At 38.7% G+C, this 72,089-nt stretch overlaps 1 protein-coding gene and 1 non-coding gene across 2 annotated transcripts; one reads left to right on the top strand and one right to left on the bottom strand.

The window, feature by feature from the left end:
• The first annotated feature begins 15,892 nt into the window (after positions 1-15,892).
• LOC104224059 (NAD-dependent malic enzyme 62 kDa isoform, mitochondrial) lies at positions 15,893-54,087 on the top strand. Its single transcript, XM_070165191.1, has 19 exons — positions 15,893-16,323; positions 19,060-19,156; positions 19,664-19,782; positions 24,007-24,174; positions 25,059-25,187; positions 25,746-25,806; positions 27,113-27,216; positions 27,301-27,384; positions 35,167-35,273; positions 36,810-36,921; positions 43,092-43,205; positions 43,951-44,016; positions 46,037-46,109; positions 46,183-46,269; positions 51,310-51,364; positions 51,471-51,542; positions 51,645-51,707; positions 52,205-52,319; positions 53,676-54,087. Exons 1-19 carry the CDS (start codon positions 16,147-16,149, stop codon positions 53,748-53,750), a joined length of 1,878 nt encoding a protein of 625 aa, XP_070021292.1. The 5' UTR covers positions 15,893-16,146; the 3' UTR covers positions 53,751-54,087.
• Positions 41,187-41,269, bottom strand: TRNAY-GUA (transfer RNA tyrosine (anticodon GUA)). Its single transcript has one exon. It is a non-coding gene; the product is annotated as a tRNA-Tyr (tRNA).
• Positions 54,088-72,089: the final 18,002 nt, after the last annotated feature.

The raw sequence follows: 72,089 nt of genomic DNA, 5'->3' as shown, positions 1-72,089 counted from the left end.
ATAAAATAGGAAAAACTGGGCTAAAATACTCAAAATGACCGACCAAGTGATTATAGATGAACACTGTTAGAGTAAGCATGTTGTTTCAAATATTTTGGGTGGTTATTCTGCTAAGTGGATTAACTCGCCAGTAGAGAAGAAACATGTTAGTTGGAATACCATCAAGCTTGGCACTTTGTTGGAACATGTGGCTTTTGAAGGACATACCTAAGAACTAGACTATGAAGACAATAATATCTTACGAATTATTCTTGATTTGTCTTAGTTTCCTTTCGACCCAGGTGGGGATTAGAATTTTTAATTCGCGTCCAAGGAAAGAGATTAGACACTAGGTTTATTGCGATAGACTCAGTCTTTATCAACTTAAACCTTGAGGACATAGATAATTATTGAGGCTGCGGATATTGGTATGAACCAAAATAGCCAAGAGAACATGTTTGAAATTTTAGCAAATTACGTATGGGATCGAGGCTGAAAATGGAGTAGGTGCACAGTGCATGCAGGGAACCAAGAGAATAAGGAGATACATAATTTATTCATTGCATTTTGGAGTTAGGCTTGAGTACTCTGAATGTTCTTATATTTTCTCGCCTTTCTTCTTCTGGTCTCTCCCCATATTTTTGAATTTGTGTCATCTCATCCCTATTATACTTATTGTGTCCCTTTTACGTTCATTCTTAGTAATCTTCATTTTAGTTCTTAATATCCTTTGTAATTTTAGTTTGAAAGTTATTGAAATACATCTATCGCTTATTTGGGTTTAAATTATGTTACTCTGATTATTTGTTTGTTACAACTCAAGCTAAGATAAATTGAAGCAAACGTTTGTTGGACTCGGCTCAACTCGTCTAGGCTCGGCAAGGTCTCTGGCTCAGAACATGTTCAGTTGAACTTAGCTAAACTCAGTTAGGCTCGATTGGCGCTACAAGTTGGACTATAACTATATATGTAGATCCTTACTATTCATATTACTCTATTTAAGATCAATTTAATTTAATTTTACTCTTTCACTTTCTCCATTTTGATTTATGTATCTTATTTTCCTTTTTAGTCTAGTTTAAAAAGCACACCTCTTTTTATTTAAGTAGCTCCTTAATTTCAACATACCACGTGACATATTTAAGATCACAAGATTCAAGAATATTTTGGTACATTACATACATTTTAGTTTAAGACTACAAGATTTAAAAGTCTTCATACTTTTCTTAACCACTATTTAGTCAAACTAAGACACATGAATTAAAATGGGGGGGAGTAATTGATTTTTAAATCATCAATAGAACACCAAGAATATTCATTATAGTAAAGTCATCAGTGGTCAGATGTGATGCAACTAAAGTAATCACATCTAAAGTTGGACAAGAAAGTGGGATTAATCCATCCATATATACGTTGAAGAATCAAAACCCAAATAAAAAATAAAAAGGGCTAAAATTACCTTAATATATTGAAATGGCTCAAAATATTCTTTGTTAACCTTTTAGGCTATAAATATCCTTAACGTTTTCTTTGGGCTAAAATTACCCATATGTCAAACACACCTGGCATGGTCAATTTTTAGACTTTAACTTCGCCACGTAGTATTTCCTTAGCCTGCCATGTGTACTATTTGTATCAATAAAAGACCACTGTATTGTTGGTTATTTCGTGGAAATGACTACTTGGTGATTTTGTACTTGCCATTCTTATTGTACTTTCCTTTCTACATGTTTCCTCCTCATTATTATGTTAAATGCCCTATTTGTTATTCTTTGCATTATGTATATATTTGCACAAGATCTTAGTAGGTGTATTGTCATAGCATCGTCGCTACCTTGTCGAGGTTAGGCTCGACACTTGCGGAGTACATTGGGCCAGTTGCAATCATACTACACTTCTGCACTTCTTGTGTAGATACTGGTATTGGTCCCAGCGGTGTCTAGTGGTGCTTCTACTTGGATCATATCTACAATGGAGACATGAGGTAGAGTTGTTGGCATCCGTAGTCCCTGAAGTCCCCTTCTATTTCTGTCTTTAATGTTTATTTAATTTCAAACAGTTGTATTTTGTTCAAGCCATACTTGTAGTATTCTAGTTGCTCATGTATTGGTGACTTCAAATTTTATGGGATTAGACTATAGCATGTTATATTATGGGTTTATCTTATATATCAGCTTTTATTAATAGTTATTACTCTGTTTTAAATTGCTCAAATGGTTAATTGGTTATCTAATGTTGGCTTGCCTAGCACGTATATGTTAGATTCCATCACGACCCCGAGGTTAGGAATCCAAGTCATGACAACAGCCAAAGGCCTTTCCTCCGCTGGAATAAATATCGAACCACCCATGTTCTCTGATGCCTCAAATACAAATAGAAATGTTGAAGACTTCAACAATCAGTATAAGCCTCTCGTGATACACCATATTAGTAATTCCTCCAAGTCTTAAGTACATGCATGATAATTGCCAACTCTAATTCACAAACTGGACAATTATTCTTAGGGAGCTTCAACTGCCACGACACATAAGCAATCACCCTATCATTCTACACCAACATCACTCATAGGTGGAAACTCCTCCACAAGGTGACAATAATAGTATGCCCTCGTAACACATGGGAAAATTATCCCGAATCACATCTATAATATCATCATCACAACTCGTCGGTGCCCAACTGATATCTAGTACTCAACATCACATATGAATAAATAGGAATAAACTGAAGATATAAGTTTCAAGTCGAAATAAAGTCACACGATGAGGAATCAAGGAAAAAAAGTTCTTAAAGCCCTATAGCCTCCTGCAGATTGATATTGACATCTCTGTATTGATCCACAAACTTTATTAGGCATGCTTGTGATTAATGAAACCCTTAGAACCTAGAGCTATGATACCAACATATCACGATCCGAAATTCCACCAAAGGCCAAGATGGTACCTAACCTGCTTTCTAGGCAAGCCAGTACTCACGTCAATAATAAAATCCAATTATTAAGCCATTAACTATTCATGATATAAAATCAAAGAGGAATAAGTCATAAATCAAATATCAAATGTGCATAAATCTCAAACAACTTCCACACATGACCACAACTGTCTCATAAACTCTCCCAAAATCCAGGTCTCACAGCTAGTCACAAGCATCTAATAAGGGTACAAGATCTCAACTAAATACATGGTCTATCCGAAAATGACAAAGATACAAAGACATACATAAAGAGTAGGGAAGAAGGACTCTATGTGTTGTGGATTGGATCAAGTAAATAGTTCACCACGAAGTCTCCTAAAAGCACTCCTACTTTATTGGGTAAGTACCTGTCAAACCCATCTCAGAACCTGCACAAAATATGTAAAAGTGTAGTATGAGTACAAAATACGGTACTCAATAAGTATAAAGTCTAGCCCTGAAGAAGTAGTGGCGAGAGGTCAATAGCTTGACCTACTAAAAACTTAATAATCATAAGTGGCATAAACAACATTTAGAATAAAGCATCATATTATCAATCAAGCCCACCGATAAAAACACAATAAAATGTAACTAGCTTTTCAAACAAAAGATAGCACATAATATTAGATATCTTAAATCTTTCATAATTATGATATGAGTCAATCGACGGTCATTTAAATGTTAGATCCACCTCATAAGTCCGAGCTACCAATGTATGTTCACAATCCAATTCCAATTCTCATCGCACAATCCCATAAAACTAACACAGACCGTGTCAAGACCCTAAACCTGGACCCGATCGTGACGGCGTCTCTCGTGAAGACAAGGCCAGCTAACACTTCCCATTTCAATTTTTAACAGTTAAACCATAAGGAATAAGTCTAAGCATAATTAATAGAACCTCAAAGTAGCAGATAATAGCATAATTTGCGGAATACAACCTAACACAACCTGATACCGGGGTGTCACTAGTCATGAGCATCTATCAATCCTAATACAAGTCGAAAAAGTCTATAAGCTATTACAAAAGGTCTGATAAAGAGATAGAAGTGATAAAGGGGGATAAACACGGGACTGCGGACGCCAAGCAGCTACCTCGTGGACTCCAAAGTCTACCGGGAGCTCTCAACTCGCACTGGCAAGATCAGCAACGCTTGAATTTGCACACAGGGTGCAGGGAATAAAGTGAGTACTCTAACTCAGTGAGTAATAATCATAACTAAAGACTGAGTGGTAGGAAATCACGAAAAGTACATCAACATGTTGTATAGAGTAGTACAAAACCAGTAAGAAAACAATAAAGCTATGAAATCTCTTAAAGCACCTTAGCTCAATTTAAACTTCTTTAATAATGACTTTTTAACAGTTAAGCAATTGAATGCAAAGCAATTAGAACAGATAAGCATAGAAAATCCGCCCCTCGGGCACAACTACACAATTAAATCGGTAGATGACATGCAAATAAGAAAGATAAACACATAAAGGTTTCAACAAATCCGCCCATCGGGCAATATCTCAGAACAATACCAGCCCCTCTAGCTATATCTCACATCACAATGGGTACCTGCGCTCACTGGGGGTGTGTAGACTCCTAGATGGGCCTCTTACGGCCCAAGCACAATATCAAGCCATCTCGTGGCATCATAACTAGGTTCTAGGCCTTATATCAACAAGACACCTCGTGGCATACAAAACTCAGGCCCTCGGCTTCATAATCATAATCAGTGTATCACCACTACAGCGTGCAGCCCGACCAAAAAGTATCCTCACAGCACATGCCCTCGGCCTTACTCAGTCAAAATCACATTAGCCACTTGGGCAACAGTAAAACATGATGCTCAGCCCAAAATAGTATTTAAAATATCATTTCAAGTGTTAAAGTAGAGTAAACATGGCTGAGTTTTGAAAAAACAGTAGAATATAGCATGACTGAGTACAAGTTTAAAGTCAAAACAGTGAGGAAATATCAATAAAAATTTCCGAAGCGTTCACATAGTTGGCACGAGGCCCAAATATGATATTCAGCCCAAAACATGATGATAGCAAATAGTTTTCAATCAAATACGCAGTAAAATAGTCATTCGGGATGGACTACATTACAATCCCCAACAGTCCACGACCCCACGCTCGTCATCTAACGTGTGCGTCACCTCAATATAGAACGATGTGCAATCCGGGGTTTCATACCCTTAGAACATCATTTATAATCATTACTCACCTCGATCCGGTCCAAACTGTAACCCGCGATGCCTTTGACCTCATGAATCGACCTCCGGATGCTCCAAATCTAGCCACAATCAGTACATAACTATTAAAATATGCTAAGAGAACAAAGCCCACTCGAAAATATTCAATTTACATCAAAAATCCCTAAATTGCGCAAACTCGGCCCCTGGGCCCACACCTCGGAATCCGACAAAATTAACATCAATAGAATCCTCATCCTCTCACGAGTCTATACATACAAAGAACATCAAATTCGGACCTCAATTGCCCCCTCAATTCCCAATTTACACTCTCCAAGTTCAAGCTCTAATTCCCCAATTTTAGGCTTTAATTTCCACATATTTCATGATTAAACAAGTAAAAATCAACATAGGATCGAGTATAGAGTTCAAAAATCTTACCTCCAAGTGTTCCCCTTCGATTCCCTCTTCAATCCTTCTCAAAAGCTCCAAAAATCGCTCAACCATGGAGAAAATAGACCAACAATCATGAAACTCACTTTTAAACATTCTGCCCCTAGGTAAAACTACCTTCTTCGCGAACGCGACCGGCCTCTCGCGTTCGCGTACACCAAATTCACTGCCTCTCCACTTTTCCCTTTGCAAACGCGGACAATTCCATGCGAACGTGATGCTTCGCTATACCAGGCTTTCGCGAACGCGATGCAACTCTCGCGAACGCATAGCACATGGGCCTGGGGTGCCCAACGACCTTACTCTTTTACGCGAACGCGACCCTAGTCTCGCGTCCGCGATGCACATGAATCCTCCACCTTTGCGTTTGCGTTCTCATCCTCGCAAATGCATAGAACAAAAATATCATCACACAAAACACCCTTCACGAATGCAAGTCCCTGACCGCGAACGCGAAGAACAATTCGTTTGCAACAAAAACCAGCAAAAACTGCCAAGTCCAAAGTCCAAAATTGATCCGTTTAACCACCCGAAACTTACCCGAGGCCCTTGGGACCTCAACCAAACATGACAACATATCCCATAACCTCATTCAAACTTGTTCCAACCTTCGGAACGCTCAAAACAACATCAAAACACCAAAATCACATCGGATTCAAGCCTAAGAGCTTCATGAACTTCCAAATTCCCCTTTCTATCAAAAAGTCTATCAAACCTCGTCCGAATGACCTGAAATTTTGCACATATGTCACAAATGACACAACGGAACTACTGCAACCCTCGGAATTCCACTTGACTCCTATATCAAAATCTCACCTATCAACCGAAAAACGCCAAAATCTTATTTTTGCCAATTCAAGCCTAAACCTTTCACGGACTTCCAAAATGCATTCTGATCATGCTCTTAAGTCCCAAATCACCTAACGAAGCTAACCAAATTATAAAAATTCTAATCCGAGATCATATACCGACAAGTCAAATCTTGGTCAAATTTTTCATATTTCAAGCTTCAAACTGAGAATTGTTCTTCCAAATTCATTCTAGTTACCCTAAAAACCAAAACCAACGGTTTATATAAGTCATAATACATCACACGGGTTAAGTCATGCCCGAGAACTGGCGAGCAAAGTGCAAAAGCTCAAAACGACCGGTCGGCTCGTTACATCCTCCCCCACTTAAACATGCGTTCGTCCTTGAACGTGCACAGAGTTGTTCCAAAAGCCAACCAATCGCTGAAATAACCTACCATGCACATACCCGGGGGTGATCCCATGTCACCCTATCTCATATAGGTTCGATAACACAATGTAACTGAAATTTCACAATCCAACCTAGCCCATAAACCTTATAACCACATTTCCACTTTCGAAATCATCCACCATATCAGAATCTCACATCTATACTCCGAATAAGCCTGAACAAGAGGTAATAACCCATACCTGCAACCTCAGGTAAAATCACATGATATACCACATAACTCAAACACTTGTAGTGATAACTTCTAATCACGGCAGCTGCACACAACACCCGAATACCGATAGAAAAACTCTTATCAACTAAAGTCTCATTCCTACACTTCCATATACTGCCAATGATAAATGAAATACGCAGTAAACCATAACCTTCTCTCAGATCAACCATTCATGAAGCCACTTCTCCTCTGGCAAAGACCATAGCAAATTTCTGAGCCGAACCTCGATATTATCCTTCCAACATGCTGAAATCGAATCTGTTCATATTCATTAATGATCCTAATGATCTCATCTAATCCAACACACTACTCTGGTGACATGACACATCAATACAGGCTAAAACCTCAACTTGTGAAATCCGCGCACCAATAAGCAACAATCCGAACATACTCAAATCATGAAAATGACTCAAATGAAAGAGTTGTATTGCAAGCTCACCTGTACCACCATAACACAAGGCTGAGAACCCATCTCACATCATAGAAACAGAACACACGAATCTAACCCGCAAGGTCATACCTCCACATAACTTTGCTACAATGCGCGACCCTATCCAGATACTGGTCCACATGAAACACCTCAAGTCACTCTGCTCGAAATTGATGACCACGCACAATTGATGCCTAGAACCAAAGCAAATCATCATACCCATGGTGAAGCAAATACATAACACCACACAAACACGAAGGAACATAACCGATACGCCATTCACCGTGCAATACCCAGCACTCTTCCCGCTCGACTTTCACTATGAAACCCCAATGGAACCGCACCATATGTGCCTATAACCAACAAATTATAACCCCTCGCAACGCAAAAAAATAACTCATATATCACCTTAGAACACTAATTGCTCAATAACAACCGACTCACCACATCCTTCAACAATACAACTTGGAGCCAACCAAGCCGACTCAAGTTAGAACACACATCCACATTGGCCTGTCAACGAACCCCTTATCAAGGAAACCCTATAGTTCCTCCTTCAACTCCTTTAACTCTATCGGCGCCATGCGATACGGTGCCCGACATCACATCAATACCGAAATCAACAACCCCGCTCGTTGACATGCCCGGCCACAAGAAACACATCCGAAAAGTCCCTTACCACCATAACTGAATCAATGGTAGGCTCTTCACGAAAGCCCAAATAAGAAAGACAATCCTTCCTAGCCATCCGTTGGGTCTTAGAATATAAAACCACCCTACTAGGACATGAAATCCGTCGAACCTCGCCACTCAATCTGTGGCATTCCCGGCATAGCCAACATTGCTGCCTTAGTGCAATAGTCCAGAATAACATGACACGAAGACAACCAGTTTATACCCAATATTACATCAGAATCTAACATACCAAGCAGCATAAGATCCACTCGAGTTTCCAAACCCCGATAGTCACTAAACAGTGATGATACACATGACCTACAACCACAACATAACCTGAATATGAGAACTCCTAGTCTCCAACTCCCTATAGCACACGAATCACCATACCTGATCCCAGTTCCGCCGTCCGAATACATACCACACCTCTAATACCCAATCATTCCACGAGAGATACTCTAAAATTCTTCTGTGCCACCAAGCAAACTCGAATATCAGCAGTCGATCTAACAAGAGAGTGTTGCAATACTACCGAAGTACCATCAACTTAATCACATTGCCTTTTTCTGAAACATATACCCTCGTCAAATCACCCCAGTTAGCAATACCGTTTTCCTTAATCACTTGAAGATCATTTCCCTAATCATCTGAAGCTCATTCCTAATTATCTGGAGCTCATTTCTCTAATTATCTGAAGCTGCCCGTGCTGCCTAAGAATTTATGACCTTCCTTTTAGAACTAATCTGTGACCTTACGCATGCAAATCTAAGTCATGCACAACATACCACATATACCATACCGTCCTAAGGTAAACATGAGAACTTCATATCCATTCCGAGCCACACGCAACTACGTACTCAACTAGCCAAGAACTTTTCCATTGGACCCCATCTGGGAGAAAATCACTATAAATCCCATGCTCCTCATGCCCGTGGAAAATATACACCTCTAACCGTGATAGAAATCATCAAGAACTTTCCAAATTTCATTCGCACAAAACTAAACCATCAGGACTGAATCCTTCTAACTCAACCAAGCTACGCAGACTACAAAAAACCCAAGAGAATTACTGCGAAACACATGCAGAAACTCATTACTCTGTTCACACCCGAGGAACTAATCATATCCTTACCATACCAATCCGGTCTACTACCAAGCTATCCCATCTATCCAGGTTTCCTTATGATTTACCTTCATCTTGATACTACTTCTTGCTATAACACCACAATTCCTCAACCCAGACTCACCACACGAGACCCAAGCATAAAACCACACCGTCTAAGGCTCATAAACCGCTGAGTACTCTCTTAAATGTTCCAAAAGCACCATGTTCAAAATACCTACCCCGAAGAGACTTCCTGTGAATCTGGAACCATTACCTTTCTAATACTGATATATAGAATCCCATAATTGATATAGATATGACACAAGTCTCAGCACCCTCCAATGCAAACCTCAGTTTCTAGCCAAATTATACACTTGAAATCTCCAATTATTACATGTAAAACCTTGAACCCCTTAGAACCATTCCCGAGAGTCATTCACTCTACTCAAACTGCAATTAGCCTGACCAAACGAACCGAACAACCTGTGCCTCATTAGCACTCCGACACCGCAGAGTGTAACCTCATCTTAAAACAACCGAGCAACTTCCTGCTCTATGCACCGAGCATCCTTTACCAACAACAACTCACGACATTTCGTGATTCTCACACACCCATGGATCATACTATAACCTTTGTCAAGAATTTTCCTTTACTCCAGCCATATTCGGTCTCAATATCTATAGTCCATAACTGATTCTCCCGTACGCCTCAAAATAGAACCAACATACCACATAACCGTGCAATCAACTAATCAATAGCAAACTCTCCCACTTGTCTCAAAGCCATAGATCAAAACACACTCAATAACTCATAACACATATACTCTATTGTTGTTATAGTACCATAGTGAAATAAAACTCGATCCTTCATAAGTTTGTGAAACACAAACCATTTGTTACTTTAACTCTTATGCAAATCTCGCATTCACTCTCGTAATAGTTAAACCCGCTCTCTTAAGCGACCCAAATTTAAATTGCAACACATATATTTCACTTGTAAATAAGAACTTCTAACGAACAACATAAGGATCACACAACCTCAGAACACTACATAGAAGATAACCCACCTGCTTTGCCTCAAACTAGCATTTCTTTATACCCTTCCCATCGCTTCCAAATCATATGAATACATCTCGCAGTCACATCACCCTCATCATATAGCTATCCAGTCATTACTTCCCTTAATAGGGACACAACATCACATATAGATCCAAAAGCACGCACTCACGTAATCAACAGCTTAGGGCTCAAGCTATAGGCAAAATTCGGCCTCGAGTCCTCCAAACTGGCCCAACATCAACGCACATAGATCATATCTCGCCCCTCGATCAGGGAATAACAAGCCATCGATGCATATCCGATACCGAGCGCTCATGCGCGCATACGAACGCGTGGAAAAAATTCAAAGAGTTACTTTTCAAGCTGAATCAATGACGCACTATAAGAATTCAAGAATGTGAATTTTTTTTCCTAAAGGTTCTGCAGCATCTCGAGGATAAATACATACATCTCCGTACCGATTCGCGAGACTCTACTAAACCTGCTCATGACTCGTGAGACCTATGTAACCTAGGCTCTGATACCAACTTGTCACGACCCTAAACCCGGACCTGGTCGTGATAGCGCCTATCGTGAAGACAAGGCTAGCCGACACTTCCCATTTCAATTTTTAACAGTTAAACCATAAGGAATAAGTCTAAGCATAATAAATAGAACCTCAAAGTAGCAGATAATAACATAATTTGCGGAATACAACCCAACACAGCCCAATACTAGGGTGTTACTAGTCATGAGCATCTATCAATCCTAATACAAGTCGAAAAAGTCTATAAGCTATTACAAAAGGTCTGATAAAGAGATAGAAGTGATAAAGGGGGATAAATACGGGACTGCGGACGCCAAGCAGCTACCTTGTGACTCCAAAGTCTGTCGGGAGCTCTCAACTCGCACTGGCAGGATCAGCAACACTTGAATTTGCACACGGAGTGCAGGGAGTAAAGTGAGTACTCCAACTCAGTGAGTAATAATCATAACTAAAGACTGAGTGATAGGAAATCACGAAAAGTACATCAACATGCTGTATAGAGTAGTACACAACAAGTAAAAAAGCAATGAAACTGTGAAATCTTTTAAAGCACCTTAGCTCAGTTTAAAATTCTTTAATAATGATTTTTTAACAGTTAAGCAATTGAATGCAAAGCAATTAGAACAAATAAGCACAGAAAGTCCGCCCCTCGGGCACAACTACACAATTAAACCGGTAGATGACAAGAAAATATGAAAGATAAATACATAAAGGTTCGCCCCTCAGGCACAATGTCAACAAATCCGCCCCTCGGACAATATCGCAGAACAATACCAGCGCCTCGGGCTATATCTCACATCACAATGGGTACCCGCACTCACTAGAGGTGTGCAGACTCTTGGAGGGGCCCCTTACGACCCAAACGCAATATCAAGCCATCTCGTGGCATTATCACTAGACTCTCGGCCTCATATCAACAAGCCACCTCATACTCATAATCATAATCAGTATATTACCGTTGCGGCGTGCAGCCCGACCCAAAAGTATCCTCACAATACATGCCCTCGGCCTTACTCAGTCAAAATCACATAAGCCACTCGGGCAATAGTAAAACATGATACTCAGCCCAAAATAGTATTTAAAATATCATTTCAAGTGTTAAAGCAGAGTAAACATAGCTGAGTTTTGAAAAAACAGTAGAATATAAGTAAAGTCATTGGATCATAATAATAGAAATACGGATAAAAGTACATTTGGCTAAAAGATGGCTATGACTAGTCATGTAATTCAATTCATCTCAATAATTTAGTAAGCAATTTCATCATTCAAAAGTCTTATCATAATATGAATGAAATAAGTTATTTAACCACTAAATCATGCATCAATAAGACAAGTACATCAGTACGGCTCGACAAAGAAGCTCAAAATGGCAAAATAATTAGGTATGCCTAATTCAACAAGTCATAACTCTAAACATACTTCTAAACCACAAATATGAGTCATCACACAATCATAAAATCAATAAAACGTGAATAATGAGCTCACATAGTCCAAACAAGACATAATCATAAGCCAAATATTTACTAGATACAGTCATAACCAAGATATGCATATACACTCTTTATCTCACATATATGTGGCTCCTGAATCGAGCAACAAGTAGCAAATAGACCGTCTATGGGGAAACTTTCCTCTTACAAGGATAGACAAGAGACTTACCTCCACCCAACAGGCTTAAATCAATCAACAATCGCCTTTTCGATCAAATCCAACACCAAACAACTCAAATCTAATTAAACATTACTCAAATTAGTCAATACAAACTTTAGGGAATTGATTCAATATCAAAAGGGTTCGATCTTTAACCCAAATAAAAAAGTCAATAAAAAATCAACCTCGGGTCCGAATATAAAGTTGATCATAGATATAGTTCATCCACAACCCCGCAATTCCAAATATATGATTAGATTCTAAAATCAAGTCCAAATGGACTCCCAAATTCTCAATTGGTACTCTATAAAATTATAGACAAAAGCCCCAATTTTATCTTTAAAATTTCATGATCTAAATAATATAATCCATGGGAAAACAAGATATATAATCATATCAAGTAGAAATCACTTGTCCTCAAATTAGCGATAAAAATTTCTCTAAAAATTGCCTCTTCTCGAGCTCCAAAACACAAAATAGTGGAAAATGAGCTTAACCCTCAAGTATAATAATGTTGCCAGTAACTTCACATCTGCACCCAAAACCATCGCGTCCGCAATACCTCTTCTACAAGCCCATACTCGCATTTGCAAACTTCACTTCACTCGCTGACCTTCGCTTTTGCGATGAACAGTCCGCTTCTGCGGCGCCATTGATGCACCCAAATGCTCACAGGAGCGAACACGCTTTTGCGCAACTTTGTCTGCACATGCGGACTACCAAGGCCAGGCGAAACTCTGATTCTGCACCTCAACTCTGCTTCTGTGCCTGCGCAGATGCGCTACAGGAGTCGCTTATGCAACCTCGCACCTGCGTAAATGGTCTGGAATCAATCTGAAATACTCATGAGCCCCCATCCAATCAAACCAACAAGTCCAAATACCTTACTCAAACTTATTCCAAGGCTCCAACCACAAAAAACAACGACAAAACCAAGAATCGAATATCAAAATCCTTATCTAAACTTTCAAACACTCTAACTTCGCCAAATGCATTCGAATAACACTTAGACATTGCGGATCACAACCAAACTTTACACAAGTTCCAATATACCAAAGAACCTATACAAAATCCCAAAACACGAATCAGGATCCGATAACATCAAAGTCAACTTTCGATCAAACTTATAAACTCTCCAATCCTTCAAATTGCCAACTTTCGGCAAATATAGTCAAAACCTCCTAGTAACCTCCAAATTCGAACATACGCCCAAGTCCAAAACCACCAGACAAACCAAATGCAACTATAAATTTTTTGATTTCGAGATCGTTTACTCAAAAGTCAAATCATGATCAACTCTTCCAATTTAAAGCTTCCAAATTTAGAATCACTTTTTTAAATCAATGCCGAACTTCTGAAAAGTCAAAACCAACCATATACGCGAGTCATAAAGCATCAATGAAGCTACTTAAGGCCTCAAACCCACGAACAAAATGCCAGAGCTCAAAATGATCGATCTGGTAGCTACCCCAACACCCTAAGTAATTTTGAAGTTCTTAATAACATATGCTGAGCCTTTGCACAACATATGCTTGTATTGTTTACTTGGTTTATTCTGATCATAACATGCACCCAATTTTATTGGTAGAAAAAAAACAGTAGGTGTTTTCAAAATTAAAACTACAAAATGCATATAAAATGAATAAGAAATATGCATTACCTCTTTATCTACAAAGATTATGTCTTAACAAATCAACTATTTATGTCTCTTGAGATTAGTAGACTCATATCCTACAAACTCTAATTTTTATCCTCCAATTATTCCTATATTATTCAACAGTGAAAAAAAAAAACATGCCATATTTTATAAAAATTTTAGTATAGGAAAATAGTATATTAGTTTAAGAAAAAATGTCAAAAATTACTTAAAGACAATGAAAAACATCATGTATTTGCAAGGATGGCATGAGATGCTTATTACCATCATTCAAAGAGGATAGTCAATACCATGCCTTGCGTTATGTTTGAACTTTTAGTTCTCAATTCTAAAAGTTTTTATAGGTGGATGATTATCCTTGATCATTAACTTCCTAAATTACTGGAGCCTCGATCTTTTTTTTTTTCTTTTTAAGTGGCCTAGTTAAGTAATCAGTCTTTTGACCTAATGTGTTGTTGAGAATAGTTATTTATCTCATTTACAATGACATTGCATAAATTAATTAAAAGTTCAATAAAAAAGACAGCTGAACGATTATTATTTATTGTTTTATGAAATTTTAATTATATTAAATTGTACCCGATTTAAAGATTGACTATGGTGAAGAAAATAAGGAATAAATGAAAATGAGTTATTCAAAGATTATAATTTTATTCTGCATACAAATTTTATTCTTGTCCATTGGATTGTCCAAGTTTTAAATACGCAAAATACATAGTTTATCCATCGACCTTGTACTCAAATCCCTCTTACACACATGTTAAACACAAGAATGGTATTACACACCAATTTTTTTAAAAGTGTGTCGATTACACACCACTTTTGCCATGTGTCACACGCGTGTATTACACATAAAAGAGGCACGTAAAAACTACAAAATTCATCTAATTTTTTTTTTGCTTTTCCCCTTTTAACTATTTTCTTCCCAAATTAAAGAAAAAAATAACTCATGTCTTCTTCCCTAACCCACACCCCAGAGTTCCCCCCTCGTCTTCTTCCCCAACCTCCATCATAGTTTAGTATACTCCCCTCATGTTTCGTCTTTCTAACCAACCCCCATGAATAAGAAGAAAAAGAAAAAGAAGAAGAAAAGAGGAGCTATTGGGTCTAGTAAAAATTACCATTATTGACCTTTTGAAAAAGCTTGAAAATTTAATAGGGTCTTGTTGATTTTGGTGTTCCATGACCTAGAAAATTAGTTTAAATTCGTAATTATTGTTGAATAAAAATTTACTTAGGTGATTAATTTTGATAAAATTCAAACTCCATTAACAAGTTTGAAGCTTTGGGTTTGAGCTTGAATTTGAAATTTGTATAAGGATTTGTGATGGATGTTGTTAAAACTTGTTAAAAACCGGGCAAAGAGTTGAATCTATAGTTAGGGAAGAAGGTAATTGTAGTGGAAATGTTGGTGGTACTATGGTGATGGCGGAGAAGATGTTGGGGTTGGGGAGATGAGGAGGGGGTGGGGTTTTTTCTTTGGGAAGATAAGGAGGGGGCAGAGGTTTTTTTTTCAATTCTTTTTTTCTTTTTCCGATTTATGACACGTGTCATATGCTGATTGACGCATGTAATAACAATTTTTTAAGTAGATGTGGTCAAATGCCGAAGTGATGTATAATTGACACACCTTTAAAAGTTTTGATATGTAATATGATTTCCGTCTTTAACAAGTATGTAAGTGGAATTTGGGGACAAGATAGTAAACTATTTATTTTGCCTTTTAAATAAGCAAAGGACAAAGATAAACGTGGAAAAGTGAGACATCTTATTCTCATCATAAATGAGCCGGGTCGAACAGGCTTTGACTGGCTATGAAAATTGCTCCCATTAAGGAAAGGAACAATCATTATTCAATTACCTTCAGTTTAACCTTTTTCCGGCCACTGTACTTTTTTGCTTCTTTCTTTTTTCACTACATCGAATCGAATATGTGTGTGATTATTTATAGGGTTTATTAATAAGAACTTCACTTTCCCCTTTGTGTTCTCTCTTCGATCCGAAAAATGGCGAATTTTTCTCGTCAAATGCGACTCTCCTCTACTCTACTGAGGCTTTTACAGCAAAGAGTAACAGCAGTGAATTCAACTTCTTCGAGGAAATTTACCACGACGGAAGGTCACCGTCCCACCATTGTTCACAAACGTAGTCATGACATTCTTCACGATCCATGGTTTAACAAGGTACTAAAGCAAACAGTAAATTATTCCCTATTATGTTTCATGAAATTTATTGAATCTGAATTTACCAGATCCATCATTTCTTTTCAAGTGTTTTTTCTTTGTTTAAAATCAGTGGTTCAACAATTTGCATGCATATTCTGATTATTTGGTTTGTAAAATGAGTTCTTGTCTTACTGAATTCTTTTAGTGGGTTAGTTGATTTATTTGTTATTGAAATCTCATGATCTGTAAATTGTTATTATTCATTTTTTATTAGAAACAACTGATCAGTTAATACTGTGCCCAAACATTGACTCAAATTTCAATTCTAGAGATGTTGAGAGGATTAGAAGGGGCATACTTTTGCTAAAAATGTACTCTTTTGTTGCACCTGTACCGTTTTAGCAATACACTCTTAGTTCTGTTTTATTTGTAGAAATATTTTTTTACCTCCTTAAAAAAAACCAACTCAAATTTGTTGATGTTTAGGCATGACTCTTGGTTATGGGTGCTTCTTATGTTGATGAAAGGAAAAAATCGTTGAATTATCTTCTCAAGGTTCGGTATAACTTTGCGCACCAATGCTTAGGCAGATGGTTATAAATCACTTAGTGTTTTATGCCTCTGCCTCCCTGAAACCTCATGGTTCTCCACCACTTTATTGACCACTAGGCCACACCCTTGGTGCTTGCATTATCCTCCTTCCAATCTGCAATGCCATTTCAATTGTAAACTTCCATTTTGGCACTTCAAATTCTTGATCCCCATACCCACATTCCCCCCCCCCACCCCCCCCTTTTTTTTTGTAAGACTGATCCATCTAATAAGATAGATAGAAAGAGTTGCTCTATTTGTTTCCATTTCAAAGAAACTCTTCTCAACTTGTTCATACGCTTTGAGATTGAAGTAAGAGCAGTAAAGGGGGATGTGGTGTAAGTGGGAAGAGCATCAACAACACTGTGACTCTTCCCCAACGATAAATATTCTCTGTTCCAGTTTGCCAATTTTTTTCTCCATCTTCTCAAGATCCTCATTCCAAATAGTGACTTATTTATGCTTTTCACTCAATAGTAGTCCCAGATATGTCTTAGGAGTAGAACCAATGTTGCATTTTAAGATGCTATGAAGTTGATGAATATTTACAACCTAACTGACAAAAACAGAGAACTTTTTGAAAAATTGATGTGTAGTCCAAAGCAACCTCGAAGACAGTAAGAATTATCCTTAATAACATAAATATGATGTTCCTCAGTGTTGCAAAAAATGAAGGTATCGTTTGCATAGAAAATACGACATATTCGCCTTTAAAGGCCAGAGCATCATCTGGAAAGCCAGAGATCCAATTTGCTTGAACAAACTTATAAAGCATCTTGCTAGTTTCTTCCTTTAAAGAAAAAAAGAGAGAGAGGGCCTCCTTGTTTTAGTCCTCGTTGTTAAGGGACGAAACTGTGAACATGTACCATTGATAAGAGCACAGAACCTTAGAGAGGAGATGCAGAACCTGATACAATTGATCCTTTTGAGACTAAAGCCCGTATGTCCCAAAAGATTCAGAAGATTCAACAAGAAGTTCTAGTTTACATGATTGAAAGCTTTCTCGATATCCGATTTGCAAATACTAGTGGGCTAGCAAAGAAGCATCCATGATATTTCTTTTCTAATATCACTAATAAAAGCCATTGGAGAAGTATTGACTAAATTAGAGATCATCCTTTTGAGCCTTTCCACAAGTACTTTTGATAAAATCTTACAGAAACAACCAATCAAGCTACTGGGTCTAAAGGATTTTAGTACTTTAGCACCATTCCTCCGGAATGAGAGCAATATAAGAGGAGCAAAGGCTCCTCTAAAAAATTTCAGCATTGTGGAAGTGGTTTGAAGCATTCATTAGATACCCCTTGATGGCAGGCTAGTACATCTTAAAGAAACCTTAGTAAAGCTGCCTGGAGCTTTGTTCGGGTCCCTTGGAAGATTATAAAAATGTAATTCATTGGAAAGTGATTTAGAGGTTCCGTAATGATTATTACGTTGTGTATGGGTATAACATTCAACATGATCTCCCAACCTTGTCTTGGTCACCTGCCCCTGTTTGTAGTAGCTGTTATATATAGATAAAAATTCCGGGCTTATAGTAAAAGGCTTATTAAGAATATGGTGGAGTTTACTTTCTCGAAAAAAGAATACGGTGGATTTTATAATAGAAAAATAGATAAACTGGAGTTACCTAGAAAGCTTGTCTGATTTGGCTGATTTTCGACCGGCTTACCAAAGAATGGAGTAGGCTACAGGTTTTTGCAAGCCTCTTGTGCTTTATAAAGTAGTTGCACTCTTTTTTTCCTAATATAATTACATTACTTCTGGGAAGGAAAAAGCAAGAAGAAAGAAAAGAGATAATAGGGAAACACTGTTTAACTTGACCACATATAGACAAAAGTATATCTCTGAAGAAAAGATTTAACTCATCTTTTCTTTCTAGTGGATGGTGTTAGGCCGTTCATCATCTTATTTCGTTTTAAACAATTCATCTTCTGGTTTTAAGTGCTTGAATTGGAGAAATTAACTGGAAAAATTGTGTGTAGAAATTTTGATTACGCAGTCCATCTTCATCAATCATGCCGACAAGTATAGTGTGATAAGTCCATTTCAAAAAATTATACTGACAAGTATTTTCTTGCATTAGACTGTTTCATATTGTTAATTCATGTGAACATTGGAAAGACTGAAGTCAATATTTACAATAATATGTATGAATTTTAGGGAACAGCATTCTCATTTACAGAACGTGATCGTCTTCACATTCGTGGCCTCCTGCCTCCAAACGTGATGTCTTTTGAACAACAAACTGCACGGTTCAGTAAGTCTCTATCCACAATTTAAATGCAATCATATTTGGGCTTCTTCAAAGTCAAAATCTATGAAACTTTAGCATTTGAGTGTTACTATGGATAACTCCTGCAGCCTCGGAGTGCGCCCCCTCCCCCCTCCCTTTTTTTTTGAGTTTGAGAAAAAATCTGCAGTGTTTTTTGCAAATTGGAGATTTTCAGGATCATATGGATTATAACAGTGGATTTTTCCATTTTATTTTTGGTTAATATGCTTAATAGTTCAGTTTCTCACTTTTATTAGTGGCATATACTTTCTCCTCTTCTCGATTCTAGGTAATGGATCCATTAAAAGAGCTTTGTTAAAATTCGAATCATTAAATCTTCCTATCCATTCACAAAACTTGAATCATTAAAGCAACAGATTCAGAGTTTTAGTTATGTAGGAATTCCCCCCCCCCCCCCCAAGAGGTATGTTGGTGTTCTTTGAGTTTAATTATTTACTTTGTCAACTTTGAACCCTTTTCTGCATTTAACAGTGGCCGACTTGAAGAGGCTTGAAGTGCAAGCTAGAGATGGCCCATCTGACCCGTATGTTTTGGCCAAGTGGCGGATACTTAATCGCTTGCATGATAGAAATGAGACTTTGTACTACAAGGTGAGTGGCTGAACTTATCCTTTTATAACATTGCATTGTCTTGTATTGCTCTATGGATTCTAGTTGGAGGGATTAGGATAAGTGATCCTGACATAAAATCCTGCATAATATAATGTTTGGTTGGAGGAATTGCTGAAAATAACCGCACATAATTAATGCGGCCTTTGGTTGATCATATAAAAAATAATTCTTGCATAACTAATGCAATATTAGACAATACCCACATATTTTTAGGATTTCACCCGGTGTCCGGTACCCACATTGGGACTCCCACTAATTCAGATACACGCTGCCGCATAATGCCTCATTAAAAGGGTAAGCGTTTTTTACTAGGATTTTTTTCATTCCCACGGCTCGAACCCACGACCTCTGGTTAAAGTTGGAGGGATCTTATCCATCCCACTGCTATCTTTGGTGGTAACTGTTCATTATATGGGAGTCTATGTATTATTTTATGTGAGATAAAATATGGAAGAAGAGAATATGTATTAGCAATGCAGAAATAAATGTATTTAAAGACAAAGATACCCTTACAATAAGTTTTCTCTACATAAAATTTCATGTATTATTTTGGTCATAATAAAAACACATTTCATGTATTATTTATCACAACATAAAAGTTTCTTCTTTCTTTCTTGCATGAACAATCCCTGCAGAACTAGAATGTGAATCGAATGAACCTTATTGTTCTTAGGTTTGCACATTTGGGCATTACATGTCTCATACATTGTGACAATGTGCACCTTACTTTTCAGTAACTACCATTGCAAAACTTACCGCCTAAAGGGAAAAAAAAGAAGAAGCAAGCTACAAGTTATTAGTGACATCCTTGCGCTTACCTCGGGAATTCTTGTATTGCAACTCCCATGTGCCCCTTTTAAGAACTGTCATCCTGAAGATCTTTTTCTTCTTTTCATCCTGATGCTTTAAAACCCCTAAGCTCCTGCTACCAAGCAGGGTCATTCCCGTGATATAAGCATGAGAGATCTTTGATTTTGTTCAGTTGTGACCTCTAATAGGGTTATATAGGATATATCTATTAATAAAAGCCTTTCTTTTCTGTTTGTGTGTCTGTGTGTATAATACAAATATATCTCCCTTGAAAGGAGAATAAATACTATTGTAGCTAGGCTTTGTTCTCTTGAATAGGTAGGCTGAGTATGGCAGGGAAATTTTGTCTGCTATATATATATATATTATATGGGATACTATTAACATACGTTAAACTCACAATCTTTAGTCATTTTATTACATGGAACAGACAAAATACCGTGCAACTCCGAACTTCTGAAATAGATTAGCAAGTTATGCCTTTTTGATTTTAAGCATTTTCAACATTTTTCTTGTGGTGAATAGTCTAAAATATGAGCCAAGTCTTGGAAAGATAACCATGAAAATGCGCATGCACACACAGACGACGCTCTAGCCTTATCAAAGGTGAAAAGCAAAATAAAATAAAATAATAAAATGCCCTGGTGGTATGTTTGGGTTTTAAGCGCGAAGTGCAGATCCGTGAAGAAAGACAACAACAACAACAACCCAGTATAATCCCACTAGTGGGGTCTGGGGAGGTTAGTGTGTACGCAGACCTTACCCCTACCCTGAGGTAGAGAGGCTGTTTCCAATAGACCCCCGGCATCCTTCCCTTCAAGAACTCCCCACCTTTGCTCTTGGGACAACTCGAACTCGCAACCTCTTGGTTGGAAATGGAGGGTGCTTACCATTAGAGCAACCCAGGGTATTAACTATATGTGATTCAAGAATATTAACTATATAAACAACCAGTAATTATATGCACAAAGAAATTGGAAAAAGCATAACTGAGTAAACAATTATTCTTTTGCTCCGTTCTTGAAGATGAAGCCCATGTATAATGAGAGGCACACCTTATTGCCATAGTGGATGAAGCAAAGCGTTGCCTAAATGAGACAAAGTGCTCAGCTTGGTACACGTAGCTTTAGGGCTTAAGCGCTTTTCAAGCGAGCCTTTGACAACATTGTCGTGCGTACACAAAGGAACAATCAATAAATACAAAGATGTGGTTCTTTAGAGCTTTAATTTTTTTTGGTTTGTCATATTCATTTTTCTTTTGGATCTCGTATTGCATACTTTAATCTCTGAAGTCTTGAAAGATGTCAAATAGGAAGAAATTACAACAACAACAAACCCTGTGTAATCCCACAAGTGGGATCTGGGGAGGGTAATGTGTACGCAAACCTTACCCTTGCCTTGTGAAAGTAGAGAGGTTGTTTTCGATAGATCCTCGGCTCAAGAAACGGTAAAAATAAAGCAACAAACAATACCAACTACTAGGTAATAGGGTAACAAAAGCGAATGACATAACATGTAATAATTAAAAAATCAGGAATAAGAAAATACAAGAATAATACTAGCACTACTGGTAAGACTAGGAGAAACTCACGACTACCTGATGACGAGCGCAAAACACAACACGAAGTTGATGACTTGATGCTTGCTACTAAAGATAGTATAGTTTAATTATCGTCTCCACATGGATTGGATTTCAACAATGTTAGAATAATCTCTAGTTAATTACTATTCAGGATGATTAACACTTTGATTGGAATGATTATAAACTAAAATTAACTATTAAAACTAAAGCAATTAACAAGTGACTACGGAGAGACAAGAGTAGAGCAACGGAGAAATAATCAATGGAAGAAATAAGGGACGTGACAGGATAGGTGCAAGATAGCTATTCGGGATCTAACTATAGTTCGATTCACTCTAATGCAGTGTTGTGAAGAGTGTGACGCTTCACAACATAGAAACGACCCTGCTCTAATGTTTTAATGATTCTCACGAATTCACTCGATGATTAGTTCAATCATATAGCCAAGATTCCTCTCTCGATTAAATCTGTACTCTACGAGGTGAACTAATATAAAGCACTGTAAAGGTATGCTAGAATACGTTAATGGACTAGTCTTTAAGAAAACATCTCTCGAATATTCTCCTAACTTGATTTAATTAACAATTCATTTCGATTATTTAAAAAAATCATTGAATTAAACCAAAACGAAATATGCAAAGATAATCACCCAAAATATTCCTCTTTCTATTAAAATAATTTGGTCAACAAAATTGCAATCTCTTCAAAGCTCCATAAACAAATTCATGCAAAATAACTAGAGTTAAAATCCACAAATATCAATCAAAACATCATATCCGTCAATCCCTAAAGTAAACTACTCCATAATCATGGAGAAAGTCATCACAAATAGAGTTAAAGAATAAGAAAACATGAATTCAATCCATACTCGTGGTTGACTTGAGGAAAGAATGATGAATCCTTGTCCTTTAGAGTCTCCAATGCTCTCCCAATCTTCCGTAAGTCAAAAGTCCCTTAAAAACGTGTTTTTGATATATTTATACCATGTAGAAGCGGGTTCGAATGGAACTACCCGTTCCAAGCCGAAGTAGGAAAACACTGACAAAATTACACATGAACGACGCAGGGCGCGGCCCCTCATGCACCGTCGCCAGTGGAGATATTCAGAGGCTTGTTTCTGGCAGACCAACTTCAATTGCACTGCCGCGCCTCGTGGCGCCCCATGCGGCGCGGTAGTGCAATTTTCTTAGAAAAAATTCTTCTTTCACTTTTTGGGTATCCAGACTTGGTTCTCAACCCCCGAATACGATCCCGGTTCAATTCCTTGGGCTTTTACTCAGATTTCAAAGCTCCACATTGTTCGATTTCGCTCCAAATTATCTTTTTTAACTCGGAATCATTTCCTTCAAGACATAAAACACGTAATAAGTGCAAATCACTATCATTTAAGCTCAAACACAAGTAAAGTGTAGTGATTAGAGTGCTAAAATACGGGTTCCTAGCCTACCATCACCTGATAATCTTCAACCTTAATTCTCGACCTGCACACCTTCAACCTTAATTCTCGACCTGCACACCTTCCTATCGAGGATCATGTCTTCGGTAAGTTGAAGCAATGATATGTCCTGCCAAATAGGAAGAAATTACTTGAAATAAATAAATCAGGACAAAGTTGCATTTATTAGATGTTTTGAGTAATTTATTATCATGTTAATATTATTATTCTTTGGACATCACGTACAACTATTTGTAAGGGGGAGGTCTTGAGTTCGACGCTAAACAAGAGCAACATTTAGTTAATTTGTATTGTTTCGTTATCAAATAGTTGCATGTGAGGAACTATCAGTGAGAGTTTTTCCTGACTGTGGCAGGTTTTAATTGAGAATATTGAGGAATATGCACCCATAGTTTATACTCCTACGGTGGGTCTTGTTTGCCAAAAGTACAGTGGATTGTTCAGACGTCCGAGGGGCATGTACTTCAGTGCTGCAGATCGTGGGGAGATGATGTCGATGGTTTACAACTGGCCAGCTGATCAGGTTTGTGTATATGTAAACTCGCTCATTCTACTACTAGCTTTCTTTGTTAGGGAGACATTTGCATATTGTTGTCTTTCCTACTGAATTAATGTGTCACTGATAAGTTTTGTGTATGGTTTACAACTGGCCAGCTGATCAGGTTTGTATATATGTGAACTCGCTCATTCTACGACAAGCTTTCTTTGTTAGGGAAACATTTGCATATTGTTGTCTTTCCTACTGAATTAATGCGTCACTGATTAGTTACCTCCTTTTACAAATTATTTGTACTTCAATATCTTCCTTTGATACACAAAAATTCTTACTGTTTTGAACTGTTGACTAAAAAGGGCTGAATAAGAAACTGTAGAGTAATTCCTTATCCAAAAAAGTAGGTAACTGTAGAGTAATTGTGCCAGTAGTCTGCAATTAGTCAGCAGTTCAATAGATTCTTAGATAGAAGATTATGTCGAATTGATTAGATCAACAAAGCTGTGCAGCACCTTAATTTGCTTTTGCATTATATCAGGTAAACATTTTATGTCAAATAGATATTTTTTCGTCTAAACATCCAGCACAAATGGAGAAAAATGATCTTGTGGTACCTTGCAAGAAAAATGAACATATGTACAGTCTCACTGCAATAATATCAAATTATCAATGGACTGATCCTTTAAACCCCCCACCACCCCTCAAAAAAGAAAAAAGAAGAAATAAAGGGGAGAGATAAATTCACTAGAGTGATAATTGGTCTTGTGAGATGGATAACTCTTTTTTTTGACTTTGATCTTTTTCACTAGAATAAATGTTTTTCATTTTTTTTCTTCTGATGGCAGTTATTCACTTATTCTATATATCAACATTCAACAATTAAAGTGTTTTTCATAGCTGGAGTTTCAATGTAGGTTGACATGATTGTTGTAACTGATGGAAGTAGAATATTGGGTCTTGGAGATCTTGGAGTTCAGGGTATTGGTATTGCAATTGGGAAGCTGGATCTGTATGTGGCTGCTGCTGGAATCAACCCTCAAAGAGTATATTCTTGCTCTATGTTGCTATTTTATATTGCATGATGAATCAGATGGTTTCCATGAAGTAAGCACAAAAATTATAAGACACCAAAAAGAAAAGTAAATTTAAATGAAGAGATGGAAAGAGGAAACAGATAAATTATCTAGTATCTCAAAGATTTTTACTTTTTGAGAAGTTTGATTTTAACAAAGAATTGATGTAATTGTTAGTGATTTGCAAGTACTTCTAGCGATTGCTTTAAAAAATGACTGAGATGTCAAGCACTCTGTAAATTTTCTGTTGTTGTTCTTTTATTCTTTTAAATTAAGGTCTTGTATTAGAGTTTTCTCTAGTTCTAGTGAATAGTTGTAGTCTTGTTGGGTTTCTTATGGTAGAAACTACTTTTTAATTGATCAACTTATCTTTTGTTATTGCTGATATCAGGGTATGTGTCATCAGATGTCTGTAATTCTTTATGATTTTATTCTCTTAATTCTCTTTCTGACAAGTTTTTATATTAGACTCTTGTCTTTAACATTCTTTTTAAATATACTGATTCCATCTTCTTCTGCTTCCAATAGGTATTGCCTGTAATGATAGATGTTGGAACTGACAATGAGAAACTTTTGAAAGACCCGTTATGTGAGTACTTATTCTTCATCATGGTTGATTATCATGCGCTACATCATTCATCAAAGATCAAATCACTACAAACCAATTGCTACTCTATATTTTCTTTAGTTTTTGGAAAGTGTCCTGCATATGTGTCTTATGTTTACCCGAATGGATTGATGTATATCAACGTAGTCAGTTGTTCTTTGATATCTTAAGTGAAGGCATGATGATACTGCTCATGGAAATGTGTGGTTAAATGGAGTTTTATGTTGCATATACCTGGCATTTTGGGGTACAGTCCATGTGATATATGTGGTGGTACATGATCCATTCGGAATCTGATAAGAGGTACTCTTGACTTGGCAAGAGGTTTCCAAACCATTGATTGCTGATCATTACAAATGAATAAGCGGATGGGTAAAAAAGGATCTCTAATTTGACAAATTGCTGGAGTAAGCTTTTCAACTTAATATTTGCCTAATCCATGCAATATTGACCCTCTCTCCTAGCTTGATGTTGTTTGTGCTCCATTGGAAAAAAAAATAGAGGAGGATCCTGGTTTTTGAGGAGCAGACGAACTCTAGGTTTCATATGGGTTGGTCTAGGAGATGAACAAAGGACTGTATGGTTCGTTTTTCGCCCATTGGCTCGTACTTTTACTTTTCTGCTTATGCGCATGGCTACTTCCAAGGGGTGTAGCACTGATAAATATAAATTGCACTTGTCGCTTCCGACTCACCTGTCTTAACAAGATTACTGATAATTGTCAGATGAGTGTTTGACCTGATGCTAAAACATATTTGAGATCATGCAGACATACAATTACTGGCTATAAAGCTGAATAATATAATATAAGTACATTTAGCGGAGCTCCAGTATTTCAATGTATTTTAGAAAAACTTATAAAAATACAGGTGCATATGAACTTCGGCTGGAAGATGCTTAGCATTTGATCCATATCTACCCCAGCTAAAATTTTTGGTTATTGCTTGATAAGTGCACTTGCTCCTTGATACGTTCTCGTAAGTCCATGTATACATGTATTATTTAGTACTTATTACAACTTCCTCTGTTTCCATACTCTTTTAAGTTTATCTATATGATACTGTAGATAGTTGAAATTTCTTATTGCGACTATTCTTTTTGTCGATATTGATGATTGCCATCATGCTATGATTGATTACTTCCTCTCAGCATCTTGAGTTTGTTAGGAACATTTTTGATATACTGTTACTCAGTCATACTTTAGCTTGTTACCAGTAATGCCCATAAATTCAGGATATATCTCTTTCATTTTCACTGAAGTTGAGGATATTCTTTTTCATGCCCAAAGATTTGGGATTGCAAGAGCATCGACTTGATGGAGAGGAGTATCTTGAAGTAATTGATGAATTTATGGAGGCTGTTTATACTCGTTGGCCCCATGTGATTGTGCAGGTACATTCCTTGGTCATTTGAGCTCTTGTCTTCATTCTCGTCACAAATTTCATGTTATGTATGTAATGTCCTTTTAATTCACAGTTTGAAGATTTTCAAAGCAAGTGGGCCTTCAAGCTGTTGCAGCGTTATAGAAACAACTATAGAATGTTTAATGATGATGTCCAGGTAAATAACTTTTGTCAGTCATTGTAGAAGTATTTTAGTAAAATAAGATTATAGTTGTAAATGAGTGACTAATTAAAAGCTCTTACCTCATTGATTGACATTCTTAGGATTAGGGTATTCTATTGAATGTAGCAAAAGTATAAACTGGTAAAAACATCAGTAAGACTTTCAAGGCTTCTACTTATGTGTCTGCAAACATTAACGGGAGGAAAAAAAAGTATGTGGATTCGCCATGGTGTCTCATGTTATTTGAGAGTGCACAAAGGCTACTCAAGAATTGTGATATTGCTTTACATGGCATTACTTCCCCAACCTTTTCTTGTGCTTGGGTGCTAGACTGAGGTGAAACTTCAGTGGTCAAGTCCCTATTGTTGTTGCACCCCTTACTCATACCCTCCTTGTTTGTTGAAATGGAAAAGCATAATACTTGACTGATCCCTTGTGTTGTTGCACCTTTCCAGAGTAGTGAACAGTGAACAGTGAAAAAGCACCCATATTTTTGGGAGCTCTAAGTTTACAGCGCAATTAAAGCGTGGGTTTTAGCAAAGAAGCGTCAAGGAAAAATAATAGAAATGTAATGCAAGAAAAGGTGACTATATACACAAAGAACATTTAATTGGACAAAAGAATTAAACCACTATAATTAAGCTACAAATATGCGGTTAAAATCATGCCAATCAAGACCAAGTTCAATTTTAAATTTGTAGGTCTTTGTTTGCTAGTTTTCTTATACTAAATCTCTAATTTCTTGTTCTTAATCAATAAAACTTTAATCATGACTTTTTCTTAGCAACTAATGAATCACATCCTAAACTATATTTATTGTCCACTGCTGGTTGCCAAGTCCTGCATTCGCCAAGAGCATTTCTTCCTTAAGCATAAAACTTCAGACCGTAAGGCGTTTTCTCTACATAAGAAAAAAGTGGAATTGGATCTTGGAAATGATCGACTCACATAGATGTTCATCATAAGCCTTTCTTTTTTCCTCCTCCCTGTGTTCTATTAATCAGAAGCATCCAGCAACACCAGGCCTCGCCCATGCCAATAAAAAAGAGTTAAGCTACTAAACTAAGCTGTTTTTGGGAGCTCAGTAGATGAGCATGACCTAGAACCTTGGTGCCTACACTAATGCCTCATTTGTTTGCACTTAATGGAGGTCTGAATGTTAATCATTCAAATTTCAGACATTAAGTGCGTTTGTTTTTAAAGTCGAAATCTTACTTATTCAGATTTTAATCATTAAGTGTGTATGTTTTTTACTCCATAACCACTTAATGGGTCTGAATAGGCCTGTATGATTAAAATCTATAACAGAGACTTAATTTCATTAAGATGTTATCATTCATATTCATTATTAATTGCCGCCACCGCCTACCATTATCAACTACCACCATACCACCACCACCATCCTCAATCATAGTCGCCACCGTTATCGACTACCGCCATCCACCACCCCCACAACTCCCACCACCATCATTCTCAACCACAACCAACACTCGTCCGCCTCAAACCACAACTAACCACCCATCACCATCAATAACCATATTCGGCACTGCCCATCATTATAAACTACCACCACCCACCACCACCTTTCTCAATCACAACTACAAGCATCACCTGCCATTATTAACTATCACCATCCACCACCACCATCCTCAATCAATATCGAGCAATGGCTGTGGCAACATGTGAGCTAGTTTGGATCAAACATTTGCTTAATGAGTTGAAATTTGGTGAGGTCAGCAAGATGAAACTTGTGTGTGATAACCAAGCTGCCCTTCATATTGCAAATCCGGTGTTCCATGAGAGAACCAAACACATTGAGATTGACTGTCACTTCGTCAGAGAAAAGATACTCTTAGGAGATATTGTTACAAAGTTTGTGAAGTCGAATGATCAGCTTGCATATATTTTCACCAAGTCCCTTACTAGTCCTCGTATTGCTTACATATGTAACAAGCTCGGTACATATGATTTGTATGCACCGTTGAGGGGAGTGTAAGATGGTTATGTACATAATATGAATTAGTCCTAGTCCCGCATAGAATAGGAGTATGATATGTATTGTATAAATATGGCTCATTGTATTATAATTAAACGAAATATCAATAATAGATTTTTCTCCATGCATTCTCACAGTAACAATTAAAATTAAACCTTCATCTTAGCTAGTTGTATCACCTATATGGATTCTTTACCTCACTGTTTTTTGTTCTTGGCCAAGTCTATATTTATTTCGAGAGATTGTAGGTTCTTCGAGGAAAATTCCACTTAGATGATTCTTTTTTTTTAGAAGGTAATATTTGTTGCATATATATTAACTGTATCAAAACAAGAATAACTATCCATAATTACAAAGGGTGGTACAGGAAGATTTTCAAGTCCTTACAAGGATCCTAAAACATCAACAAACGATTCTGGATCTTCCATGTACTCTTGCTTACACCAAAAATAAAAAAGAGCTAAACAATGCATTTTCATTCTCTGGATAGAACTATGTCTATCTTCAAAACATCTTTGGTTTTTCTCTTTCCAAACAGTCCACCAAATGTAAGTTGGGACAATCTTCTATCTCTCTTTCTGATTAGGGGAGCTATTGAGTGTGTTCCAGCATTCTAGAAGTTCAATAGTACTCCTTGGCATTACCCACATGTTTCCTTTCAAGTTAATGAAAATCCTCCAAATTTGTTGTGTTATCCTGTGGTGCAAAAAAAGATCGTTGATTGTCTCTGCCTCTTCTCCACATAAGTAGCATCTAGAGCATAGGTGGAAGCCCTTCTTATAAGATTACTCTCAGTTAAGACTGCTTTTCTGGCTAGCAGCTACGTGAATCAAGCAACTTTGTATGGAATTTTGACTTTCCAAATTAGTTTCCAAGGCCAACGTCCAATCTGATTATTAGAGGTGTTGTATTCCTTGTAGGCAGACTTGACTGAGAATTTACTTTGCTTATACCTTTGCCAGAACATACAATCTTCAGGAGTGGATGTCCATTTGAATTGATCCAAGGTGTTGTAGAATTCTGTTAGCCTGACGATCTCCCAGTCACTGAATAATCTTCTATAGCTAAGGTTCCATCATTGGTTTGACCATACATCTCCCACATTTGCTCCTTGCTGCTGGTTCGGGCTATAAATGTTTGGGAAAGTCTGTTTCAAAGGACATTGGCCTAGCCAGGTGTCATCCCAGAGAGAAGTTTTCATTCCATTTGCCACCTTGAATCTGAATTTGTTTCTGAACTTTGGCCACAAGTTCCTGATTGATCTCCATAGACTGACATCATAAGGACTGGTTGTAGAGTTGGTAATCCAATTAATTTCCATTCCATACTTCATTCTAATGACATCTTTCCATAGTGAGTGTTCACTTGAAGCAAATCTCCAGAGCCATTTCATCATTAGGCTGTGGTTCTGAATTCTTAGGTTCCTAATGCCCACCCTTCCTTTCTTTTTGCTGGTTACAAGTGAGTCCCAATTGACCAGGTGAATTTTGCCTGTCACTGTTGCCTTGCCAAAGAAAGTTCCTTCTCAATGCATCTATTCTTTTGACTACATTTGCCGGGATAGGAAATAGAGACATCATGTGAGTGGGCAAGGCATCCAGTACACTATTGATTAGAACTAGTCTGCCCCCTAGGGAAAGATATTGGCTTTTCCAGTTAACTAGTTTCTTTTCACACTTCTCTAGTACACCATTCCAAATTTCTTTTGACTTGCTCTTTGCTTCCAAAGGCATTCCAAGATACACTGAAGGAAGTTCTCCAATTCTCCCTCCCAGAATGTTAGCTAGGTATTGGATATTAGGGACCTCATTGACCGGATATAGACGACTCTTGCTCCAATTAATATGCAACCTAGATATGGCTATTCTAGGTCTACATCATTTCCGTTTGGCACCTTCAATCATCAAATGTCGCACTACTGTGGTTCCTTGGAGGTCTTTGTAGCATATGGTCAAATCATCTTAGGCTCCCTTTTTTTCATTTTCCTTTATGCTACTTGCATGGTGTGATCAATCCTTAGACTTGTCCAATTGTTCTGTAGCTGTACATCCATATTAATGCTGGCATCTCTGGGATAATCATCTTATGGTAGAGATCCACGTTCACTCTCATAAAACATGGCCGGTCTCACCTTCATGTTTTAGAACTTCCATTTTACTTTGTTAAGGATCTTTCTATTGCATCATACTCTGATATCTCTCCTCTATTTCAGCCATCCTGTTTAATTCTATTTTACTGAGTTTGGATATTGGATTTTTTTGCATTTACACAAATAAAGTTTACTTCACTTAGGGTGTGTTTGGTAGGAAGGAAAATATTTTCCTAGAAAATGTTTTCGTGGAAAATGAGTGGTTTTATCACTTATTTTCCCTTGTTTGATTGGTGAGTGAAAAACTTTTTCCGGAAAATATTTTCTAGTATTTGGTTAGAGAGTAGAAAATATTTTTTTATGCTACTTTCCTCACCCCCTTTCCCCAAGTCTCCATGTTTCCTTGCCCCCATCCCCGTCCCCAAATACCCAACGTTTTCAGGACTCTATTTTCTTCAGTAATTTAATTATTCTTCTAAAAATTCACACAAATACTCCATAACTATAAAGAAAATACTCTTTTTTGGTTGAAAAAGAAAGTACTCTTTCTACAACACGAAAATAAAGTAATCATTGTATTGAAATAAAAGAAAATACCTTTTCTACCTCATGAAAAGAAAATACTCATTTTGTTGAAATAAAAAAAATACTTTTTTATATCATGAAAAGAAAATACTTATTTGTTCCAATGAAAAAAAATATATCTATAACATGAAAAGAAAGTACTATTAATAACATTTTTATTTAGGCTGGGGTGGGGAGCGAGGGTTTGGGGGGGTTAGGGTAGGGGTGGTGGGTTAGGTGGGGGTGGGGGTTGGCGGGGATGGGGAATAGAGTGGGGAAGGTTGAAAAAGAGTTGGAAAATGTTTTTCCTTCTCTTGGTAGGGAAAACATTTTTCTCCAGTTGGAGGAAAATGAGTTGATGAGGGAAATATTTTCCAAAACATTTAAGCCAACCAAACATGGGAAAATTAGAAAACATTTTCCGAAAAAATGGTTTCCTTCGTACCAAACACACCCTTAGTGTTAATCCTTCTTTTGGGTGCTTATTTGACTGTACATATGTTTTATTTTGCTTCTACTTTTACGAAGATGCTTATTCTCTAGAGTATTTCTCCATACTTCCAACTTTTGGTGACGTTACATGTAACAGAGATCTCATAAAATCTAGCACTTCTATTTTGCTTTATGAGTCAATCAATATTGTTGAGAAAACATATGTACTAAATTTATATGGATGACATTACAGGCATTCTTAAGCTTTTCCTTCGAATGACTACATAACCTTAGTGCATGTCATCACATGTATGTTATTTTTTTATCAGTAAAATGAGGATTTTATTCACAAAAGACAACACTAAGATGGTGCTGTAATTTGTACAACTGTGAACTGACCCAAAAGTATAGTTCCTTTTAGTACTGTAGGCAATTAATGAATCTAACACGGATACATATATTCCTCTTTTTGCCAAAAAGAAAGCAAAAGTATACAACTGAGTTTGATCTTCAAAATAGATTGGGAAAATTTCACATAAGAACAACTGAGCTCCCTGCTTTTCAATTTTATAGCTCATATTTCAATTTACAACCAACTAGCCCAAAAATAATAGGCTAAGATTCAACATCCAACTCCAATAGGTTCTAGAAATTACTATTTAATTTTTAAAAAAGATTGCTCAAGCTTTTAAGTTAATTTTCGAATCAGTAACTGTGACTCAAATATTAGTTCAACAAACCAAATCCATTTGGATGGTGAAAATTAAATTTTTAACAAGCTTAAACATGTGGGTTTAAATTTCGAATTTGATTTTGTGAGAAATTTGGAGTGGGTGTTATTTAGACTTGTTAGAAATAGTATAAGGAGGTTGTATATAAAATTTGAAGTCATTTAATGGAGATTTGGACTGGTTTTAAACAAGAATTGTAACTGAAAATTGTGGAAGAAGTTTGTCTACAGACGCTTGTATAAAGGTGTATAAAAGTGTATAAGATGTGTTTATACTCTTATATACACTATTATACAAGATTATACATAAAACTGACTTCGTCTTCTTCCTTGCGTCTTTTCTAAAATTTAACTCAAATCTTGTTCAAATATACTCCAAATCACTTCAAATTTAAATTTTGGACTCCTTTTGATATTTTCAATCAATTGGAACAACACCCAATCCAAACAACTAACAAACTCAAAAAATCCTATTTTCGAAAGCAAAGCTTTCAATGGCCTTCAATGATGGACTTCTACTCTTCAATTTTCTTACATTGCAACCAGGTGACACAGGGTAAGAAGCAGCAATGGCGGACGACCCTTTGAAGCATATGTAGAAGATGTGAGAAGAAGAGAGAGTGTGAAAGCAATGGTTGTGAGAACACATATTTAACTCCATGGCGTTTAGAAGCAATGGTTGTAAGAACACAAAGTTTTGAATTTGCTAGTGCTTTCAAAATATGTACAATATGGGCTAGGTTGGGTAAAACTTAAAAATATGGGCCATTTTTTGTTATGGTGTGAAGTCATGTGTATTTTCTTGTAATTCTTTCAAATAGATTCATCTTTTCCTTCAGAACACCACCGGTTTCTTTCTCTCCAATCTCCATAATGTCCGCCACTTACAGGCGGATATGGTTTAATGGCATTCCAGGTTCTTTTCTTTTTGGTAAAATACAAAAGTTGCCCTCTAAATTGTCCGGAAAATTCATTTACATGCCTTAACTTTAGGGGCGACTTATCACCCCCTATTCTTGGTTTTGGCATTTCAGGGTGGTAATAATTCCACTTCAGACAAGAATAGGGGATGATAGGTTGCTGTAAAATTAAGGTGTGTAAATGACTTTTTTGAACAAGTTTAAGGGGTAACTCATGTATTTTCCCTTCTTTTTTCCGGTGCTTTCTGTACCAACAACTGAGAGGTTCTCTTTTGGAATTAGGCATGACCTATTTGAGTCACATGTAATGTAAGTTAATAACAAGGTATGTTATTAGTGGAGAGCACTAAGGGTTTTTCTTGATATCACAAAAATCATGTCTTTTTGGATTAATTATTAATGTGACCACTGAAGGAGGTGTACATTGTCGGAGAAACAGGAAGTGTGGTTCCTGTAATCATGGAAAAAGGGAATCTAACTAAATTAACCATATGTTGATGTGTCTTCCAATATTGGTACATAAATTTTTCAATGCTTATAGCTTGTAACTTTTGACTGTCTCATAGTCGGTGTATGATGTTCATCCATTAACATGTCAAATTCAAAATGGTGAGAGTTGTGTTTGAATGTGAGAAAACACTCAAACTATGGCTGTGTAACTGAGAGAATTCAATTATTGGCAAAGCGAGCATACGAAGAACTATTTTTTATTTTGCTTCCTATGCTGATAACCTTAGTCTGGGACTTAGATAACAACTGGTGTTGATCATTTTCTTACATATTGTTGCATTATTTGTTTTTCTGGTTTGTGATGGGTGTTTCTTACTCCCAATGAGACATTTTGCTTCCAGTCAACTGATTTGCTCAAATCATTTTTTCTTCTTTCCTCTTAAAATATAGAGCCGTAATGCATCATTCTTGTATGTGTCTGCTCTTAACTTCACATCAATACATTCCTAACTGGAGTTCCTTAAATTCACTGCACTCCTCATCGTTTAACCAAGTTTTGTATGACAAACATGGTGCCATTTTGTTTTCAATTCAGGGAACTGCAGGAGTTGCCCTCGCTGGCCTTTTGGGAGCTGTAAGAGCACAGGGAAGGCCAATGATTGATTTCCCAAAGATGAAGATTGTGGTGGCAGGTGCTGGAAGGTTAGAGTAGTAAACTGTTCTTTCCGCTAATTACACCCATGTAATTTCTTACTCGAGTCATTAGCATGCCATTGTGCAGGAACTGTTTCATGGTTCATGTGCTTCATTCTTTCTAGATTGCACGAATGCACAGCTCTTTCTATGTTCCAACTCAATCCTATCCTTTTGTTCATATATAATTACCTTGCATCATAGAAATAGTATTTGATTCAATATAGTAAATTTGGTTATTCAGCTTTTGCATTGTTTGTTGAATGGTTAGTGATGGTAGAAGATGTTCAGGGTGATACATAGAAGGAATAAGGTCTCATGTTGAGTTGAATTACTGTAGCCTTTCATTTTGCACGAGTTACTTGTGGACTGAGAACGGGGGAGAGACAGTTGACGATGTTAAAGAAAATGGGCCATGGACCTAACTCAACTCCAAGAGCTAGCTCATGAAGTGAGGATTGTTCATGACATAAAAGGAGACAATTACTTTTTTTCCTTTACCAATATGGGATGCTAACACCCCTCAGCACACCTAAGGCTGGACATCTAGAGTGTAGATAACATAACATGGGGGGCCCCAACATTGCGTAAACCAAGAACAAGGATGAGTCTAGGTCTAATACCACATTAAAGAAAATAGATATTGGGCCTAACTCAATCCGAATAGCCAGCTCATGTTGTGCGTGCAGTTGCTCTATGGCATGCAGTAAACCGAACACGCAAAAGTACTTGTCTTCCCTTTTTCCATTTTGAAATTGCATTTAGGTTTTGGGGAGCTTCATGGCCTGCCTTTTTGACATATTATTATGGACTATATCCTCACCTAATATAGCTCTTATTGAATGAAAAATATTCTGGTAACTGATTTGATATATTGCTATTGTTGTTGTTGTTGTTGATGATGATGATGTTGTGTAATATGGGTCTAAGATGATCTTAAACGGGTGGCAAAGGTCAGTGATGATTTGTTTAGTCGACCCCAACTTGCTTGAATATTGAGGTGTAGTTACTGTATATGACTGATTTGACATCTATAAGTTAGTAACTTCTGAGATTTTACAAACTATAACTTAAAGAACTTGGTATATCAAATCAATGAAAAATAGAAGTAACTAATCATATAATATTATACTGGCCCATCTTCACTAACCTTTTTCATGATTTTGCCCTCCAAGATCTATCTTTGCACAACTTCGAGAAGGTTGGGAGAGCTATCTTCTTATGTGGCTTGTTTGTCTTGAGGATGTCCATCTGTACTTACCCTTAAACAATACTAAGTTGTAGTAGTCTGCAGAATACCATTTGCTTGGGACATAATTTTTATCTTGCAGAGTGAAATGGAAACATGAGGCTTGATTGGCTTGTTTTCCTTATTTTAAATGTTAAATTTCCATCTATCTGCATCAGAGACTTTTCCGCTATAAAAATTCTGTGTAGCTCAACTTACAGGTCAATGTATTGTGTTTATATTTAGTAGGCATAGGAGCCTGTGCATTTTGCTAAAGCTTTTAAGGTTTCTCTTTTTAAAATCTTTTCGTGGTGCAGTGCAGGAATAGGGGTTCTTAATGCTGCTAGGAAGACAATGGCGAGAATGTTAGGGAATACTGAAATTGCTTTTGAAAGTGCAAGGAGCCAGTTCTGGGTGGTAGATGCCAAGGTGAGCTTCTCCTCAGATGTTTCTTTCTGGCTCAAAATTTCCTTTTAAGCTTTGGTCAAGGAATATAGCATTTTTGTTGTTATATTCCTTAATTATATGGTGTTCTTGTCTTTTTGTTATTGAATGTTAGCCATGTCCCATTCATAATTATCTTGAAGAATCTTTACTTTTTTTAATTATTTTCCTGCTTTCATTTTTTTTTGAGTAATAGTAGAAACAATAAAAAAGGGTAGCCAAGCGCACTAAGCTCCCGCTATTCGCGGTGTCCGAGGAAGGGTCGGACCACATTGGGTCTTATGTACCTTTAGCTGTACCATTTCTGCAAGAGGTATTTCGCAGTTTGAACGCGTAACCTCTTGGTCACTTGGAACCACCTTTATCCGTTGCGCCAAAGTTTCCCTTCAATAGTAGACATGATAGCGTTCATAATATCTTCGTTGTTCTTAGTAAGGTGCATTTAAGTTTTTTTTTTCATATAAAAAAGCACATTGAACTTTTGAAAGATGTCTAACCATTGAAATGGATACAAAGTTAACATACAATTAATTAGAACTATTTGAAACCCATCAATAGAATTTATTTTTTTAAAAAAGATTTGCTAGCTCAAGACCAAATATGTTCTTCCACCTGCCATACTTATTTAATCTCAAAAGCAAGTCAAACATCAAGGTTTAGAATGAAAAGCCATCAATTTTCGTTCTTGTATTTCTTGGGTTATAGAAAAATTAGAGAGAGTAAATAAGGTTCTTCACGTTGTGGGGTAAGCCCGATCTGAAGTACACCTTAGAAGTCATCAGTGAGTTGCTCTAGATTTTAATGTGTATTGGATCTATTTGAAGTGTTTATGTTTTAAAATGTACGGTGGAAAGCAAAGACGAGGAAGAGAAGAGAACGAATAAGGAGTGGTATAAGGCCGCCAAGAAGGAGGCGAAGTTAGCGGTTACGGTTGCGAAGACAAGAACTTGGGGACAATGGTGGGAGAAGAAGTTGTAAAGGTTAGCCAAGGCGAGAGAGAGGAAAGCCTGCGACCTGGACCAAGTGAAGTGCATCAAAGACGAGGAGGGCAAAGTATTGGTGAAGAGGCACATATTAGACGAAGATGGTAGACATACTTCCATAAACTCTTGAACGAATTTGGAGCACTCTGAGAGTCGCGAGATTTCGGGTGTTGTAGGCGTATAAAGGTTGAAGAGGTTAAGGGGGCTATGCGTAAGATGAACAAGGGAAGAGCAACCGGGCCAGACGAGATCTTGATGGATTTTTGGAATAGCTCGAGCAGCGCTGGCTTAGAGTGGCTCACTGAGCTGTTTAATGTCATTTTTAGGACATCTAAAATGCCCGAGGAACGGAGGTCGAGTACGATAATTCCGTTGTACAAAAATAAGGGTGATATCCAAAATTGCAACAACACACTATAAAAATTTGGGAGAGGGTGTTGAGATGAGAATGAGGAGAAAAGTGTCTATTTTCGAGAACTAGTTCGGCTTTATGTCGGGGCGATCGACTATCGAAGCCATTTATCTTATAAGGAGATTGGTGGTGTAGTATAGGGTGAGGAAGATGGACTTGCATATAGTATTCATTGATATGGAGAAAGCATACGACAAAGTCCCAAGGAAAGTCATATGGAGGTGTTTGGAGGCTAGAGGTGCTCCTGTAGCATACACTAGCGCGATTAAGGACATGTGTTATGGTGCTAAGACCCGACTAAGGACAATGGAAGGAGACTCGGGAGATTTCCTAGTCGTACAAGAACAAGGGTGATATCCAAAATTGCAACAACTATAGGGGTATCAAGCTGTTAAGCCCCACTGTGAAAATTTGGGAGAGGGTGGTGGAGATGAGGGTAAGGAGGATAGTGCCTATTTTCGAGAACCAGTTCGGCTTTATGCCGGGGCGATCGACTACTGTAGCCATTCATCTTATAAGGAGATTGGTGGAGCAGTATACTGTGAGGAAGTGAGACTTTCATATGATGTTCATTGATCTTGAGAAAGCATTCGACAAAGTCCCAAGGAAAGTCCTACGGAGGTGCTTGGAGGCTAGAGGTGTTCCTGTAGCGTACACTAGGGCGATTAAGGACATGTATGATGGAGCAAAGACCCGGTAAGGACAGTGGGAGGAGACTTGGGACACTTCCCAGTCGTGATGGGGTTGCACCAGGATCAACTCTTAGCCCATTCTTATTCGCTTTGGCGATAGATGTATTGACGCGACACATTCAGGAAAGGTGCCTTGGTGCATTATTTGCAGATGACATAGTGCTGATTGACAAGATGCGACGCGGAGTTAATGCTAGGCTGGAGGTCTAAAGACAGACCTGGAGTCCAAAGGTTTCAAGTTGAGCAGGACCAAAACCGAATACATTGAGTGCAAGTTCAGTGACTTAACTCAGGAAGCTGAAGTGGAAGTGAGGCTTGATGACAAGTCATCCCAAGAGAGGAAGTTTCAAGTAATTGGGGTCAGTAATCCAAGATAACGAGGAGATTAATGATGATGTCATACACCGTATTGAAGCGGGGTACATGAAATGGAGGCTTGCATCCGGTGTTTTGTGTGATAAGAGTGTGCTGCCAAGATTTAAAGGTAAGTTCTACAGAGTGGGGGTTAGACTGATTATATTGTATGGGATGGAGTATGGTCAGTCAAGAACTCTAATGTCCGGAAAATAAAAGTAGCAGAAATGAAGATGTTGAGATGGATGTGTGACATACTAGGAGGAATAGGGCAAGGAACAAAGATATTCAGGAAAAGGTCGGGGTAGCCCCCGTGGAGGATAAGATACTGGAAATGAGGCTGAGATGATTCAAACATGTGAAGAGGAAATGCACTGACACGCAGTGAAGAGGTGTGAGATGTTGAATATAATGGGTCTACGGAGAGGTAGAGAAAGGTCGAAGAAGTATTGGGGAGAGGTGATTAGGCAGAACATAGCCCATCTTCAGCTTATTAAGGACATAACCATTGCTACGAAGTTGTGGAGGTCGAGAATTAGGGTAGAAGGTTAGTAGATAGCATAGCTTATTTCCGGTCCTTACCGGTGGTTTTAGCATTACTCTTATTTTTATCCTATTCTTGGATGTCTATCACTATCTGTTGTTACTTCTGCTTCGGTTTTGTTACTATCTCACTGCTGTTATTGCTTTTTTCATGACTTTTTCGTTACTATATTTCTTTTGCTTAAATATCGCGAGTATGCTGGGTTGAGCCGACGGTCTATCGGAAACAACTTTTCTATCTGCACAAGGTAGGAGTAAGGTCTGCGTACACACTACCCTTCCCAGACCCTACTTGTAGGATTACACTGGGTTTTTTGTTGTTGTTGAAATGTCTATATTTTACTACCTGTTTAGAGATAGTGTAGGGAATAGAAGGAAAAAACAGAATAGTTGATCATGGAAACTCTTAAGTTGTCGCAAATATCATGAAAATGAAATAGATGGTTCAAAAGGCTGAGCAGGGACAACTTTTTAAGACCTTGTTTATTCTTCATACTCCACGTCCCCGAACATAAGTAGAAGTGAAAAAATTCATGTATGGAACATCAAACAAGCTGAGAAGCGTGGGCTACGAGCGCTATTTTTGGTGTCGACCTCCATCATGATGCATAGCCGAGCTTCTCCAAACCTTTTTATGTGCTTCCAGAGGAAAAATGAAAATACATTTTGAAACAACAGTAACAAATGAGTTACTTCAGAATCAATCAGGAAAGGTCAATTATACAAGCAACAATAGTACTGGAGTTTCAAAATAAAACTAAAATAACATTATTAATAACTAAAATTTTATGTTTTTGAAGTATATGTGTTTTGTCTCAGATCTACCATTTATGCCTTAAAGTCCCAATAACCCGAAGTAGAAACTTAAAATGTATCTTGCCATTTGCCATTTGACCCGAAATTTAAGATGGTTCTTATTGTGATTGATAATGAACCTGAAAGTCATGGAAAAAGGATGAGCATTGGTCGTTAGGCCGTTTCCTAGTGTCCCACCAAATTCCAGGGTAATCGAACTTCGCTTTCTAACAAGGTTAAGGCGTGACCTAGAAAACGGAAACATCGAGACCTGGGGTCTCATCGAACGAGAAGTTTGAAGATGGAGACCAGGTTTGGCACGAAATCATAAAGGTTTGAGGACCCGTTGGTCAAAGGAAAGGGAAGGTCCTGCTTCCGGGACGGAGTCGTATGACGCAAAAGTGCCACGTTTGAGGCTTCCTACGCTGACGAATGCCTCTTTTCTCTTCTCTGAAGTCTACAACAAACAAGTGGGAGAGGCAGGATTCGAACCTACGTAGAAAAACTTCAACAGATTTACAGTCTGCCGCTTTTGACCACTCGGCCACTCTCCCCTTCCCGGGCCGAGGCCCCCCTCCGTTAACAAAATTCTGGAAAATTAGCATGATCGTATTAGAGTATGCATAGCATGTGTATGAAGTTTATTTCAAGTTGTTATGTCAAACCTTGGTCAACCCTTCCAACTTAAAGCTTCCCAATTGAGAATCATTCTTCCAAAACGATCCCGAAAACTCGAACATCGAAATGAACTATACCCGCAAGTCATAATGCACCATATGAAGCTACTCAAAGCCTCAAACCACTCAAACCGCCGAACGAAAATGATAAAGCTCAAAACGACCGGTCAGGTCGTTACAAGAATTGTCACACAACAATGGAGTTGCACCGTTTGTTGAAGGAATCACAGCAAGTTCAGTTAAGAATTTTTTCATCCATACAACTTCTTTAGCAGCTTCACCAGAAGCTATATATTCTGCTTATACGTTTAATTATGTTTATTTCAATAACACTAATATAATTTTGCTTATTTGGTCATAATTACTTTTCCGTGCATTATGTATACACTATATATATATATAGTGTATACATTTTTTTTCTTCATTATACACCATTCTTTACTAAATCATGCGTTTTAATTACACTATGCTTTTACCCTAACATACTTTGGTACTTCAGTGCGTCTTTTGCTTTTGACAGCATTGTCATGCACATGTTTGTGTGAAACTCTAGTATTATATGTTCTCAATTCACTGTTGCTTAATATTTTGATATAATAGTCTCGTCCATAGTGGTTTTGCTAAAAGGTTCGTGCTCAAGTCTTGAAGGCAGGTGGGACATAGGTTCGGCACTTTGCGTAAGTCAGGCAGCGCTTCAGTCCAGGCATCAAAACGTCAGGCTACTAAGATGCACCTTATCACCCTTGACGACAACAACAACAACAACAAACCCAGTTTGATCCCAGCATGTGGGGTCTGGGACCTTATCACCCTTGAAAAGGAATTTATTAAACGATAAATATAATCGACAAAGTGATATATTATGTTAATGAATGAATGAATTTTTACTGATTAGAAATAGAAATTATAAATCTACAATAAGCAAACTGACTACATGACCTACATTATTAACTTAAGATTCCATCTTTTTGTCTGAATCAGAAGTCAAAATGGTTTGGACTAGATTACATCATAGTTTTACTTAATATATTTCATGTAATATACTATTTTTAACTAGATTACATCATTTTTACTTCATATATTTTCAATTCAAAGATCCATAGAATTGTTGCTTGTATTTACTGTTTTTTCTTGCATTGTGTATATAATTTCCACTTTTGGGCTTTTCTATGCTCACGTTTGACAATGCCGATCCTGGCTCAAAACACACAGATATACAGTGAGAGCACAAGCCCTATGTACAAGTAAAAATCCAGTGGTGGTTTGAGTTTATTGCATAGAAAGATGGGAAAGAGAGTACAGATATAGCAAAAGAAGTGGAATATCAGGCAGAAATTTGACACATAGTGAGTAATTATAGGGTATACCACATATTAAGTACCAGTCTCTTTTGGCAATAATTATATGGGGCAAAGCAACAAGCAAGGTCGTGAAAAGTGCTGAGGTGCTTCTTGCCTGTGAGCAGTTCATGATTCAGACTTCTGTTGTTCCTTTAATGCTTTTGATGCGGCTCTTTAAGTTTCCGTGCTTAGATATTCAAAAGTAGTCTGATCGAATGCCTACAGTACGTCGATCTATGGTGAATGTTAGTTTGGACTTCTTTTTGCATTTCTATAAATATCTTCTTTGTGGATATGAAATGTTTTAGGTGGGTGTAACTATGACGTTATTATTGAAAGGTGTTTAACAATGTATTTAGGGATTAATTACTGAGGCACGTGAAAATATTGATCCTGATGCTCGCCCATTTGCCAGAAAGATCAAAGAGACTGAACGCCAACGACTAAGAGAAGGTGCAACTCTTGCGGAAGTGGTAATTAGCCTTTATCCTTTAATGAGCAAAAACTGACTTTCTCATTTTTTTAAGACTCAGGGTTTTTTATGGACCGTCTTGTCTTAATACCAACTTGGAATTTTCTTATTTTTCAACTGTTTACTTTGAGTATAGTTAAGTATACATAAAAAGGAAAATTTACATGATGACTGTTTCATTTATCAGATAAACATTTGACATCTCAAGGAAATGTAGACCGAGGCAAAACAAGATATCACAGTTGTGTTCAAATTCAACTAATTATGTTGGTTGAAGGATAGAAGCTAATTGGACAGATGAGTGAAATAATATGATGATGGCTAAACTCTGACAAGACCTAAGTCGAGATAAACTAGAACTTTAAATTTACAATTTACTTGAACGATGGTGCTGAGAACATGGATTTCAATGCAACAAGAATATAAGATTAAGATCTTTCATAAGCTAAAAGTGTAAAGTCCTTCTATTACAGTAACTGTAGGTAATCATGAAGCGTAGGTACTCATGAGGCTTTGACTTTGAATAGCTATTACCCATCAGCTGATTTGTGAACTCGTATAGCTTGTCTTTTTAGTCGTGAGCATACATGACGGAGTTGAAGAGTGAAAAAGTTAGGTAGCCGATGGAGGGAGTAGAGATAGAAGCTTATATACCAAGAAATGCATTAATTCATGAGTGAAACATCTCTTATGTTTATCGCTGTGTACTATTAGTATGACTCCAATCTTACTATGTATTGGTTCAGGTACACCAAGTGAAGCCGGATGTACTTCTTGGTTTGTCTGCTGTTGGAGGCTTGTTTTCAAAAGAGGTATAAAATAAAGAATCGATAATTTGGCATTTATTTTAGCTACATAAATATATGCACTTGTTCCTTTTTATTTTGTTGCCGCAACGAGAAGAACTTAATTTATATATTTTCATGGAGATTTGCTTTGCTGTTATCTCGCTTATACATGATAATTTCTTGTAGCACTTGATGCTAGAATGAAAGATGGTTCGCACAATGTTCTTTGAAGATATAGTTCTGAAATTTAGGGGGAAATCACACAGATTTCTTCGAATAACGAGATTTTAAGTAAAAACTACTGCTACAACTCATTGCAAATGAATTGAGGTGTCCGCTTCTTTCATATGAAATTCGAATTTAGAAATTGCAAATTTTCTAGCTTGTAGGATGGGTTTTACTAGTCGAAATTTAAATTTGACAATCTTAAGTTGAATGCTTAATTTTTATTCTAACGTCCAATAATTATGGAAAAATCATTCAAAAGACAACAAGATAAAGTCATGCTAAATAAATATGTTGATTTTGTTTTTAATTATACACTTTTTACATGAGAAAGTTTGCTTTTAAATATACTTTAAATTGCATCTCCAGATTCCAAAATAGATCTAGTTTTTGGTTTAACTTGGTCAGGCAAATTTGCTGGATTCCAGATCTCAGCAATTTATGTGAAAAATTAACATATTGAGTGGGTTTCTATTAATTTAATAAATTTGATGTCTAACCTCTTAGTTCATTGTTTTAAAGTGTTTATTGTGAAAACACTCCCTGTGATTCTGAGGAATAAAGGGGGGATGGCTTGACCATAATTTCCCAAGAAAGAGAGATTCTCACCAATCGGAAGGAAATGGAGGGGTTTGATCCATTTTTATTCATTTTCTTGGTATGAAAATATCTCTGCCATATAAGGGAGAGCTCCTAATTCTTATTCTGCAAATCAGAGTGACGCCATTCCCTATCCATTGGAGATAGTGTTTTAGTAAAGACGAGAGGCTCTCTGTTTCGTGGATGACCTTTCGAAACTCGAAAAAGAGAAACTTTCTTGTATTGTCATAAAATGTGAAACCACAATGCTATTTCCCACTAAGAAATATGTCAATTGTGTAATTGTCTATCAACATTGAGGCATGGTGATTGGATTTTCTTGTCTGCTTCTGTTAAGTTCATTGTAGCAGACTTGTGTCTGCATGCTGACATATAAAGAACGGGCCAAGACTGGGTTTAAGGATTCTCATTTTCCATTTCAGAATAATAACTTAATGTTAGCTGATTTAAAAATTGAACATGGAAATGTTTTTGCTTTAGTTGGAGCACATGTTTTCCTCCCAAATCTTTCTTAGCATTATGGCCTCTTAAAGGTGTGAGAACTGGAAACACATCCTTCCCCCTCCTTTTGTGAGCATTAAAGTTGGCTTTTTTGGATTGGCATTTGTGCGCCGGAGAATGGAGAGCTGCTTTAAATGTGACTTGTAAAGGAGAAAGCGGAAAAGAGAATATGAGAGCCCTTTAACTTTGAATGGTGGTTTTTCTGAGACAACCACGTAACAATACCGTGTGCAGGTTCTTTAAGGTGTTCTGTTTATCTTTCTTTTTTTTCTGGTTTACTTTTGATTTCTGTATGACGACTCTATACCGGTTTTGTTTGTCCTTTACTTTCTCTTGCCCAGGTTTCGGGTTTTAATTATACCTTCGCTTAAGATTTAAAGAAAGCATGTGTACTTATCACAAAGTGAAGTGCTTTGGTGCATTACTTTATGTGGGTAAAGTAAAGTTATTCCCTATGATCAATTATGTGGGTGACTGAGCTAAACTGTGTGAATGGGATGCTTTTAAGAGGAAGGGAGGGAGCAGCCCGGGCTATTATTTGGTTTCATTCCATGTCCCTCTTCCTTACCTGTTTTTTTTTTTTTTTTTTTTTTTTTTTTGTTGTGTGTGTGGTTATAATGATGATTTGGCATGACAGATTTATTGGCTGTCTTTGTAGGCTTTAATTTCTATTTTGGCACTGCTGGAAGATTTGTGTTTGAAATTTTGGAAATTTCAGGTATTGGAAGCCCTTAGACATTCAACTTCAACTCGGCCTGCAATTTTTCCAATGTCAAACCCAACAAGAAATGGTATATACTAATTGAAAACTTAAAAGATTTTGAGGTTGATGGCATTCTCATTCACAACTTTCTTCTTTAATAGCTGAATGCACCCCTGAGGAAGCATTTTCTATTGTTGGTGACAACATTATTTTTGCAAGTGGAAGCCCATTCAAGGATGTGGATCTTGGTATGTCTAGTAACTTATGTATTCCAACACCTGCTATCATTCTTTTGGATTTCTCCATCTTGATAGAGTTTTCATACATTTCTCCTTTTGGTTTTTTAACATTTGGAATACTGGTTTACATGTATGTAAGATTTTTATACATAGATAGCAATAAAAAAGGGATGATACATAATAACCCCTCTGGGGTTGAACCACTTTTCCAGATGCACCATTTATCTTTGCGGGAATTCTATGACCCCCTGGCTATTTTTGAAGCGAAATAAATACCACCTTCAGTGCTGATGTGGCACCGAGAGCGCATTTTCCCAACCCAACACACGTGAGGAACAATAAAAACAAGACAAAAAAGTTCTGGTGGGACCCACCATCTTCATTTGACTCCATATCCACTCATCTTCTTCATTTTCTCCTCCCTCCCTACTAATAGCCATTGAAGGCGAAAATCAAGCTTTCTTGTTCCGATTTTATTAAACTTTCCTCTTCATATCACATCTATGTTCCATCTCTAATATCACCTTCCACCATTTTTGGAGCCACAAGGAAACACCAAAAAGCACTTTCGAATTTCCACAATTAAACCCACCAATATTTTTATAAAAAAAAGCTGTTAATCTGTAAATTTGTAATAAAAGAACCTTCGAAACGTTGTTCTACTATCACAAGCCATTCCATTTCTTCATTCTTCATCTAAAAATTCATTTATCACCCACTGTTATTTGCAGATTAATTTGTAAATAATTAACAAATTTAATTGCATGAAAATAACTGAAAAGTACGATCTTTTTATACCCCTCACATCTTGAATCTTATTAGAAGTAACCAAAATTGTTTGAATGTAGCAGCAAAAAATAGTTGAGATTTGAGAGAGCGGGCAAATCTTTTTTTTTTCCAAGTCAACTTTTGCCGATCCTTTTCGACGGATCTACCATATTTTTTTTGATGACCGAGAAATCCATCTGGGGCCCGATCCTTTGGACCAACCGCAACCTTCGAAATTCGGTGGATAATGGGCCCGCCCCTCTACCCTTCTCCACTTAAATACCAGGCTTTACCTTGCATGGTGTGGGGGCTTGAACCGGTGACCTAAGACACAAATCCACCAGTTATCCACACATATTCTTCTTAACCATAAACCATGTGACAATTTAAGAACTGGTAAATAAAAAGGAAAAGGAAAGAAAAAAGAAAGAAAAAAGAAAGTTTGGAAAGAATTTTGTGAAGTGATAGTCACTTTCTGGGAAGGACAGAGGAGGAAGATTAAGGAAAGAAAAAGAAAAAATATTAAAACAAAATAAAGCCAAAAGAATAAAAAAAATAAATATTTTTATTAAATGTACACGTGTCAGGCGCGCGTGCTTCACCTGTCAACACATACGTGGTTTTGGCTAATTAAGGGTATAGTAATTCCATTTCGAAATCGTCCAGGGGGGTCATAGGAGCCCCGCAAAGATAAAGGGTGCATATGAAAAAGTTGTTCAACCCCAGGGGGTAATTATGTATTATCCCAATAAAAAGTAGTAAATTTATGTAATCTGTAATACTCCATTCATCCCAATATTCTTGATAAAAATTACTTCTTTTGTCGCATTTGATGTGACTGGTTTTGACTGGGCAGGTAGTTTAAAAAACAAAGACTTTTGATGTACAAGTTAAATATACGCAGAATACAAAAATTGCATATACTACCAACAATTAAATGAGATGTGGTAAGAGCTTCGCATAACCCTTCTTTCTCTCTCCTAATAAAAAAGTCCGTTTTTTTATCAAGTGGGTTTCCAACAAGTCATATCACTGAGGATAAAAACTTGGTGTTAACTTAAAATAGTTTTCAAGTATAGAAATGTGTCAATCTTTTGGGGAAACACACTAATAAGCAGCGTTGTGAAGAGCGAGAAGCGAGGAAAAGCGACAAGCCCCTTTTCACTTAAAGCGTGAAACAAGAAGCGAAGCGCTTGCTTTTTTGGAATGAAGTGGAATTAAAAAAATAATACTAAAATAAATACTGCATAGACAACACATGTTACACATGTAACTACATACAACACATGTAACTTCCAGTACTAAAAAATTGGCAGTGAGACTAAGGACAAAAACTATGAAGAACTGAAGAAAAAAAATTTGACATCATTTCGCTGCAATTTTAAGGACTGAAACGAAAATAAGAAGAAGAAGAGGAGAATGAGAAAAAGAACTGAAGGGGAAAAAAAATTTGGCAGCATAAATAGCACTGAAATGAAAAGAAGAAGAAGGTGGTGGAGGAGGAGGAAAAAAAAAATACCTGGGCTTGAAAATTGAAACCCTAGTCGCTGCTTGCTCTACTGCTCGCTGATTTTGTAAAAAAAAGACTGAGCTTTTTTATTTTTAAGTGACTTAAAAGATAAAAGCGAGCGCTTCCGTCGCTTCTCGCTTCGCTAGCGCTTCTCGCTCTTTTGGCAAAAGCGTATACTTCAACCTATCTGTTACGCTTCACCCTACTGGCTGCCTCGCTTCGCTTCGCTTCACGCTTAAAGCGCTAAAGCGAGTGCTTTTCACAACACTGCTAATAAGGAACCAGAATCAGATAAAATGGGATAGCAGTAGCAGTTTTGAGGTATAAGAGAAAATTCATGCTAATCTTTTTTTTATTTTTTTTAATTTTTTTTAATTTTTGTTTTTTCGCCCGGTCTCCGGTACCGGCATTGGGGCATGGCTAAATCTCGATTCGTACCTGGGAAGTCCCATATTGAGAGGTAAAACGTTCCCTAACAAAGGCTACTCCATACCCAGGGCTCGAACACGAGGCCTCTGGTTAAGGATGAAGGAGTACTTACCACTCCATCACAATCGTTGTTGGTCATGCTACTCTTTTATTCTTCAGTCATATAATTACATGACAACTTCTATTTATTTGTGTGAGATATTTCAAATTTGATTCGATATATCATTCACTAATTAAGAAAACCAACATTTTAAAGTACTTTTAAGTGCATACGATCTTAATGTATATAGGGTTGTTTGAAGTCTAAGCATGCTTTTATGCAAGACTAAATTGGAACATAACCAAGTTTTGTTTATACACATTGTCGAACATTATTGTTGAACATCTTAAGACAGATACTATCCTAAATTTCTTTTGGGTTGAGAGATACACCTCTGTGATTTAACTTGATCTCTATTTTAGAATTTGGGTTTATGCCGGGGCGCTCGACTACGGAAACCATTCACCTTGTTACTTGTTAGGAGATTGATGGAACAATATAGGGAGAGGAAGAAGGACTTGCATATGGTGTTCATCGATTTAGAAAGACTTGCGATAAAGTCCCGAAGGAGGTTATGTGGAGTTGTTTGGAGGCTAGAGGGGTACCTGTGGCCTACGTTAGGGTGATTAAAGACACGTATGAGGGAGCGAAGACCTGTGTGAGGACAGTGGGAGGGGTCTCAGACCATTTTCTGGTCATGATGGGTTGCCATCATGGGTCGGTACTCAACCCTTTTTTGTTTTCCTTGGCGATGGACGTACTGACTCGCCACATCCAAGGGGAGGTGCCGTAGTGCATGTTATTCGCAAACGATATTGTTTTGATTGACGAGACGCGAAACGGTGTTAACGCGAGGTTAGAGGTGTGAAGACAGACTCTGGAGTCTAAAGGTTTCAAGCTGGGCAGAACCAAGACAGAATACTTGGAGTGTAAATTTAGTGGTGCTACTCAGGGAGTGGAAGGGGAGGTGAAGCTGGATTCACAAGTCATCCCTAGGAGAGAGAGTTTCAAGTACCTTGGGTATATTATACAGAAGGATGAGGAGATTGATTAAGATGTCACACATCGTATTGGGGTGGGATGGATGAAATGGTGACTTGCTTCTGGTTTTTTGTGTGACAAGAAGGTACTACCAAAACTTAAAGGTATGTTTTGTAGAGCGGTGGTCAGACTGACTATGTTTTATGGGGCTGAGTGTTGGCCAGTCAAGAGCTCTCACGTCCAGAAGATGAAAGTATCAGAGATGAGGATGTTGAGATGGATGTGCGGGCATACCAGATTAGATAAGATTCGGAATGAAGTTATTCGGGACAAGGTGGGTGTGACCCATATTGAGGATAAGATGTGGGAAGCACGGCTTAGATGGTTTGGTCATGTGAGGAGGAGAAGCACATACGCTCCGGTAAGGAGGTGTGAGAGGTTGACATTGGATGGCCTTAGGAGAGGTAGAGGTAGGCCGAAGAAGAGTTGGGGAGGTGATTAGGCATGACATGGCGCAACTACAGCTAACCGAGGACATGACCCGTGATAGGAAGGTGTGGAGGTCGAAGATTAGGATAGTAGGTTAGGTAGTCTAGATTATTCATGCCGGTAGTGTTAGTACGTACTCTCGCATTTGGTTGGTAGTAGGCTTATTTGAATACCTTTCGTTTTTTTAACATTTCGATCATCTTACTATCTTGTTGTGTATGCTGCTTTTACATGGTTTTTCGGTATTGTCCCGTCTTGTTTCTTATTATTATTGTGGGTACCTATGCTTTCCTGAGCCGAGTGTCTATTGGAAACAACCTCTCTACCTCCACAAAGGTAGGGGTAAGGTCTGCGTACACACTACCCTCTCCAGACCCCACTATGTGGGATTATACTGGGTATATTGTTGTTGTTCTATTTTAGAATTTCTCTGTGGTCCTTGTCTCTCTCTCTCTGTGTGTGTGTCTTTGTTTCGTCCTTCTCTGTACCTAATTAAATACTTAAAAAGAGAAGCTTTTAGGATAAGGTAAATGTTACAGTCCGACTTTCTGATATTTATTTTTCTGCTGTACTTCAGAAAAAGAATTACATCTTTGTGTAACATTTATAGCATTTCTTCTTGCTTTTGACAATAGAAAAATGCTAATAGGATATTCATCATGCATGTTTAGCAAAAATACTTGGGGGAAAAATATATTGTACAGAAAAGTTTGGAAAAATTATTATTTTTTATTAATTTCGGTATAGGTAAAGCCATACAAGATAAATTGATATCAGATGTACAGTTCTTGTCCTTGGAGTAACAATTTTTATCTGCATGGGAATTTTGCAGGAAATGGTCATGTTGGACACTGCAACCAAGCAAACAACATGTTCCTTTTTCCTGGGTTAGACAAATGTCCAAAGATGAAGCTAGCTAGTTTAAGCTTTTCCATATTCTCTTTTCTGTTGTTTTTCTTTTCCTCCTAACAATGTTTTTCGTACATGCTTCAGAATAGGACTTGGTACTCTTCTGTCTGGATCTAGAATTGTTTCAGATGGCATGTTACAGGCTGCAGCTGAGTGGTACTATCCTCTTTCGATGCTTTAGTAAAGTTTCCGAGTCTACCGATCTATTAGCACATGAGTATATACTTCTAGTTTCTAACTAAGACGTGGATATTGCAGCTTGGCTGCGTATATGACAGAGGAGGACATCCTCAAGGGGGTTATATACCCTTCGATATCCAGGTATATTCTTTAGAAGTATTTGGGAGCTTCATTTACAGGGGGGACAACTTACCGGGAAAAACTACTAGGAGGCAACTTTAGGAACACAAAGCAACATTATGAGACTAGTAAAGAAGTTTTTTCTATTTTGCTGCCACCTAAAAATAGATAAGGAATGTTAATCTTCTCAGTTTGCTCAGGAGCTGCATTCCATACATGAGAAACGAAATTTTTATTTCAGAAAAATGCTTATGAATTTCTTTAGTTGGAGACTGATAAGAAACTTGTCTCAAGTTGGCACCAGTTCTCAAGATCTGCTAAATTCCCAGTAAAACCCTCTTGGATGTCAAGTAAAGACGGTCTTACAAAACTCTAGACTTCCTCAATCTTCTAGATCTAGTTCTCCATCTCTTGAGAATCATTTTACATTTTGAAATGCATCACTACGATGTCATTGCTCTCTATGCATCAGATTTACATTGTTGGTAAACTTAGTGAATGAACTATTTTCATCACAGGATACGCGATATAACAAAGGAGGTAGCTGCAGCTGTGGTAAAGGAAGCTATAGAAGAGGATCTAGCAGAAGGATACCGTGAAATGGACAGTCGAGAGTTACGGAAACTTGATGAGGTATTTTTACTTTATGAACCAGTTATCTTTGGAGATATATAGGAGCTTCCCAAACCGTGTGTTTGCACCTGGGACTTGTTTTAATTATGTATAATTACCCCAGTTATGAATGAGCTAACCAATAATATATTGTATGAAGTACATGCTATTTACGCAAGTTATTGTATTATTGATGCAATTAGCAAGGGAGTCATCAACCAAAATTATGAACCACTGGAAGCATGTTAAATTGCAAGGGTTTCATAATAAGATGGAATTAAGACAGTATATGAATTGCAAATTTAGCTCTGATGAGAATGAAGGCATAAGAAGAATGAATGAAAATGAGATTTAGACGATACTATGGTGCATAAATGCACATAATTTAGATATCTCAGCTCATTCTCGTGGTAGATTGGAAATGATAGCTGAAGATTTAACACGCATAATAGATTGATACACGAAATGGAGGAATGCTACGAGGTTTCTATGTGATGAAAAATACCTAACATGGTGAAAGGCAAGTTCTATAGCATGATTATGAGTCTAACAAAGTTAAATGTGAGGCATTCTTGGGTCTCTAAGATCCGATGCACCTGCAAGATAAATTTCGTAAAATTTCGGATATAAGATGGATGTAGGGTTACACAATATTGGACAAGATTACGATAACTTCTAGGCCCTCTCCTTGTTCCCCCTTTTCTCTTGGGATAGTGCCTTCAGGCTTTGCCTGCCCTTTGTAATAACAAATACCAGCTTGGTCCTGGAAAGCGCTGGCAACAACAGAAAGGAAGAGATTCATGTACCTGTGTCCACCCTGAGTTGTATGTGATTGTTGCATGCAGTAGTATATTTTGAAACTTGGATTCTTTAGTTGGTGGTAGCTTCTATTCAACATGTTATTGAATTACAACTAAGGAGAATCTACCACCAATGTATGTGGTGGGATGGATGAGATCCCTTCACCTTTAACGAAAAGGTCTCGGTTTCGAGCTATGGGAATGAAAAAATTCCTGGTAGAGAATGCTTCCCCCTTGAATAGGTCCTATACGACACAAATTTGAATTAGTTGGGAACTTGGGATAGTGGTTTTTGGATACCAAATGGTTTAAAAAAAAAAAAAAGAAACTAAGGAGAACCTAAAACTTTTTTGACCGTCTGAGAAATTTGTGTAGTTGTGTGATAATTGCCTACAGTAATATATTTTTAAAACAAGGGTTTTGTAATTGGTGGAAATTCAGAACATTATTGAACTGCAACTAATAAGAACCTAAACCTTTTTTGATTGTTCGAGAAACTTGTTCAGTTGGCTGTGATAATTGCTTACGTTAATATAATTTAAAAACTTGAATTCTTTAATTGGTGGAACTATTGCAGGCACAAATATCTGAGTTCGTGGAGAACAATATGTGGAGACCGGATTATCCAACATTGGTTTACAAGAAAGATTGATCATCCTCGTTGCTAGCACCTTTTCATGTCTCTCGCAGCATATAAGCACGGGTGCGATGGATCCGACACAATCATGGACATTTTTGCACACGATGGCTCTTCAACATTTGACAGGCTGAGGACTTCTTGAATATTATAGCTTTTATTGGGTAGTCCATACGTTGGTTCTGTAAAAGTGAATCAATGCCCTTCTCTTCCTTGCATGATTTTGAGCATCTTGTTGTACAAATGTACTATAATTAGCCCTCTTATGTAGGTGGTGTGTACAAGTGGTTGAAGTTCTGTATACTCTTTCTGGCTTGTATAATAAAGGATAATTCAGAGTTTAAAGTGTTTATTTTCGACTCTCAGCAGGTTAATGAATTACTCCACTTTGCGACTCTTCATGCTGAAATTTATTGAGTATAGCACTTATTTGTTTATTTTCTGAGATTCATAACTCTGAAACTTAGGTCGGTGAAAATATTTAATTTATCGACGGTGGTGGTGAAAAATACTTATTATGGTTAATGTAAATCTTTCAGCCTATCCAAATTCTGGAAAGAACTTTCCAACGGAATAGAAAATACGGCCATGAAGCATCTCACGTTCACGTAGTGTCTAGGGAAGATTTGCACCCCAAGAGTGTAATGTTGATAGCCTATCCTGGCACAAACATTAATGGTTGATTTCATGGCTTCAATTCATAACATATAGGTTAGACGGAGATAATTTAACTATTGCTACAAAGTAACCCCCTTCAACTTTCTAGTGGAAATTATGTTGAAATTTTGATATTTCTGGAAGCTTAAAAATGATTTGAAAGTTTTACTGCAAGAAGTGTGGTCTCTTTTCAGTCTAAAAGGTGGTTAAGCTATCAAAAAACTGATATTCTTGCTGCTAAATTGTGCTATTTTTGGAGTACACAATCCAACACTAACCAAAACATACATGCAAACAATAGTAAAAACGGCAAAGGACCAAATATACCCCTCTACTTTCAAATATTGTTTATCTGTACCCTTCGTTATACTATTGGGCTATTCATACCCCTACCGTCATACTTTGGAACAAAAATACCCCTATTTTGGATGGAGTGCCACGTGGCAGCACCAGATTAAAATGACCCATTTTTTTTACCCAACCCGTTTTACAAAAAACCCACAACCCGAACCATATTTTCATTTTTCAGTTTTTTTAAAGAATTTTCTTTTTGCAAAACTTAAAAAAAAATTGCAAAATATTTTCGTTTTTTTGAACTGAGTAGATACTGAAAAGATTTTGCAAAACATATTATAAAAACTGAAAAAATCGTTTTTTTACAAAATATTGTTTTTTGTAAAAACTGTAAAAACTGAAAAAAATTGTATAAACTGAAAGAAAAAAAAATTCAGTTTTTAACAAAATATTTTCGTTTTTAAAAACTGAAAAAAATATTTCCAACAAAATATTTTCGTTTTTGAAAAATGTTTTTTTTTTCGTTTTTTCATTTTTTTTAAAGATTTTCTTTTTGTAAAAACTGAAAAAACAAATTTGTATAAACTGAATTCTTTTTTGTAAAAATAGAAAAAAAAATATTTTCAACAAAATTTTTTCGTTTTTGAAAAATATTTTTTTTTCATTTTTTCAGTTTTTTAAAAGAATTTTGTTTTGTAAAAACTGGAAAAACAAATTTGTAAAAATAGAAAAAAAATATTTTTTGTTTTTAACAAAATATTTTCGTTTTTTAAAAATTAAAATTTTAAAAAAAAACTGGTAAAAATGAAAATAGGGGTCGTGTTTTTTTTTTAAAACGGGTTGGGTAAAAAAAGGAAATGAGTCGTTTTAATCTGGTGTTGCCACGTGGCACTCTATTTAAAATAGGGGTATTTTTGTTTCAAAGTATGATAGTAGGGGTATAAATAACCCAATAGTATGACGGTAGGGGTATAGATAACCCAATAGTATAACGAGGGGTACAGATAAACAATATTTGAAAGTAGAGGGGTATATTTAGCCCTTTTCCGTAGTAAAAATGATACTATTATTTCTTCGTGTATCTCTCTGACAAGATCTAGAGCTAAGCTCACAACTACGCCCAATCCCTCCAATGATTAACACCCTTTTTTGGAACAATAGAGGCATTAAAAATGCCTTTGATAGACTAAAATACCTCAAAACCAATAACAATCTCACCTTTATTGCTATACTAGAACTCTTTGTGGACAAAGATAAGATTCAGAAATACAAAAGAATGCTTTGTTCTGCTCAATCACCAGTGGGATACCAAATACTCCAACTCCTTAGTAATTCATCTACCTAGAGTAAACTCTGACCATGCCTCTCTATGGATGAAAGTAACCTCTGGTAGTATACCTACAATGAGATATTTTAGATTTCTTAACTTATGGACTGATCGAGAAGGCTTTAAGGATGTAATTAGAGATGGTTGGACCATAGAAGTTGAGGGCAACCCTATCTGGAGATTTCATCAAAAATTAAAGAACAAGTAATAGACTTTCTAAGTGGTCCAGAGAGGTGTTAGTAAACATTTTGTTGCAGATACTAAGGAACGGGAGAAGGAAATGGAACATCTAGAAGAATTATACCTGCAAAATAATTATGTTGTATACGGTGAAATCGGAGGGTCCAATTTCTCGCCATTAAGGCATTTCAGAAGATCACCTCGAAGGCTCGAGGCTATGACCGAGTATCCTCTCTCGAGGGTTGTCGACACTCGACCTCGGGGCAGTAAAGATCACGGTAATGGTAGAGATAGGGAGTTCCCAAGGCACACGGCTAGGACTGACAGAGCCTAGTAGATTGCTCCAAACCCGAATCAGGACGTCATTTAGCTACCCCATCCCCCTATCTTTGTCATTAATGCATTTTTACTATGTTGGAATTTCCCTCCTATATAAAGGGGATCCTTGTCATTTTGTAAACTCTTGTTGCTTCAGTTGCTCCACACGAAATATACAAGAACATTTGCTTTGCTCTCTAACACATTCTCTTGATATTATTGCTTCAATTTATTATCTTCATTATTGTTCATCATTTATTGATTATCATTGGCTATAAAGAGCCTTCATTGATTTTATTATAACTGTTCGCCACACTTTAATCACCTTCGATAGCCCATAGCCGAGCCCCGGAATCGACCTCGAGGCCCCGATTGTTAACCTATCGGTTTGAATATCACCTTACTCCTTACTCTTATCTCGTTTTTAAACCTCACACATAACATCAACTGCTTAACAAACTAGCATAAAAATAGATCACATATTTTTAGAATCCTATAATCAAATTTAATTGTTATTACCATTTTTATGGTAAACAGTTTGGCGCCCACTGTGGGGATAAAAATAATAGTGATTATTTTTTTGCTGGTTTTACTACATAACACAAGTTATCTTTCACGCTTTCTCTTGTCCAAGATCTTCGATTTCAGGTCGAAATGTCTAATTCAGTGAATGAAGGTGAAAACGACAATCTTGAGGACCACGGAAAAAACGGTGTGGCTGTTTCAGGTGTTGGTGTGCCACCACGAAACCCTGGGAATGCACCAGAACCAATCCCCGTGGACGCGGTCTCATGCGACGCCCAACACATTGACATAAGCTCCCACACTGACAGGAGCGTGCACCAAGGGGATCAATAAAAGGCTCGGAAAACCCCAACCAAGGAAGAACGGGAGGTTATCCTTCATGTTATTTTTGAAATGTTGCAAGCACAACAACTAACTATTGCTTAGCTGCAAAGTCACCAGAAAAATCCTAGCACGGTAGCACCGGGGACAGCTCCCCCAGCCGAACAGGTACCGAAAAGATCGAGCAATAACGGGTCGATGACCGATCCCGTCATCATAAAAATGCTTGAGGACCTCACCAGAAGGATCGAATCGGGGTGAGAAAATGATAGAAGCCAACAACAAGAAGGTCGAGACCTACAACTATAGGGTCGACCAAATTTCTGGCGCACCCCCGATCCTGAAATGTGTGGATTCGAAGAAGTTTGTACAAAGGCCATTCCCAGAGGAAGCGGATCCGAAACCCATTTCAAAGAAGTTCAGAATGCCAGACCTCCCAAAATACAACGGGACCTCAAACCCCAATGAGCATGTTATTGCTTACACTTGCGCAGTGAAGGGCAACGACATAAAGGACAACAAGATAGAGTCCGTATTACTAAAGAAGTTCGGGGAGACACTCTCGAAGGGGGCCATGATGTGGTATCACAACCTAGCCCCTAACTCCATAGACTCATTCGCCATGTTGGCAGACTCCTTCATAAAGGCACATGCCGGTGCCATCAAAGTGGCAACAAGGAGATTTGACATGTTCAAGATCAAGCAGAGGGAGAACGAAATTCTGCGAGAGTTCGTATCTCGTTTTCAAATGGAACAGATGGAACTACCGCCAGTCTCCGACGACTAGACAGTGCAGGCCTTCACTCAAGGTCTGAATGAACGAAGCTCGGTGGCTTCAAAGCAGTTGAAACAAAATTTGGTCGAGTATCCCGCTGTGACTTAGTCGGACGTCCACAACCGATACCAGTCGAAGATCAGGGTCGAAGACGACCAGCTAGGAGCCCCCTCGGGCTTAGTGTACCCAAGTAGGATTCTGGCGAAGGAGCCAAAACCTAACAAAGAAAGATATCATCCATACGCCGAAGACAGAAGGAACGCCCCTGGGCGAAGCCCACCTCGCAACGATCAAAGGATAGACCGAGGACAGAATCCTCGGGGACTCATCAACAAGGCCGAATTCAATAGGAATGCAGGGCCAATGGAGGCATCTCACTTATTAGAATACAACTTCAACGTCGATGTATCTGACATCGTGTTCACCATCGGTAAAATTAGAGATTCGAGATGGCCCAGGCCTGTACAATCAGATCCTTCGCAAATGAATCATAACTTAGTGTGTGAATTTCACAACACACACGGCCACATGACCGAGGATTGACACCAACTCCGAGAAGAGGTAGCCCAACTACTTAACAAAGGTCACCTCCGGGAATTCCTTAGTGACCGAGCCAAAAATTAGTTCCGAGAAAGAGAGACGGCCAAGAAGAACGAAACAAATGAGCCACAACATGTCATCCACATGATCTTGGGAGGCATCGATTCCCCATAGGAACCCGTGATGAGAAGGACAAAAATATCCATCACCAGAGAAAAGCGAACCCGGGGGTATATACCCGAGGATGCCTTCACATTCAGCGAAGAGGACACTTAGACCTTGTCTCAACCCCACAATGACACCCTGGTAATCTCTTTCCGTGTAAATACATTTCAAATAAAGCATGTACTTATGGATCTAGGTAGCTCAGCCAACATTATCAGGTCAAGAGTAATAGAGCAACTCGGACTGCTTAACCAAATCGTGCCCGCCACTCGAGTCCTCAATGGATTCAACATGGCAAGTGAAACAACAAAAGGGGAAATCACCCTACCCATCAATGTGGCCGGCACAATCCAAAATGCCAAATTCCATGTCATCGAGGGAGACATGAGGTACAACGCCTTGCTCGGAAGGCCATGGATACACTGCATGAGAGCAGTACCATCCACACTCCATCAAATGATGAAATTCCCGACAAAGGATGGGATCAAAACCATATACAGGGAATATCATGCGGCAAGAGAAATGTTTACGGTGCACGATGTGGCACCGACACCAATACCTCCACGCGCAAAGGGCCCAAAGGGTAACCAAACTACATCTTCGGTTAAGCCTGATTAAACAGAGCAAAGGACCGTACTGCATTTCATCACTAGATAGTAGAACACATCGGACCTCGAAACATCGTCGACATATCCCACACTAAGGTATAACCATCTCCCTTTTCATTTTATATTTCACACTAACCCTTATGCAGGCGTCTGACCGAAGAGTCAAAGCGCTAACCCAGCTCGAAGGCCTTAGGTTTCAAAAGCATGCATTGCACTCTTTTCCTTCGACCAGGTTTTTATCGGCAAGGTTTTTAACGAGGCAACATCCATATGCTACCTAAGAAAGACTCAACAAGTATCCAAGGCTTTCTTTGTGATCAACCTCGAATACTGGGGGGCATCCCCCCAGAAGGCCATCCACTCGGAAAAGCCAAGAAACGCCAAATATAGCCCCAATAGGAAAGTGATGTACCGAGCCAAACGGTCGAATGAACCGTGTCCGTATAGACGGGCCCCCGATGGCAAAAACATGTACACTTGTACCAAGTAATCGAATAATATCTTTTATTAAATCATCTCACACTCCAAAAGAAGCTCGACACCTTCGCAAAAATGACTCCTTCACCGAAAATGTCTCAAACACTCAGGGACTGGCGTCAATGATTCAACACCTGAACGACCTCTGGGTCGGGACTCCAAACTCATAAGCCCTCAGCAAGGCAACACGAAAATCGTGTAGCGTCTCCAAGGCCGAAAGTGTCCCGAACACTGGCGGACTGGCGTCGATAACCCACAACAACGCGACCTCCGGGTCGGATCTTCGAGCGTGTAAGCCCTTAATGAGGCAACAACAACAAGATCACGAAACGACTTCAAAGCCAAAATATGACCCGAACACTGGGGGACTGGCGTCAAAAACTCAAATGACCTCTGGGTCGGAAATTCCAAAAATTGTAAGCCCTCAATAAGGCAATACCAAGTTTACAAGTAATGGCTCCCGAGTCAAGAAACCCTCGATGACTCGGGGACTGCCGTCAAGCGCCATCTCTATCGACTTATCAAAACCCAAGTTTGTAAGGCAACATGCGGGCTGCCTCGGTCTTGTAAGACCTACATAAGGCAACAACAATATCTGTAAGACCTCAAGCAAGGCATGAACAATACTTGTACCAAGTATCCAAAACTGTAAGACCTCAAAGGCATGTAAAACTATAAGACCTCAAAGGCATGTAAAACTTGTAAGACCTTACTAAAGGCATAAACCCAATCTCAAAGTTTCGGCTATATATTGAACTTGTAAGACCCCTAAAAAGGCATACCCTCGATATAGATGCCGAAACTACTTCACTTGGGACTTACAGGCTCTGACCGAACACAAATGATTCTAGTTACAAGGCTGTACCAGCTGAACTAACGCGACTCGGGGACGCCCGACCATCACTACAAAATCACAGGTCTTCAATTACTTCGAATCTACTTCGTAAAGAACTAGTTAAACATGCTACCCTTGATATAGGCAAAAGAGCTTCGACCATGTCAGGTCCAAATCACAGGCTTTGAGATACTTAGACTCCGAGCCAAACCTCATGCGGTGCTCGATCATCGCTATATAATGACTCGTAATCGAGGTTCTTCTTGAACCGTCGAAGAGTCAGGCAAAAATTATTTCAAAAAGTCCTTAACGAGGGAAAACCAAAGCCTATAATAGGTCGCTTCGACCCAAAGCATAAGAGCCATTGTCGCCAGCCCACACTAAAAGGTCGCATCGGCCCAAGGCGTAAGAGCCATTGTCGCCAGCGCACACAATCCGAAAACTTGAGGATCAAATGAAATCGAGTCATAACTCGATTCGGAGACTGAACCCAAAATAGTTAACTAAAAAGGTCACATCAACCAAAAGCGTAAGATCCATTGTCGCCAACCCACACATACTAAAAGGTCGCATCGACCAAAAGCGTAAGAGCCACTGTCGCCAGCCTAAGACTCGACAACTTGAAGATCAAACAAGCTCGAGTCGATGCCCAACTCGGGGACTGAGCCCAAAAAAGTTAGCCTAAATATGCCTAAGAGCAAAAGTGCGTAAGAGCCCACGGGCCAGCCTAATGAGCCCCAGGGCCATATCACAAATCTAAGGATTCCTACCAACTCAAAGACCAGTTCGCCTGGCCAAATTTGAGACAGAAAGAGATACAGAAGAAACAAAGTCGGAAGGTTTTCCTTTATACACATATACGAAAAAACACAATCTCCATCTACAAACATGTTTTGAAAATGATATATACAAATGGCAAAATCTACGCCCCCTGGGAGCTACGGCCTGCCGGCCTCATCTTTGCTTTATTCGGTGTAGGACAGAAGTAACTGAGCATCACGCTCGCCCGCCCTCGCTCGCGCCAATTCTTCCGAGAGGACGAAACCTCTAGCACGGATCTCCTCGAAGGTCTTTCTCCAAGACTTGCAATGAGCATATTCTTCAATCCTCTATTTGCAGTCGAGGACCCTTCTCAGCTCAGCTTGAGCATCAGTAGCGTCCTTTAAATAGATCGTCATCTCCTGGTTAGCCTTATCTCGGCTTATTGCTTCATCTCGGGCGTCAACGATCTCAGCCCTAACCTTTAAAAGCTCGGACTCGAGCTTCATAATCATATCTATTTGAACCGAAGTGTCATCGCGAGCTAAGCAAAGTTGAGCATCAAAAGTTGGAACTTTAGCCAGAGCACCCTTCCCCTCTAAAGCTTGAGCCTCCGCCCGATCGTTTAGCTCATCATGCTCATGCCTGGCTCGGTCAACTTCATCCCGAAGGCGCTCCAGGGCCTCCGTCCTTTTCTACAACTGAAATAAATGAAGCGTTAGCCTCAGAAGCTAGAAGGCGGAATATACGCTCACACGGGAGAGAACGTTACCTGCTCCTCCAAGTAGTTCTCATAATTCAAGCTCCGGCTCACCTCATACCGCAACTGGACCAGCTCGACTTCCTTTTCATCGCAAAGGAGCCTAAGGGATCTCTCCTCATCTAGAGCTTTTCGCAGCCTGACTTCACGATAAAGCAGCCCAGACTTAAGCTAATCGAAGGCCTGCAAAAGAAAACCCAATAAGGAAGGGAAAATGCGAAGCTCGAAAGGCCCGTGCTCTCCACGAAGTGAAGCCGCTGGGCTTCCTCGAAGGTTGAGCGCACATCTGCCAACCTAGTTCCCTCAGCTCTGAAAGGGTTGTTGATACCCAATTTTTTCCTATATTTTTTTTATGTAAAATAGCTTTCAAAATAGTATGTATAAGCATATATGAGTATTTTCCATGGCTGCATTATTTTTGTTAAATTTCAAAGATTTTTAAATCAATTTACTGCCCTATTTTATCAAGAAAACCCAATAATTATCCCCAAAGTTATTATTTTGGTGATTCATTTATTGGAGTCTCATGTTTAATATAGCTAAGGTATTTTTTTACACTTATTTTACAAATTTATTGGGTATTTGTTTTAAGGATAAAATTGCATAATTGCAATATTAGCCATTTTAGGTTTAAATTCGTCTCATATTCATAAAATGAGATTTTATATTTTTAAATCAATAATCTTGTGTTAAAAATCATTTTGATGCTTTCAATTTATTTTTGGAAATTAATTTACTATTTCTTATAATTTTAAAGGAAAAAACCGGCTATTTAAATAATACCCCAATCCGTTTCAATTTTAGCCTAACATCTGACCCCTAATTGGACCCCAATTTCAGCCCAATTTCAATTAAAACCTAATCTAGGCCCCAATTACCCCTACCCAACCCAAAACCTTATTAAATCCTGGCCGTTGATCAAAAAGATCAACGGCCCTCATCTGTCCTTACCTTTATTAACCAAACGACCCCCCAATGCCCCTCTTATTCCTCACTCGCCTCTATCTCTCTACTTCTGGTTCTCTCTAGAACCTTCCCTCTCATCTCCTCTCCGATGAATTCTGTTCATCTTCTCCGGCCACCTTCTAACCTAAATCTATGGTGGTCTCACCACCTACCAAGCCACCTATGGCTCTTCAACTTTGGTTAATTGAAGCTTCATGACCCGACCACGAAGATTTGGGTCCAGACCTCTATTGATTCAAGATTTACGGCCATCTCCGGCCCTACTCCGGCAAGCTATGTCTGTTTCAAGCCTGGCTACGACTCCTTCTATTTAGATCCAAGCCTTTCTCACCGTTTGGGTTCCTCTAAAAACCCTAGCTTTGAGGTTTTTCTGATCTCTTTAGATTTGTTCCAGATCTATGCTTTCCCTAAGTTTTAAACGATTTTCTAGATTTTCTTTCAAAAAAAACTATACTTTCGAAACCATCTCTTTTCCGATCTAGGGTTTTTCTGAAATATTTAGATTCTTCTCTCCTCTACTGTGATTCTTGTGTGTTTCTTCTACTGTATTTTCCCCTACTATGTTCTTGAGTGTGTCTTAATAAGTTTCCTACACTATGTAGTTCGCCCTCACATCATTGGGGCATTATTCACTAAAGGGTCTTTGTCTTCATGTTTTGCTTCCTGGGGATGATAGTGTTTCCAATGAAAAAAGCCAGGATCCACACCAGGCTAGCTATGGTAACCAAAACTCTAATGGAGGGAATTGGTAGGCAAACATTCAACATTGTGCCCATGATTATTGCGGAGATATACCGAGCCTTGGAGAAGTGTCAACGAGGAGCCGAACGCTTCGAGGGCTGCAATTTGCTACTTCAGCTTTGGCTCATGGAGCATCTCCAAAGGGGTGAATACCGACAGGAAATTCAACGAAGAGACTGGGACGATCATATCACCTTCTATCATTCGAAACGAATGAACTACATGCCCAGCATGTTCGCCCAGCCAGAAGACGCCAAGGGATGGTTAGAGCTGTTTGAAAATCTAATTGAGGATCAAGTACAATGGATGCTCGAGTGGTTCCCTACTGAGGAGTTAATCGTTCGATCCAGGGATGCGCCATTTCTGATACTAATCGGTCTGAGAGGAACCTACCCTTATGTCCCTCTCCGAGTTAGGAGATAGGATGGTAGGAAGCAGGTTATACCAAGGGTAGACAAGATGAGTCACTTCTGGGCTGACTTCCAAGCTGATGAGAGTCCTTACAAGTGCCAAGCTCAGCATATGTGGCATTGCAAGATCATCATGGGAAGAGACACTATCGAACCAGACAGATACCATGCTGGTTGTACTCCATAATATTCAGGCTGGTTGGAATCTAATCACGATGTTCTGGGTCAGCCAGGACTTGCTAGAGGCCACAAGATCATATATTAGATGGCCAAGGCATAGGTCAAATACAATCAACTGCGCAAAAGGATCCTAGAAAGTGAAAGCGAGCACCGTGAGATACAAGAAGCCAACCAAAAGCTGATCAAGGAGTGGAAAGACATGGCTGTCAGTGCCAACAAGCGACTGGGACACTTGGAGCGAGGCATAGTGGAGCTAGAAAGGAAGTTCCTCGAAAGGATCAAAGATTGCCAAAATGCTGAGGGAAATGAGGGCGGACATCTAGCCAGAGCCTACCTATTGCTTGGACATCGCGAGCTGGGAAAACTGTTCGACGGAGCCAAAGATGCCGAGTCTGGGGAAGGTCCTTCCGGGACCAAATAGATAGGAGTTTTTCTTTTGCTTTAAGAAATGTAATAAGGCCAACAACTACTAGTGATATTTTTATTTCCTACTATTTAAGGTCGATTTGGTATTCGTCTACTTTTTATCAATAAAATGAGGCATTTAGCATTCTAAGTTCTCCAAATCAACTTGTCGCTAGGCCTATATCGGGCACAAAGAGGTTCCCAAATAGGACACGATTTACATTCTTGCAATATGTGTTTAAATATCACAACATTTTCTTATAATCCTCACTGACTTGTTACCTTTTTGTTTTTACTTTTTGTTTATTTATTCCCCTCCCAAAGGTTAGTTCGTGCACTCTGGCAACATCATCTTATTCAACGAGATCCAGGGGCCCTCCACCCACTCCTCCTCTTAGTCCTATCCGAAACCTTACAAAGGGAAGATGGAAGATTCGAACAAAAAGGAAAACTCAACTGAACGGGTAGAGGTCACTCATGGTACTCAGATTTCCAAAGAAGGTGCATCCCAGCTTGAACAAAAGCTACTGAAATTTCAAGAAGAACTTGATCAGGTTCGGAATCTGGCGAATCTGTCATTTTCCTTCACCACTCCCGACATTAATTTCCCGAATGCTAAGAACCCCACACCTCCACAAAATATCCCAAAGTCATGAAACCATCCCGCTCCTCACCACCACTACAACACTTGCCACACCTCCAACAATACTTCACTGCTCATCCCAGAACCTTTGAACTCCACAAATGACCCCTTTCACACCCATCATAACACCCTCATCTACGTAGAGACTGTGCCACACTCCACTCAACCTATCTCAAGCGCACCCGAGTCTGATGATAAAAACTTGCTCATCAGGAATCTGGCTGAAAAACTTAAGAAATTGACCAGCAGGATCTAGGGCGTCGAAGGAAGTAAGGGGATTGAAGGGTTGAACTATGAAGATCTCTGCATACAACCCGATGTTGAACTGCCCGAGGGGTACAGACCTCCGAAGTTCAACATGTTTGATGGTACAGGAGATCCAAAGGTCCATGTGAGAACATACTGTGACAAGCTGGTTGGAGTAGGGAAAGACGAGAGAATCCGCATGAAGCTTTTCATGAGAAGCTTGAAAGGAGATGCTTTGTCTTGGTACATTGGCCAGGATCCAAAGAAATGGTCAAACTGGGTAAGCATGGCGTCCGACTTTATGGACAGATTTAGGTTCAACACAGAAAATGCACCAGATGTGTTCTACATCCAGAACCTAAAGAAGAAGCCCACGAAAACATTCCGCGAGTATGCCACTCGCTGGAGATCAGAAGCTACTAAGGTTAGGCCTGCTTTAGAGGAGGAACAAATGAACATGTTTCTCATCCGAGCTCAAGACCCGCAATATTATGAAAGGCTAATGATGATTGAGAGCCATAAATTTTCCGACATTATCAAGCTAGGAGAAAGGATCGAAGAAGGCATCAAAAGTGGTATGGTTACAAACTTTGAAGCCTTGCAAGCTACCAATAAGGCTTTACAGTCTGGTGGTACATCCAAGAAAAGGGACGTATGTGCCATAATGGTGGTGTAGAGAACCAAATCTCCCATCAAATACCAAACCTATCCAATGCCTCTACTCACATATCAGCCTACTCCGAATTACCAGGCACCCTCACCTTCTTACCAAACTCCACTGCCCACTTATCAATCACCTCCACCTCCCACATATCCACCTACTTCACCAAGATATTCCCAACCCGCACATGTTTACCAAGCCTACAATGCTCAACCATCCCACCATCAATCACCTCCTACATGCCAAAACTTCTCTAGATCTCGACCAAATTTTGACCGCAGACCTCCTAAACAGTATACAGCCATTGGCAAACCCATTGACCAGTTGTATGAGAGGCTCAAAGCTGTTGGTAATGTCACCCCTATCCCTGCTATAACCCCCGAGAACCCTTCTAAGTGGGTTAATCCAAACAAATCCTGTGCATACCATTCCGGCATGAAAGGACACACCATCGACGAATGTCGCTCCCTGAAAGACAAGATCCAGGCTCTAATTGACAACAAAATTATTGTGGCAAAGGAACCTGCTCCAAATGTACGCAATAACCCTCTAATAGACTATAAGAGTGGAGACATTCACATGATTGAAATAGAGGATGATTGGGACCCCAAGGGATCGATCGGTTTGATCACAGAAGGCGACGATCCAAAGGAGCCAATAGTCACCCTTAATCCGATTGTAGAAAAGATTCATCCTTTCGAGGGCACCGAGGTAAATATGTCCATACCACTTGAGTTTGAAGTTCCATCCTCTGCAAAGATGCCAACGACGATTGAGGTCGAATTTATGGCACCAACAAATGCACCTACACCATTCGAAGTTGCAATTTTACCACCCAAGGAACATGCTCCGTTCAGGGTGAGGATAGCCATGCCGATCCCTGTAGCAATGTCAGCCATGACGCCATTCCACACAAAGGCTATACCATGGGACTATACAGTTGAAGCAAGGAGAAAAGGCAAGGTTAGGTTCAAGGAAACTGTTGCCGCACAGGGTATGACAAGAACTGGTAGGGTCTATACCCCGGAACACCTAGCTGAGTCAAGCAAGCAGGCCTCCAATCGGTTGCCCATCATTGAGACGGGTTCAGATGATCTTTGGAGAAAGATACAAGCCAAGGGATACTCGGTCATTGACCAGCTGAACAAAACACCGACACAGATCTCCATACTTGCTTTGCTACAAAATTTTGAGGCACACAAGAATGCTCTGTTAAAGGTACTAAGTGAGGTACATGTACCAAGCGACATCACCGGAGGAGAGATGTCAAATATGGTAGGGCAGGTATTGGAAAGTCACAAGATCAATTTTCATGAGGATGAGCTGCCACTAGAAGGGTTGAGTCATAACAAGGCGTTACACATCACCGTGCAATGCGAAGATTATTTTATCACCAGAGTCCTGATTGATGGAGGGTCCAGCCTTAACATTGGTCCATTGGTAACTCTCAGGACATTGGGAAAGGGGATGCATGAGATCAAGGACGGGGCCATCAACGTCAAAGCTTTTGACGGTTCCCAAAGGTCCACCATTGGTGAAATCAGCCTGTGTTTGCAAATGGGGCCTACTTGGTTCAATGTTGATTTTCAAGTAATAGACGTACCAGCATCTTACAATTTGCTATTGGGACGACCGTGGATTCATGCCGCTGGGGCTGTAGCGTCAACACTACATCAGGTGGTGAAATTTGAGTGGAACCACCAAGAGGTGATCATTCACGGCGACGATAGCAATCCCATATACAGTCTCTAGACCGTCCCAGCAATCGGAGGCAGAAGAAAGATAGGCGGGGAGATCTATCACCACATCGAGAGAGTCAACGCCGTCGACAAGGATAAATGGTGGGACAATAAAATTGAAAGCATATTGAACTGGAGCGGATACGAACTTGGTAAGGGACTTGGCAAGAACCTCCAAGGAGTTGCTAAGCCTATCAAACTAAAGAAACATGGCACCACCTTCGTTCTAGGATATGAGTACCCTTGGGAGGAATTCAACAACTGGTCACCACCATGGCGCGACCCTTACTATCCGTTGGCACAGCCAATACCACATTTGAAGCAGACTTTCCAACCGGCCAATGTTATCTATGGGTCAGAAGAAGAGGAAGCACTGGCAGCAGTAAGGAATTTGTTCCTGGAAGACAATGATATGAATTGTTGTATTGTTTCGAGGAGGAGGGGGAGGAAGGACCTTCCATACAAGCAGTGAGAAGAGGAGCATGCCTCAATAGCTGGACCATCAAAACCACTAGAGCTCGGAATGCCTCGGGCATTACTATTACTTATCTTGATGAACCAATGACTGTGACATGCAACGAGACAACACAACAAACGGACACAGATTCGGAGGAAGATGAAATACCGGAAGAGATTGTTAAGGAAGTTGAGAATTTTGAGAACAGACCTAAGTCCAACCTGGACAAGACCGAGATTGTTAACCTGGGAGATGCAGAAAACGTCAAAGAAACGAGAATCAGTGTCCACTTATCGCCATCAGAAAAGAAGGAATACACAGAATTTCTAAGGGAATATGAAGACATATTCGCTTGGTCGTATGATGACATGACTGGTCTGAGTACATCTATTGTAGCACATAAACTTCCAACTGATCCGACATGTCTGCCGGTAAAGCAAAAACTCAAAAAGTTTAATCCTGATATGAGTTTGAAAATCAAAGAAGAAGTCACTAAGCAGGTCAAAGACAAGGTTCTTGGGGTAGTAGAATATCCGACGTGGTTAGCCAACATCGTGCCGGTGCCAAAGAAGGACGGGAAGGTCAAAGTCTGTGTCGACTACTGGGATCTCAACTAGGCTAGTCTGAAAGACAACTTCCCTTTACCGAACATACACATCCTGATCGACAATTGCGCTAGGCATGAGTTGCAGTCATTTGTAGATTGTTTTGCGGGGTATCATTAGATCTGGATGGATGAAGAAGATTCTAATAAAATGGCTTTCATTACGCCATGGGGGATGTACTATTATAAGATGATGCCGTTTGGATTAAAAAATGCTGAGGCCACCTACATGAGGGCCATGACCACCATTTTCCATGATATGATACACAAGGAGATCGAAGTATATGTAGATGATGTTATCATCAAGTCCAAAAAAGCCACTGATCACATGGAAGATTTGAGGAAGTTCTTCAATAGACTGAGAAAATACAACCTAAAACTGAATCCCGCAAAATGTGCATTTGGGGTTCCCACCGGAAAACTACTTGGATTCATTGTAAGTCGTCGAGGAATAGAACTAGATCCATCAAAGGTCACAGCTATTCAAGAGTTGCCACTGCCAAAGAACAAGAAGGACGTGATGAGTTTCATAGGGAGACTTAAATATATCAGTCGGTTTATAGCACAATATACAGTTATCTGTGAGCCAATCTTTAAGATGTTGAAGAAAGAGGCCACTACCAAATGGACTGATGACTGCCAAAAGGCCTTCGAAAGAATCAAGGAGTACCTGTCAACACCACCAGTCTTGGTCCCGCCCGAGCCAGGTAGACCTCTATTACTCTACCTCACAGTATTGGATGGAGCGTTCAGTTGTGTTCTGGGGCAACATGATGAAACAAGAAGGAAGGAACAAGCCATCTATTACCTCAGTAAGAAGTTCACCCTGTACGAGGCCCGATATTCTCTGTTAGAGCGTACCTGTTGTGCTTTAACTTGGGTAGCTCAGAAGCTGAGGCACTACTTCTGTGACTATACTACATATCTCATATGAAGGATGGATCCTTTAAAGTATATCTTCCAGAATCCCATGCCCACTGGAAAGCTAGCCAAGTGGCAAATCTCGTTGAGTGAATTTTACATTGTCTATGTAACTCAGAAGGCAATCAAGGGACATGCATTAGTAGATCACCTTGCTGAAAATCCCGTGGATGGAGAATATGAACCCCTGAAGATGTATTTTCCTAACGAAGAGGTATCATTCATAGGAGAAGATATTTCAGAATCCTCTGTCGGTTGGAGAATGTTTTTCGACGGAGCAGCAAACTTCAAGGGAGTTGGCATAGGACAATCCTCGTATCGAAAACTGGTCAGCATTATCCGATGTCCGCCAAACTTAGATTCCCATACACCAACAATATAGCTGAGTATGAAGCCTGCATCTTAGGTCTCAAAATGGCCATCGACATTAACATTCAAGAGTTGCTAGTGATCGGAGATTCAGACTTGCTTATACATCAGGTCCGAGAAGAATGGGCGACCAAGAACTCCAAAATACTCCCTTATCTACATCATGTACAGGAATTGAGAATAAGGTTCGCAAAGATGGAATTCCAACATGTTCCTAGAATCCAGAATGAGTTCGTCGATGCAGAGGCCACCCTATCATACATGATACAACATCCAGACAAGAACTTCATCGATCCCATTCCGGTAAAGATCTATGATCAGCCAACTTACTGTGCTCATGTCGAAGAAGAAGCAGATGGAAAGCCTTGGTTTCATGATATCAAGGAATATTTGGCAAAAGGAGAATACTCGGAACTTGCAAACACTACTCAGAAGCACACACTCCGAAGGTTGTCTAACAATTTCTTTCACAGTGGAGGAATCCTGTATAGGAGGACTCCAGACTTGGGATTACTAAGGTGTGTCAACGTAAAGGAAGCATCCAAACTGCTAGAAGAAATCCATGCTGGGACCTACGGTCCACATATGAACGATTTTGTCTTAGCCAAGAAGATACTCCGGACGGGTTATTTTTGGATGACTATGGAAACGAATTGCATCCAATATGTCCGAAAGTGACACCGCTGTCATATATATGCAGATATGATAAAGGTGCCTCCAAACGAGCTTAATGCAACAAGCTCACCGTGGCCATTCGCTGCCTGGGGAATGGATGTAATTGGACCAATCGAGCCTGCCGACTCCAACGGGCACATGTTTATCCTAGTAGCAATCGACTATTTCAGCAAATGGGTCGAAGAAGTATCTTATAGAGCAATGACTAAGAAAGTCGTGGCAAACTTCGTCCACGACCGTATCATTTGTCGATTCGGGATTCCAGAATCAATCATCACTGATAATGGTTTCAATCTCAATAGTGACCTAATGAAATCCATGTGTGAAACCTTCAAGATCAAACATAAGAATTCTACAGCCTACAGACCTCAGATGAATGGAGCAGTAGAAGCCGCCAATAAGAATATCAAGAAGATACTAAGGAAAATGATAGAGAAGCATAAGCAGTGGCACAAGAAGCTATAATTTGCTTTATTGGGTTACCGCACCACAGTCCTCACATCAACCGGGGCAACCCCCTATATGTTGGTTAATGGTACAGAAGCTGTCATTCCCGCCGAGGTGGAAATTCCCTCATTAAAAATCATACAGGAAGCAAAGCTAGACGATGCAGACTGGGTAAAGAATCGTTACGAGCAGCTAGCTCTTATAGATGGAAAGAGAATGAATGTAGTTTGCCACGGTCAGCTTTATTAGAATAGGATGTCCAGAGCCTTCAATAAAAGAGTCAAGCCAAGACAGTTCACACCGGGGTAGCTGGTGTTAAAAAAAATTTTCCCGCATCAAGATGAAGCCA

This window comes from Nicotiana sylvestris, chromosome 12 (assembly GCF_000393655.2).
Source record: "Nicotiana sylvestris chromosome 12, ASM39365v2, whole genome shotgun sequence".
In the NCBI taxonomy this organism is placed as follows: domain Eukaryota; kingdom Viridiplantae; phylum Streptophyta; class Magnoliopsida; order Solanales; family Solanaceae; genus Nicotiana; species Nicotiana sylvestris.
Note: the sequence above shows the minus strand (reverse complement) of the source record. Positions and strands in the feature narration are given on the sequence as shown.

What these genes read in the sequence shown, in the direction of transcription:
- LOC104224059 (XM_070165191.1), top strand. Translation starts at nt 16,147, where the DNA reads ATGGCGAATTTTTCTCGTCAAATGCGACTCTCCTCTACTCTACTGAGG. An exon ending in CTGGAATCAACCCTCAAAGA is followed by an intron (nt 25,188 to 25,745) that starts GTATATTCTTGC and finishes TGCTTCCAATAG; the next exon opens with GTATTGCCTGTAATGATAGA. An exon ending in AACATGTTCCTTTTTCCTGG is followed by an intron (nt 51,365 to 51,470) that starts GTTAGACAAATG and finishes TACATGCTTCAG; the next exon opens with AATAGGACTTGGTACTCTTC.